Source organism: Lolium perenne, chromosome 7, assembly GCF_019359855.2.
Source record: "Lolium perenne isolate Kyuss_39 chromosome 7, Kyuss_2.0, whole genome shotgun sequence".
NCBI lineage: Eukaryota > Viridiplantae > Streptophyta > Magnoliopsida > Poales > Poaceae > Lolium > Lolium perenne.
This window is the reverse complement of record NC_067250.2, coordinates 174,798,016-174,870,104: the sequence shown is the minus strand read 5'-3', so window position 1 is coordinate 174,870,104 and position 72,089 is coordinate 174,798,016. Positions and strand designations below refer to the sequence as shown.

The window sequence follows — 72,089 nt, the reverse complement described above, 5'->3', positions numbered from 1 at the left end:
CATGCAACCGTACAAAGTTCATTAAAGATGTATTAAGTATTCAGCATAGAAGTTCTATCCTTCATTCCAAGCATCAAGTAAATTTTCACAACATAAGAAGGATTCAGTCAAGTAAACATAAACATGAACGTCATGAATCAACTGTTTCGAAGTCTACTCAACCGGTGAGCGCAAGCATTTGGTATTAGCACCAGGATGTTACGGCATAAAGAACGTTAATGGGGGTTTGGAAGGCCAAATGGAAGAAAGGCTTGCAAAGCTGTAAATGACCATTAGACAAGAGGAAGCCTTATGATCGAAGCTATGCAAGGAGTAGTGATTGCCATGCAACGGATGCACATAGAGCTATATGTGTATGAAAGCTCTCCAATGGAACTAGTGGGGGTGCATCCAACTTGGTTGCTCATGAAGACCTAGAGCACTTTTGAGGAGGCTCATCATCGGAATATACAACCCAAGTTCTATAGTGTAAATTCCCCACATAGTTATACTAGTAAAACATGAAAACTCTCTCATATGAATGTAGGTGCTAAACATAAGCACAAATGATAACTATGAATAATGCGGGTGCTAAAACATGAGCACAAGTGTGGATAAAAGATAGTAATGCTGCCCCCTTTTTCTTTATTCTCTTTTTTTTCTTTTTTCTTTTTTTTCTTTTTTTCTTTCTTTTCATTTTTTTCCTTTCCTCTTTTTTTTTTCTTTTTGATGGCCTCCACGGCTCTTTTCATTTTTAGGGGCAACATTCTAATTATGACAACACACTTTTTGGTACAAATAACTCATAATGAATGAAACATGATGTATGAAACTGTATGCCTCTGCCAGTGTAGCAGGATGTGCAATGATCTAGCGTAACATGGGTAAACCACACATCAGCTGTATATGATCATGCAAAGCAATATATAAATAATAAATGACAACATGGCATGTAATGTAAAATGGATGTTGCATGGCAATATATCTCGGAACAGCTATGGAAATGCTGTGGTAGGTAGGTATGGTGGCTGTTTTGAGGAGATGTATGGGCTTATGTGTAGGAGAACAAGAGAAAGTTCTCCCACGGGTTTGGATGTACTGGCGAAGTATGCACAATTCTCAATGTGAGCAAAAGGCAATGCACAGTACCGAAGAGGCTAGCAAATTTGGATGGTGGAAGTGCCAAAAACCGTAGCTTAACATTAGTCAAAAAGAACTCACAAGCTTATTGCAAACAACTAGCAGGTTCATCATTAAGAGCATGATTAAAATTTACTCCAAGGAGGGCCGTTCACAGTGGCACAAGTACCCCGCTAGCTCCCTCGACCTTTAGCACAACTTAGTTATTACGATGAACTCTCAGACATGGAAAGCTATCAAGTCCAACTACGCCTTCAACTATTTAAATAGAGTTTGTAGTACGGCACAAGCTTAAAGACAACAATCCACTACTAATTTTAACTTATTTATCCATCAAGCCTTACCATCTAAATACCTCAAAACATTTGCAAAGAATCAAGTTATCAAAGCTCAATGTTCTACAAGTATTTTATTATACACTACCACATGCAACATTTCCCGTTTTCAACCATACAACAATTTAACGAAGAAGAAGCTTTTGCCATGAATACTATGAGTAAAGCCTAAGGACATATTTGTCCATATGCAACAGCGGAGCGTGTCTCTCTCCCACACAAAGAATGCTAGGATCCATTTTATTCAAACAAAACAAAAACAAAAACAAACCGACGCTCCAAGCAAAGCACATAAGATGTGATGGAATAAAAATATAGTTTCAGGGGAGGAACCTGATAATGTTGTCGATGAAGAAGGGGATGCCTTGGGCATCCCCAAGCTTAGACGCTCGAGTCTTCTTGATATATGCAGGGGTGAACCACCGGGGCATCCCCAAGCTTAGAGCTTTCACTCTCCTTGATCATGTTGTATCATCTCCCTCTCTTGATCCTTGAAAACTTCCTCCACACCAAACTCAAAACAACTCATTAGAGGGTTAGTGCACAATCAAAATATACATGTTCAGAGGTGACATAATCATTCTTAACACTTCTGGACATTGCACAAAGCTACTGAAATTCAATGGAATCGAAATATCCATCGAGCATATCAAAACAGGCAATGCGAAATAAAAGGCAGAATCTATCAAAACAGAACAGTTCGTAAAGATGAATTTTATTGAGGCACCAGACTTGCTCAAATGAAAATGCTCAAATTTAATTAAAGTTGCGTACATATCTGAGGATCACTCACGTAAATTGGCATAATTTTCTGAGTTACCTACAGAGAATTTTGCCCAGATTCGTGACAGCAAAGAAATCTGTTTCTGCGCAGTAATCCAAATCTAGTATCAACCTTGCTATCAAAGACTTTACTTGGCACAACAAAACACAAAACTAAGATAAGGAGATGTTGCTACAGTAGTAAACAACTTCCAAGACTCAAATATAAAACAAAGTACTGTAGCAAAATAACACATGGGTTATCTCCCAAGAAGTGCTTTCTTTATAGCCATTAAGATGGGCTCAGCAGTTTTAATGATGCACTTGCAAGAAATAGTATTTGAAGCAAAAGAGAGCATCAAGAGGCAAATTCAAAACACATTTAAGCCTAACATGCTTCCTATGCATAGGAATCTTTTAAATAAACAAGTTCATGAAGAGCAAAGTAACAAGCATAGGAAGATAGAACAAGTGTAGCTTCAAAAATTTCAGCACATAGAGAGGCATTTTAGTAACATGAAAATTTCTACAACCATATTTTCCTCTCTCATAATAACTTTCAGTAGCATCATGAGCAAACTCAACAATATAACTATCACATAAAGCATTCTTATCATGAGTCTCATGCATAAAATTATTACTCTCCACATAAGCATAATCAATTTTATTATTTGTAGTGGGAGCAAATTCAACAAAGTAGCTATCATTATTATTCTCATCATCAAATATAGGAGGCATATTGTAGTCATAATCAAATTTATCCTCCATAACAGGCGGTAACAAAAGACCACTATCATTATAATCATCATATATGGGAGGCATATCATAATCAACATAAACTTTCTCCTCAATACCCAGAGGGCTAAAGAGATCATTTTCATCAAAACCGACCTCCCCAAGCTTAGAATTTTCCATAGCATTAGCAACAATAGTATTCAAAGCATTCATATTAATAACATTCCCATTAGCATGCATATAAAGTTCCATGGGTTTTTTAATTCTCTCTTCAAACACATCATGTCCTAATTCAAGATAAAGTTCATAAAGATCTCTCATATTTTTGTTGTTTTCCATTATGCCTAACTAGTGTAAACAAGAAACAAAAAGATGCAATTGCAGGATCTAAAGGAAATAGCTTCGAGCACAAACACAATGGCGCCAGAAAAGTACTGTTACCTGGAACCGGAGTATGAGTGCCTTTTACCTTTCCTCCCCGGCAACGGCGCCAGAAAAGTGCTTGATGTCTACGGGAGCTTCTATTCTTGTAGATAGTGTTGGGCCTCCAAGAGCAGAGGTTTGTAGAACAGCAGCAAGTTTCCCTTAAGTGGATCACCCAAGGTTTATCGATCTCAGGGAGGAAGAGGTCAAAGATATCCCTCTCAAGCAACCCTGCAACCACAAAGCAAGAAGTCTCTTGTGTCCCCAACACACCTAATAGGTGCACTAGTTCGGCGAAGAGATAGTGAAATACAGGTGGTATGAATAAGTATGAGCAGTAGCAACGGCACCAGAAAAGTGCTTTGCTGTCCAGGACTGGCGTGTGGTTGATGGTGGTAATATTGCGGACAGTACAGATGCAGTAAAACAGTAAACAAATAGCGATAGCAGTATTTAGGAACAAGGCCTAGGGATTATACTTTCACTAGTGGACACTCTCAACATTGATCACATAACAGAATAAATAGATAGATGCTAGACTCTACACTCTCTTGTTGGATGATGAACACCACTAACTGTGTAGGATTACACGAACCCTCAATGCCGGAGTTAACAAGCTCCATAATATTCGATATTCATGTTTAAATAACCTTAGAGTGCATGACAGATCAACACAACCAAACCAAGTACTAACATAGCATGCACACTGTCACCTTCACGCTACGAAAGGAGGCATAGATCACATCAATACTATCATAGCAATAGTTAACTTCATAATCTACAAGAGATCACAATCATAGCCTACGCCAAGTACTAACACGATGCACACACTGTCACCATTACACCGTGCAGGAGGAATAAACTACTTTAATAACATCACTAGAGTAGCACACAGATAAATTGTGATACAAAACACATTGCAATCATAAAGAGATATAAATAAGCTCTTCACTATGCCATTCATAACAGTGAATAAGTATTCTGTGAAATATAGCCTAAGAGACCCACACGGTGCACACACTGTCACCTTTACACACGTGGGACAAGGAGTCTCCGGAGATCGCATAAGTAAAATTCACTTGACTAGCACAATGACATCTAGATTACAAGCATCATCATATGAATCTCAATCATGTAAGGCAGATCATGAGATTATTGTATTGAAGTACATAGGAGAGAGATTAACCACATAGCTACCGGTACAGCCCCGAGCCTCGATGGAGAACTACTCCCTCCTCATGGGAGACAGCAGCGTTGATGAAGATGGCGGTGGTGTCGATGGAGGAGCCTTCCGGGGGCACTTCCCGTCCCGGCGGCGTGCCAGAACAGAGACTCCTGTCCCCCAGATCTTGGCTTCGCGATGGCGGCGGCTCTGGACGGTTTCTCGTACCGTGGCTTTTGGTACTGGGGGTTTCGCGACGAAGGCTATTTGTAGGCGGACGGGTAGGTCAGGGGGCGTCGCGAGGGGCCCAGGAGACAGGTCGGCGCGGCCAAGGGTGGGGCCGCGCCGCCCTACCTCCTGGCCACCTCGTGGCCCCACTTCGTTGACTCTCCGGTCTTCTGGAAGCTTCGTGGCAAAATAGGCCCCTGGGCGTTGATTTCGTCCAACCCGAGAATATTTCCTTACTAGGATTTCGAAACCAAAACAATAAAAACAAAGAATCGGCTCTTCGGCATCTTGTTAATAGGTTAGTTCCAGAAAATGCATAAATATGATGTAAAGTATGCATAAAACATGTAGATATCATCAATAGTGTGGCATGGAACATAAGAAATTATCGATACGTCGGAGACGTATCAACCACCACTTTGGACCCAATAAGTTTGGGGACCAAATTGTACTTGATTGTGTTTTAGGTACATTGGAGATTCAATGGATGCTTGTAAATTTATAATGAAGGTGGTCTCACCATATGATGATTGGAGCCAAGCTAATATGATCGACAAACTCATATCCACTACATCATCAATCCAATTTCTATCTCGGTAACAACTATCTACTCATGCATACTCTTATAGCATCCAACCTCTTGTAGGTTGCATCTTGGCATGAAATTCTTTATTTGCAAATGTTGCTGTTCTTGCAAAGATCTTTTAAAATACTCTTTATTGCTTATATGTGAGTAAGTTGAGATTGAAAGAACATCTCTCACATATTATGTTTTGGAGTGTTTGATGTCAATATATGTGATACACTAATGTTTGATGAAGTGGTGCAGAGATTACATGCATACATGTTTGTGAGTGTCTTGTGTGGAAACACAAGTCAAAAAGAAAATGTCAAGGATATACCAGGCCGGATAATCTAGGCTGGATATTTGCAAAATATCCGGCCCCTGTTTTTGGCTAAGGACTCAAGGCATTCGGCTCAGTACTGCCCCGGACTTTTCACCGGACTTTTGACCAGAAACTCCCCAGGCCGGACATTTTGGGCCGGATAATCCGGGCCGGATATTTGCAAAATATCCGGCCCCCAAAATTTGGCTAAGGACTAGAGGCCACGCGGCTCAGTACTCCCTTGGCATGAGGCCGGATTTTTCACCGGACATTTGACCAGAATTTCCATCAGGCCGGATTTTTGGGGGGCGGGCCGGATTATCCAGCCCTCGAAAGCTCCCAACGGCTGGATTTTGAGAGGGGGTATTTATACCCCCCTTCTTCTTCCTTCCAACCTGCTCAATCATTGAAGAAATTCTGCCAAGCCTCACCACCATTAGAGCCACCTCAAGAGCACAAGATTTGCAAGATCTCCTCCCTCCCCCAACCAAAGCTCTTGATCTTTGGAGATTCGAAGGAGAAGACACCGATCTACATCCTCACCGAAGTGATTTACATTTCACCCTCATATGCTTGAGGGCCCTCTTGCTAGTGTTCCTCTTTGGATCTCTAGTTGATTGTTGTTGATGTATTGTTGTTGATTGTTGTATTGTTACAGATTTGGGAGCCTCCAATTTGGTTGTGGATGTGTGCCCCAAGAACCTTGTAAAGGCCCGGTTTCCGCCTCGAAGAAATCCCTTAGTGGAAGTGGGCTAGGCCTTCGTGGCGTTGCTCACAGGAGATCTGAGTGAAGCCTTCGTGGCTGTTGGTTTGGCTTTCGTAGCAACCACACTCCTTGATACGTCTCCGACGTATCGATAATTTCTTATGTTCCATGCCACATTATTGATGATATCTACATGTTTTATGCATACTTTATGTCATATTTATGCATTTTCCGGAACTAACCTATTGACGAGATGCCGAAGGGCCAGTTACTGTTTTCTGCTGTTTTTGGTTTCAGAAATCCTAGTAAGGAAATATTCTCGGAATCGGACTCAACGCCCAGCATCTTAGAATCCCCGGAAGCATCCAGAACACCCGAGAGTCGCCAGAGTGGACCCACAGGGGGCCCAGGAGGTAGGCCGACGCGGCCCAGGCCCTGGCCGCGCCGCCTTATGGTGACACCGCCTCTTCGACCCTCTGACGCCGCCTCTTCGCCTATTTAAGCCTCCTCGACCTAAAACCTCGAGACGGAAAAGCCACGGTACGAGAAACCATCCAGAGCCGCCGCCATCGCGAAGCCAAGATCTGGGGGACAGGAGTCTCTGTTCCGGCAAGCCGCCGGGACGGGGAAGTGCCCCCAGAAGGCTTCTCCATCGACACCACCGCCATCTTCATCACCGCTGCTGTCTCCCATGAGGAGGGAGTAGTTCTCCATCGAGGCTCGGGGCTGTACCGGTAGCTATGTGGTTAATCTCTCTCCTATGTACTTCAATACAATGATCTCATGAGCTGCCTTACATGATTGAGATTCATATGAGTTTTGTATCACTATTCGTCTATGTGCTACTCTAGTGATGTTATTAAAGTACTCTATTCCTCCTGCATGGTGTAAAGGTGGCAGTGTGTGCATCATGTAGTACTTGGCGTAGTTTATGATTGTGATCTCTTGTAGATTATGAAGTTAACTATTACTATGATGGTATTGATGTGATCTATTTGGTTATGTTGATCTATCTTGCACTCTAAGGTTATTTAAACATGAATATCGAATATTGTGGAGCTTGTTAACTCCGACATTGAGGGTTCGTGTAATCCTACACAATTAGTGGTGTTCATCATCCAACAAGAGGGTGTAGAGTCTAGCATCTATCTATTTATTCTGTTATGTGATCAATGTTGAGAGTGTCCACTAGTGAAAGTATGATCCCTAGGCCTTGTTCCTAAATACTGCTATCGCTGCTTGTTTACTGTTTTACTACATCTGTACTGTCCGCAATATTACCACCATCAACCACACGCCAGTCCTGGACAGCAAAGCACTTTTCTGGCGCTATTGCTACTGCTCATATATATTCATACCACCTGTATTTCACTATCTCTTCGCCGAACTAGTGCACCTATTAGGTGTGTTGGGGACACAAGAGACTTCTTGCTTTGTGGTTGCAGGGTTGCATGAGAGGGATATCTTTGACCTCTTCCTCCCTGAGATCGATAAACCTTGGGTGATCCACTTAAGGGAAACTTGCTGCTGTTCTACAAACCTCTGCTCTTGGAGGCCCTACACTGTCTACAAGAATAGAATCACCCGTAGACATCAAGCACTTTTCTGGCGCCGTTGCCGGGGAGGAAAGGTAAAAGGCACTCATACTCCGGTTCCAGGTAACAGTACTTTTCTGGCGCCGTTGCCGGGGAGGAAAGGTAAAAGGCACTCATACTCCGGTTCCTGTGTAATGATACTTTCTGGCGCCATTGTGTTTGTGCTCGAAGCTATTTCCTTTAGATCCTGCAATTGCATCTTTTTGTTTCTTGTTTACACTAGTTAGGCATAATGGAAAACAAAAATATGAGAGATCTTTATGAACTTTATCTTGAATTAGGACATGATGTGTTTGAAGAGAGAATTAAAAAACCCATGGAACTTTATATGCATGCTAATGGGAATGTTATTAATATGAATGCTTTGAACACTATTGTTGCTAATGCTATGGAAAATTCTAAGCTTGGGGAAGCTGGTTTTGATGAGCATGATCTTTTTAGTCCCCCGGGCATTGAGGAGGAAATTTACTTTGATGATACTTTGCCTCCTATTTATGATGATTATAATGATAGTAGCCTTTTGGTTTCACCTGTTATGGAGGATAAATTTGATTATGATTATAATATGCCTCCTATATTTGATGATGAGAATAATAATGATAGCTACTTTGTTGAATATGCTCCCACTACAACTACTAAAATTGATTATGCTTATGTTGGGAGTAGTAATAATTTTATGCATGAGACTCATGATAAGAATGCTTTATGTGATAGTTATATTGTTGAGTTTGATCATGTTGCTACTGAAAGTTATTATGAGAGAGGAAAATATGGTTGTAGAAATTTTCATGTTACTAAAACACCTCTCTATGTGCTGAAATTTTTGAAGCTACACTTGTTTTATCTTCCTATGCTTGTTACTTTGCTCTTCATGAACTTGTTTATTTACAAGATTCCTTTGCATAGGAAGCATGTTAGACTTAAATTTGTTTTGAATTTGCCTCTTGATGCCCTCTTTTGCTTCAAATACTATTTCTTGCGAGTGCATCATTTAAACTGCTGAGCCCATCTTAATGGCTATAAAGAAAGAACTTCTTGGGAGATAACCCATGTGTTTATTTTACTACAGTAATTTTATTTTATATTTGTGTCTTGGAAGTTGTTACTACTGTAGCAACCTCTCCTTATCTTATTTTATTGCATTGTTGTGCCAAGTAAAGTCTTTGATAGTAAGGTTCATACTAGATTTGGATTACTGCGCAGAACAGATTTCTTGCTGTCACGAATCTGGGCAAAATTCTCTGTAGGTAACTCAGAAATTTATGCCAATTTACGTGAGTGATCCTCAGATATGTACGCAACTTTCGTTCAATTTGAGCATTTTCATTTGAGCAAATCTGGTGTCTCAATAAAATTCGTCTTTACGGACTGTTCTATTTTGACAGATTCTGCCTTTTATTTCGCATTGCCTCTTTTGCTATGTGGGATGGATTTCTTTGTTCCATTAACTTCCAGTAGCTTTGAGCAATGTCCAGAAGTGTTAAGAATGATTGTGTCACCTCTGAACATGTGGATTTTTGATTATGCACTAACCCTCTAATGAGTTTGTTTCGAGTTTGGTGTGGAGGAAGTTTTCAAGGGTCAAGAGAGGAGGATGATATACTATGATCAAGGAGAGTGAAAGCTCTAAGCTTGGGGATGCCCCGGTGGTTCATCCCTGCATATTTCAAGAAGACTCAAGCGTCTAAGCTTGGGGATGCCCAAGGCATCCCCTTCTTCATCGACAAATTATCAGGTTCCTTCTCTTGAAACTATATTTTTATTCGGTCACATCTTATGTACTTTACTTGGAGCGTCTGTTTGTTTTTATTTTTGTTTGAATAAATGCTTGTGTGGGAGAGAGACACGCTCCGCTGGTTCATATGAACACATGTGTTCTTAGCCTTTAATTTTCATGGCGAAGGATGAAACCGCTTCATTAATTGTTATATAGTTGGAAACGGAAAATGCTACATGTAGTAATTGGTATAATGTCTTGGATAATGTGATACTTGGCAATTGTTGTGCTCATGTTTAAGCTCTTGCATCATATACTTTGCACCCATTAATGAAGAAATACATAGAGCATGCTAAAATTTGGTTTGCATAATTGGTCTCTCTAAGGTCTAGATAATTTCTAGTAAAGAGTTTGAACAACAAGGAAGACGGTGTAGAGTCTTATAATGTTTACAATATGTCTTTTATGTGAGTTTTGCTGCACCGGTTCATCCTTGTGTTTGTTTCAAATAACCTTGCTAGCCTAAGCCTTGAATCGAGAGGGAATACTTCTCATGCATCCAAAATCCTTGAGCCAACCACTATGCCATTTGTGTCCACCATACCTACCTACTACATGGTATTTCTCCGCCATTCCAAAGTAAATTGCTTGAGTGCTACCTTTAAACAATTCAAAATTTATTACCTCTGATCTGTGTCAATGTTTTATAGCTCATGAGCAAGTATGTGGTGTTTATCTTTCAATCTTGTTGGGCAACTTTCACCAATGGACTAGTGGCTTCATCCGCTTATCCAATAATTTTGCAAAAAGAGCTGGCAATGGGATTCCCAGTCCCAAATTAATTAACCAAAATAGACACTCCTCCATGGTATGTGATTGTTGGACGGCACCCGAAGGATTCGGTTAGCCATGGCTTGAGAAAGCAAAGGTGGGGAGGAGTGTCATCATAATAAAACTAAAATAAAAAGGCACTCCTTCATGGTATGAGATTGTTGGCAGGCACCCGAGGATTCGGTTAGCCATGGTTTGTGAAAGAAAGGTTGGAAGGAGTGCCACACAAAAATAAAAATAAAATGGGAGCCGCTCTTTGAAGGTTTGTCTGGCAAGGGGGTTAGAGTGCCCACTACCATTCATTGACAACAACAAACACCTCTCAAAACTTCACTTTTACACTCTCTATATGTTTTCAAAACCAAAGCTCTAGCACAAATATAGCAATCAATGCTTCCCTCTTTGAAGGACCCTTCTTTTACTTTTATTGTTGAGTCAGTTCACCTATCTCTCTCCACCTCAAGAAGCAAACACTTGTGTTAACTGTGCATTGATTCTTACGTACTTGCTTATTGCACTTATTATATTACTTTGCATTGACAACTATCCATGAGATATACATGTTATAAGTTGAAAGCAACCGCTGAAACTTAATCTTCCTTTGTGTTGCTTCAATACCTTTACTTTGAATTATTGCTTTATGAGTTAACTCTTATGCAAGACTTATTGATGCTTGTCTTGAAGTACTATTCATGAAAAGTCTTTGCTATATGATTCATTTGTTTACTCATGTCATTTATCATTGTTTTGGATTGCTGCATTCATTACATGTGTTTACAATAGTATGATCAAGTTTATGATGGCATGTCACTCCAGAAATTATCTTTGTTATCGTTTACCTGCTCGGGACGAGCAGAAACTAAGCTTGGGGATGCTGATACGTCTCCGACGTATCGATAATTTCTTATGTTCCATGCCACATTATTGATGATATCTACATGTTTTATGCATACTTTATGTCATATTTATGCATTTTCCGGAACTAACCTATTGACGAGATGCCGAAGGGCCAGTTACTGTTTTCTGCTGTTTTTGGTTTCAGAAATCCTAGTAAGGAAATATTCTCGGAATCGGACGAAATCAACGCCCAGCATCTTAGAATCCCCGGAAGCATCCAGAACACCCGAGAGTCGCCAGAGTGGACCCACAGGGGGCCCAGGAGGTAGGCCGGCGCGGCCCAGGCCCTGGCCGCGCCGCCTTATGGTGACACCGCCTCTTCGACCCTCTGACGCCGCCTCTTCGCCTATTTAAGCCTCCTCGACCTAAAACCTCGAGACGGAAAAGCCACAGTACGAGAAACCATCCAGAGTCGCCGCCATCGCCAAGCCAAGATCTGGGGGACAGGAGTCTCTGTTCCGACACGCCGCCGGGACGGGGAAGTGCCCCCGGAAGGCTTCTCCATCGACACCACCGCCATCTTCATCACCGCTGCTGTCTCCCATGAGGAGGGAGTAGTTCTCCATCGAGGCTCGGGGCTGTACCGGTAGCTATGTGGTTAATCTCTCTCCTATGTACTTCAATACAATGATCTCATGAGCTGCCTTACATGATTGAGATTCATATGAGTTTTGTATCACTATTCGTCTATGTGCTACTCTAGTGATGTTATTAAAGTACTCTATTCCTCCTGCATGGTGTAAAGGTGGCAGTGTGTGCATCATGTAGTACTTGGCGTAGTTTATGATTGTGATCTCTTGTAGATTATGAAGTTAACTATTACTATGATGGTATTGATGTGATCTATTTGGTTATGTTGATCTATCTTGCACTCTAAGGTTATTTAAACATGAATATCGAATATTGTGGAGCTTGTTAACTCCGGCATTGAGGGTTCGTGTAATCCTACACAATTAGTGGTGTTCATCATCCAACAAGAGGGTGTAGAGTCTAGCATCTATCTATTTATTCTGTTATGTGATCAATGTTGAGAGTGTCCACTAGTGAAAGTATGATCCCTAGGCCTTGTTCCTAAATACTGCTATCGCTGCTTGTTTACTGTTTTACTACATCTGTACTGTCCACAATATTACCACCATCAAGCACACGCCAGTCCTGGACAGCAAAGCACTTTTCTGGCGCTATTGCTACTGCTCATATATATTCATACCACCTGTATTTCACTATCTCTTCGCCGAACTAGTGCACCTATTAGGTGTGTTGGGGACACAAGAGACTTCTTGCTTTGTGGTTGCAGGGTTGCATGAGAGGGATATCTTTGACCTCTTCCTCCCTGAGATCGATAAACCTTGGGTGATCCACTTAAGGGAAACTTGCTGCTGTTCTACAAACCTCTGCTCTTGGAGGCCCAACACTGTCTACAAGAATAGAAGCACCCGTAGACATCACTCCTCCAAACTTAGACGTACCTTTGCAAAGGAAGGGAACTACGGGAATCATCTCCGTGTCTCCGCGTGCTCCACTCTCGGTTACCTCTATCCTTTTTTATCTCCTTTATATTGCGTAGCTATATCGTGCTTAGTTGTTAGCTTTGTCATATAGGTAAATCCACTTAGTTGCATATCTAGAGAATTTACCTTTGTGTCAAGCCTAAATTGAAAAAAGAACTAAAAATTGATTAGCACCTATTCACCCCCCATCTAGGTGCGTCATCGATCCTTTCAATTGGTATCAGAGCCTCGGCTCTTATTTCGGGCTTAACCGCCTAAGAGTATGCCAGACGATGAGCCTACGGAAGGGGCCGCTAAGATGGTCTCCATGGATGATCTCAAGTCGTTGGAAACATCCTTGAGGTCCTCCATGGAAGCTCAAATGGAAAGCATGAGAAAAATGATTTCCGAGCTTTTGACTCCGGTCCCTCCCATGGCTCCGACTGTAGAGGTAAAGGACAGGGGGGAGTTAGAAGAGGGAGATGCTTCGGCATTACCCTCCTCTACCAAACCCTTGAATGGTGATAACTTAACCACTATTAAATCCCCCATTTCATCTCCTAGTGGAATGTCACAACCCACTTTTCAAACACTGCATATTTTCTAGTTTGAAAATTCTTGAGCCAACTAAAACTTTTTAATATTGTTACCTTGTCTGCATATAATATAGATTTTCCCTATGTTGTTAGTAGTGTATGTTAATAGATAACTTTTCACTCTAAAAACCCTTTGCACCATCATTTTTTCAAAGTAAAAGAGAGAATGTACCACTCTATGTATAACACCACTAGTGAGACACCATCATCACCCCCTCATTCAAACTTCTTGATAATTCCCTCCATTTTTTTTACACCAAAGGCTTGGACACAAAGGTGCACATGCACTAGCATGCCATCTCTTTTTCTCTCCACTCACCTTTGCCAATCTTTTTCTTCTACTTTTTGAGCAAACCCTAGGAAGAGGGAACACTTCCCCCTCTCCTTCCCACTCTTTCTTTTTCTCCCTCTCTCTTCTCTCCTATGGCCGGGGCATGTGACACCCCTCTCTTTTTCTTCTCATGAGCATGGCCGGGCCTTGGTGCCATGCACCATCACACCACCTCCCTCCACCTCAGCCCTATTTCCTTCTGGCCCGCATCCCTCCATCTTGGACCCTCCCTGGATCTCTCTCTCCCTCTCTAGCACAGCCCATGGGCGAGCACTGATGTCTACGGGTGCTTCTATTCTTGTAGACAGTGTTGGGCCTCCAAGAGCAGAGGTTTGTAGAACAGCAACAAGTTTCCCTTAAGTGGATCACCCAAGGTTTATCGAACTCAGGGAGGAAGAGGTCAAAGATATCCCTCTCATGCAACCCTGCAACCACAAAGCAAGAAGTCTCTTGTGTCCCCAACACACCTAATAGGTGCACTAGTTCGGCGAAGAGATAGTGAAATACAGGTGGTATGAATAAGTATGAGCAGTAGTAACGGCGCCAGAAAAGTGCTTTGCTGCCCAGGACTGGCGTGTGGTTGATGGTGGTAATATAGCGGACAGTACAGATGCAGTAGAACAATAAACAAGTAGCGATAGCAGTATTTAGGAACAAGACCTAGGGATCATACTTTCACTAGTGGACACTCTCAACATTTATCACATAACATAATAAATAGATAGATGCTAGACTCTACACTCTCTTGTTGGATGATGAACACCACTAACTGTGTAGGATTACACGAACCCTCAATGCCGGAGTTAACAAGCTCCACAATATTCGATGTTCATATTCAAATAACCTTAGAGTGCACGACAGATCAACACAACCAAACCAAGTACTAACATAGCATGCACACTGTCACCTTCACGCTACGAAAGGAGGAATAGATCACATCAATACTATCATAGCAATAGTTAACTTGATAATCTACAAGAGATCACAATCATAACCTACGCCAAGTACTACACGATGCACACACTGTCACCATTACACCGTGCAGGAGGAATAGAGTACTTTAATAACATCACTAGAGTAGCACATAGAATAGTAGTGATACAAAGCACATTGCAATCATAAAGGGATATAAATAAGCACTTCACTATGCTATCCATAACAGTGAATAAGTATTCTGTGAAATATAACCTAAGAGACCCACACGGTGCACACACTGTCACCTTTACACACGTGGGACAAGGAGTCTCCGGAGATCACATAAGTAAAATCCACTTGACTAGCATAATGACATCTAGATTACAAGCATCATCATATGAATCTCAATCATGTAAGGCAGCTCATGAGATTATTGTATTGAAGTACATAGGGAGAGAGATTAACCACATAGCTACCGGTGCAGCCCTTAGCCTCGATGGAGAACTACTCCCTGCTCATGGGAGACAGCAGCGGTGATGAAGATGGCGGTGGAGATGGCAGCGGTGTCGATGGAGAAGCCTTCCGGGGGCACTTCCCTGTCCCGGCGGCGTGCCGGAATAGAGACTCCTGTCCCCCAGATCTTGAATTCGCGATGGCGGCGGCTCTGGAAGGTTTCTCGTACCGTGGCTTTTTTCGTATCGAAGACTTAGGTCAGGGGCTTCTTATAGGTGAAGAGGCGGCGTCAGAAGGGGTCTGGGGCCACCAGACACTAGGGCGGCGCGACCAAGGCCTAGGCCGCGCCAGCCACATGTGTGGGCCCCCTGTGGCCCTCCTCTGGCGACTCTCGGGTGTTCTGGAAGCTTCGTGCAATTCTAAGACTCTGGGCGTTGATTTCGTCCAATTCCGAGAATATTTCCTTACTAGGATTTGTGAAACCAAAAACAGCAGAAAACAGGAACTGGCACTTCGGCATCTCGTCAATAGGTTAGTTCCGGAAAACGCATAAATATGACATAAAGTATGCATAAAACATGTAGATATCATCAATAATGTGGCATGGAACATAAGAAATTATCGATACGTCGGAGACGTATCAGCATCCCCAAGCTTAGTTTCTGCTCGTCCCGAGCAGGTAAACGATAACAAAGATAATTTCTGGAGTGACATGCCATCATAACCTTGATCATACTATTGTAAGCATATGTAATGAATGCAGCGATCCAAACAATGGTGAATGACATGAGTAAACAAATGAATCATATAGCAAAGACTTTTCATGAATAGTACTTTCAAGACAAGCATCAATAAGTCTTGCATAAGAGTTAACTCATAAAGCAATAATTCAAAGTAAAGGTATTGAAGCAACAGCAAGGAAGATTAAGTTTCAGCGGTTGCTTTCAACTTGTAACATGTATATCTAACGGATAGTTGTCAATGCAAAGCAATATAACAAGTGCAATAAGCAAGCATGTAAGAATCAATGCACAGTTAACACAAGTGTTTACTTCTAAGATAGAGAGAAATGGGTGAACTGACTCAACATAAAAGGAGAAGAAAGGCCCTTCGCAGAGGGAAGCATTGATTGCTATGTTTGTGCTAGAGCTTTTATTTTGAAAACAAGAAACAATTTTGTCAACGGTAGTAATAAAGCATATGCATCATGTAAATTATATCATACAAGTTGCAAGCCTCATGCATATTATACTAATAGTGCCCGCACCTTGTCCTAATTAGCTTGGATTACCTGGATTATCATCGCAATACATATGTTTTAACCAAGTGTCACAAAGGGGTACCTCTATGCCGCCTGTACAAAGGTTTAAGGAGAAAGCTCGCGTTGGATTTCTCGCTTTTGATTATTCTCAACTTAGACATCCATACCGGGACAACATAGACAACAGATAATGGACTCCTCTTTAATGCATAAGCATGTAGCAACAATTAATGTTCTCATATGAGATTGAGGATATTTGTCCAAAACTGAAACTTCCACCATGATTCATGGCTTTAGTTAGCGGCCCAATGTTCTTCTCTAACATTATGCATGATCTAACCATTAAATAAGTGGTAAATCTCCCTTACTTCAGACAAGACGGACATGCATAGCAACTCACATGATATTCAACAAGAATTAGTTGATGGCGTCCCCAGGAACATGGTTATCGCACAACAAGCAACTTAATAAGAGATAAAGTGCATAAGTACATATTCAATACCACAATAGTTTTTAGGCTATTTGTCCCATGAGCTATATATTGTAAAGATGAAGAATAGAAATTTTAAAGGTAGCACTCAAGCAATTTACTTTGGAATGGCGGAGAAATACCATGTAGTAGGTAGGTATGGTGGACACAAATGGCATAGTGGTTGGCTCAAGGATTTTGGATGCATGAGAAGTATTCCCTCTCTATACAAGGCTTAGGCTAGCAAGGCTATTTGAAACAAACACAAGGATGAACCGGTGCAGCAAAACTCACATAAAAGACATATTGTAAACATTATAAGACTCTACACCGTCTTCCTTGTTGTTCAATCCTTACTAGAAATTATCTAGACCTTGCGAGACCAATTATGCAAACCAAATTTTAGCTCGCTCTATGTATTTCTTCATTAATAGGTGCAAAGTATATGATGCAAGAGCTTAAACATGAGCACAACAATTGCCAAGTATCACATTATCCAAGACATTTTACCAATTACTACATGTATCATTTTCCGTTTCAAACCATATAACAATTTAACGAAGAAGATTCAACCTTCGCCATAAATATTATGAGTAAAGCTAAGAACACATGTGTTCATATGAACCAGCGGAGCGTGTCTCTCTCCCAAACAATCATTTATTCAAACAAAAACAAAAACATACAGACGCTCCAAGTAAAGTACATAAGATGTGACCGAATAAAAATATAGTTTCAAGAGAAGGAACCTGATAATTTGTCGATGAAGAAGGGGATGCCTTGGGCATCCCCAAGCTTAGACGCTTGAGTCTTCTTGAAATATGCAGGGGTGAACCACCGGGGCATCCCCAAGCTTAGAGCTTTCACTCTCCTTGATCATATTGTTTCATCCTCCTCTCTTGACCCTTGAAAACTTCCTCCACACCAAACTCGAAACAACTCATTAGAGGGTTAGTGCATAATCAAAAACTCACATGTTCAGAGGTGACACAATCATTCTTAACACTTCTGGACATTGCTCAAAGCTACTGGAAGTTAACGGAACAAAGAAATCCATCCCACATAGCAAAAGAGGCAATGCGAAATAAAAGGCAGAATCTGTCAAAACAGAACAGTTCGTAAAGACTAATTTTATTGAGGCACCAGACTTTCTCAAATGAAAATGCTCAAATTGAATGAAAGTTGCGTACATATCTGAGGATCACTCACGTAAATTGGCATAATTTTCTGAGTTACCTACAGATAATTAGGCCCAGATTTGTGTCAGCAAGAAATCTGTTTCTGCGCAGTAATCCAAATCTAGTATGAACCTTACTATCAAAGACTTTACTTGGAACAACAATGCAATAAAACTAAGATAAGGAGAGGTTGCTACAGTAGTAACAACTTCCAAGACACAAATATAAAACAAAATTACGGTAGCAAAATAAACACATGGGTTATCTCCCAAGAAGTTCTTTCTTTATAGCCATTAAGATGGGCTCAGCAATTTTAATGATGCACTCTCAAGAAATAAGAGTTGAAGCAAAAGAGAGCATCAAGAAGAAAGTATGAAACAAATTTAAGCCTAACATGCTTCCTATGAAAAGGAATCTTGTAAATAAACAAGTTCATGAAGAGCAAAGTAATAAGCATAGGAAGACAAAACAAGTATAACTTCAAAAATTTCAACACATAGAGAGGTGTTTTAGTAACATGGAAATTTTTACAACCATATTTTCCTCTCTCATAATAATGTCCAGTAGCATCATGAGCAAACTCAACAATATAACTATCAGAGTCTCATGCATAAAATTATTACTTCCCACATAAGCATAATCAATTTTATTAGTAGTAGTGGGAGCAAATTCAACAAAGTAGCTATCATTATTATTCTCATCATCAAATATAGGAGGCATATTGTAATCATAATCAAATTTATCCTCCATAACAGGCGGCAACAAAAGACTACTATTATTATAATCATCATAAATAGGAGGCAAAGTATCATCAAAGAAAATTTTCTCCTCAATGCTTGGGGGACTAAAAAGATCATGCTCATCAAAGCCAGCTTTCCCAAGCTTAGAATTTTCCATATCATTAGCAACAATGGTGTTCAAAGTGTTCATACTAATATGTTCCATGGGTTTTTTAATTTTCGGATCAAACCATCCATGTCTTAACTCAGGAAATAGAATAAAAAGCTCCATGTTGCTTTCCATTATGCCAAACTAGTGTAAAACAAGAAACAAAAAGATGCAGTTGCAGGATCTAAAGGAAATAGCTTCGAGTACTTACAACGGTGCCGGAAAATAGCTTAGTAGCCGAGATCCGGAGTGTGAGTACCTTTTACCTTTCCTCCCCGGCAACGGCGCCAGAAAATAGCTTGCTGGCGCGTGGTTGACGAGGGAGGAAATGGTGTAGCTTTCCTTAGTCCCCGGCAACGGCGCCAGAAAAGTGCTTGATGTCTACGGGTGCTTCTATTCTTGTAGATAGTGTTGGGCCTCCAAGAGCAGAGGTTTGTAGAACAGCAGCAAGTTTCCCTTAAGTGGATCACCCAAGGTTTATCGAACTCAGGGAGGAAGAGGTCAAAGATATCCCTCTCATGCAACCCTGCAACCACAAAGCAAGAAGTCTCTTGTGTCCCCAACACACCTAATAGGTGCACTAGTTCGGCGAAGAGATAGTGAAATACAGGTGGTATGAATAAGTATGAGCAGTAGTAACGGCGCCAGAAAAGTGCTTTGCTGCCCAGGACTGGCGTGTGGTTGATGGTGGTAATATAGCAGACAGTACAGATGCAGTAGAACAGTAAACAAGCAGCGATAGCAGTATTTAGGAACAAGGCCTAGGGATCATACTTTCACTAGTGGACACTCTCAACATTGATCACATAACGGAATAAATAGATAGATGATAGACTCTACACTCTCTTGTTGGATGATGAACACCACTAACTGTGTAGGATTACACGAACCCTCAATGCCGGAGTTAACAAGCTCCACAATATTCGATGTTCATATTTAAATAACCTTAGAGTGCACGACAGATCAACACAACCAAACCAAGTACTAACATAGCATGCACACTGTCACCTTCACGCTACGAAAGGAGGAATAGATCACATCAATACTATCATAGCAATAGTTAACTTCATAATCTACAAGAGATCACAATCATGATCTACGCCAAGTACTACACGATGCACACACTGTCACCATTACACCGTGCAGGAGGAATAGAGTACTTTAATAACATCACTAGATTAGCACATAGAATAGTAGTGATACAAAGCACATTGCAATCATAAAGGGATATAAATAAGCACTTCACTATGCTATCCATAACAGTGAATAAGTATTCTGTGAAATATAGCCTAAGAGACCCACACGGTGCACACACTGTCACCTTTACACACGTGGGACAAGGAGTCTCCGGAGATCACATAAGTAAAATCCACTTGACTAGCATAATGACATCTAGATTACAAGCATCATCATATGAATCTCAATCATGTAAGGTAGCTCATGAGATTATTGTATTGAAGTACATAGGGAGAGAGATTAACCACATAGCTACCGGTACAGTCCTTAGCCTCGATGGAGAACTACTCCCTCCTCATGGGAGACAGCAGCGGTGATGAAGATGGCGGTGGAGATGGCGGCGGTGTCGATGGAGAAGCCTTCCGGGGGCACTTCCCCGTCCCGGCGGCATGCCGGAATAGAGACTCCTGTCCCCCAGATCTTGGCTTCGCGATGGCGGCGGCTCTAGAAGGTTTCTCGTACCGTGGCTTTTTTCGTATCGAAGACTTAGGTCAGGGGCTTCTTATAGGCGAAGAGGCGGCGTCAGAAGGGGTCTGGTGCCAGCAGACTCAAGGGCGGCGTGGCCAAGGCCTGGGCCGCGCCAGCCACATGCGTGGGCCCCCTGTGGCCCTCCTCTGGCAACTCTCGGGTGTTCTGGAAGCTTCGTGCAATTCTAAGACTCTGGGCGTTGATTTCGTCCAATTCGGAGAATATTTCCTTACTAGGATTTCTGAAACCAAAAACAGCAGAAAATAGGAACTGGCACTTCGGCATCTCGTCAATAGGTTAGTTCCAGAAAACGCATAAATATGACATAAAGTATGCATAAAACATGTAGATATCATCAATAATGTGGCATGGAACATAAGAAATTATCGATACGTCGGAGACGTATCAAGCACCAGCCCATCCACCGAAACCCTAGCCTGGAGACACACCTGCGGCCGAAAATATCTCCCGCCCACGCAGCGACGCGCCCGCTCGACCTTCCCTCTCTCGACGCCTCGGTTCCCCACCCTGCTGACGCCACCCCGCAGACGTCATCACGTCCCCACCAGGGTGACGCCAGCCCTCGCGCCCTGGTTGGCCGTTGCCACCGCCGTCGCCCGCCCTCTGCCCTCCTCCGCCTATATAAAGGCCACGCCGCGCCTCTCCACCCCTCACACCACTCCCTCTCACCCTCCTAGAGAACACCCAGAGGGTGCCGAGGCGCTCCTCTGGCCACCACTCCCCACCATCCCTCGCCTCCCGTGGTCGCTCGCCGGAGAAGAAGAAGGTGTTGCCGGGCCGACGGCACGCTGCCTCCCTCTCTCCTTCCACTCTACCGCATCCTGCCTTCCTCTACACCATCCTAACCCCTCCCTCGCCGTTCCAGGACGGCCGGAGCCCGCCGCCATCAGCCCTACTGCCGGAGGCCGTGAAGAAGGAGAAGCCGCCGGAGCCGTTGCCATCGAGCCGCCCCAGGACGAACCCGCGAAGCCCCCAATCCGCCCTGCTGTTGCCATCGAGGACCCGCCGCTCGCCAGTGAGTCCCACCGCCCTTCCCCTCCCTTCTCTGCCGCGTCCGGCCGCCCGCTCGCCCATCTGCGAGGAGAAGCGGAGACGATGGCCTGGAGCCATCCGATCCCCATCGCTCGGCTACATGGCCCATGCAGCCAGCATGGCCATGCAAGGCCTGGCCCACCTCGGGCCCCCTCTCTTTTCTTTCTATTTCTTCCTTTTTCTTCTCTGCCCACGTGGCAATTCCCCTGGGCCGGCCCATCTCTCACACAAAACGGCCCAGCTGTTTCCCGCCCAACTCTCCATTTGAATTCCGTTTAAACATTCCTGTTTTTGAATTAAAAACCAGTGCACCAATTTGTAAATACCTCGAGATTTATAAGTCCAAATGAAATGAAACCAGTGACATTAGAAAGATATTTTGGAGACCTTTGACATGCCCCTGACCTCGTATTTGTACGATTTTTCTACGATTTTAGGATTAATAAACTTGCTCTATGCATTCTGCATACTCCACAAAAAATCCTAAAATCATAGATTTAATATTTTTAATTGTTTCCAATTGTTTTAATCTTGTTTTAATGTTGGCCATCTAGGAAAAATAATTTTTGCCCCTGGTTGTACAATTTCTGTTTCGAATAGAGATGTGTTGTGCCACATGAAATTATGGTTCTAAAAAGCCTTGCTTTACTTAAAGTTTTAAACACCCCACTTTATCAAATATGGCCAGCACATGTCTCACTTTTACAAAACTAGTACCCCTGCATATTTCACTTTGTTTCATTTAAATTTTTTGGTTATTGAACTATATGGTTGATTGTATGTTGTCTTTTATTTTCGCGACGTTAGATACGAACGTGGAAGAAGTCGAAGGAGAAGATTTTGGAGAAGGTGTTTAAGAAGACCAGGGACTAGCCAGCCAAGGCAAGCCATTTTCTTTGATCCCTTGTTATTATCTCCTTGTTGTGATCTCTTCTTCTTTTGGCATCTTGATCTCTTGTGTACCTTGGGTTTGCTTAGTTCTCCTCTCTTACATACTTGTCCCCAAGTAAGTGAGGTTCTCCTTGACACTTACATGCTCACCCCCAAGCATGTGAGTCCCCAAAATTTTCCACCTTTGACACCACCCTCTTAGTGAAGAAGGGTTTGTTACCTTTAACTTGTTAATCTTACGATTATTTTCCACACATGCTCAATTCAAGTATGTGTGCCCACTTAACACTCCTTAGTAGTATGATAGCTTCCATTATGCTATTTGGATATCTTAGCTCCTCACATAAAACTTTAGGTTGGGAAACCCTCAAGGTTTTACCTTGTTGTAAAAGTTTTTGTTAAAACCTTGGGTAATTTGACCTTACCCAAGTAAGAATTTATGAAAGGAAAATATTTGACAAAGTTGTTGAGGATGAGAAAGTGGTCGTGTTTATGAAAACTTTGGCGCCTAAGTACTCACCCATGACAATTAATTAGCGCAACCACACTACTCCAACGTGGGCACGGGGCTTAACTTGACGTTTGTTCGTCTTAGCATGAGGCACCGCACAACTATACAAGGGTACGGTTACCCCCGAGTCCGAGTTGTCGTGGTTGAGACAATAGTATAACAGGAGGCCTTCGGGGCTGACCCGTCCGGAAGACACTATGGGTCTCCTGTCTTGGCGGTGGAGCCACGCTCAAAAGGAGGTGAGCTGCCACGGTGCCGGGGAGGTACATACTCCATAGGGTAGGACCTCGTGTTAAGGCGAATGGGCGAAAGGTTATGTCCGGGTATCCGTCGTGGCATATGTCGTTATGCGGGGATGATGCCCACACGATAGGTATCCAGATAGTTGTGGGGAAAGTGTGCAAACTCTGCAGAGTTAAATCTATTCGAATAGCCGCGTTCGCGATCATGGACGGTTGGAATGGCTTTTGCTTAGCCTGATGTGTTTTAGTTTTATAAAAGTGTTTTAAGCAAAGAAAGAAAAGGACTTTGTTTGGGAGTACCGGGATGGTACTGGAAAGTTGTGGTGACCATATGGAGATGGTCGGAAAGGAAACAAAAATGGGCTACCCTTCCTAAGTGTTTTATGTTGTAGTTCCTCTTTTGTTGAATCTTCTCAATAAAGATATAGAGATGTCTTAAATAAATTCTTGAAGTGTCCCTCTTCAATTGAGAAGTTGGATGCTACCTCCACTAAAAACACCTCTTCTCTTCTACATGCTCCATCTTCAAGATAGAGTAGTCGTTCCCTCTTGATCTCCTAGTATAGCACTTGTCATCTTGTTCCCTTGAAAATTTACATTCTAGATGGTTTGCGAGTACAATTCGAAATGTACTCACGGCTTTGTCCCTAGCTATTTACTTGGCCAGACTATGAGGAGGATTTTGAAGATGATGGAGGTTATCAGAACGACTATGCGACTTAGGACGTTTCCCAGGTCAGCTGCCTGTAGGGTTTAAGGCAATGACTTGGGCCCGATGCCGTTGATTTGTATCCGCTGCAAGTTTGTTTGATTTCAGCCCGAAGTGGCGATTTATGTAAGACTTGGTCATGTGACCGTTTGTAAGACTATTTATTATTCGGTACTCTGTAATGGATGATGTAACTCTGTTTATCAAGTTCGGTTATGTGCTCATGTTACACTGATCATGGGATCATGAGTGAACGCATAACGGGTATTTCGGATATTCAAAATCCGGGGTGCCACAGAGCTGGTATCAGAGCCATCCTGACCGTAGGAAAGCCTTAGTTAGCATGGACGTTAAAATTAGGACAAAAGCTATTTTTTGTATTATAAAAACGAGATGACTATATGCTAAATCATTGCTTTGTCTCTCCTAAAAGTTCTTTAGAATAAGTTACTTGCATTAACTCTTAATGTTTTACCTTATGCACTTAAAATTTTGCACACATTGGTCATATTACTAATTACAACTTTAAATTTTGTGTAGATGGAGGAAGTAATGTACACCCACATCCGTCAGGTGGGAGAGACGCAGCCTCTGTACCTCTTTGAGACCGCCCTGATGGACGTCTGCCACACCGTCGGTCGCTTGCGCCCCGAGGTGAAGGGCGGACAGATGGAGGATTTCAAGGACGGGGACCTGTCCTGGATGATAGTCTGCACTATCTGGGGCTCCCACGTCCGAAACCTTGAGGAGATCGAGATCCAGCTTTTCGACCGCACTTGGGAGGAAGGTCTAGTCCGAGCACTCCAGGCTGCACTAGCTCGCCTTACGTTCCACCACCGTGTGGAGCTCGAGGAGAAGAGGCTTCCTTACGCTCACTTTGGGCGGCGTGACGAGGAGGGCATCCCCACCATGGTGCCCTACGTTTGCACCCTCGGATGCCACGCTGCCCAGATGGAGTTTGTCCTCGGCAGGACTCAGAACAGCCTCGACATCAGCAGGATGGAGAACGAGTTGCTGAAGTCTGAGCTGGAGGAGGCCAAGAAGGAGGTTGAGCTGGTGAAGATAAAGGCTCGTCGCCAGCGGAGGCTGAAGCTCCGGGCAAGAGAGGCGAAGTACATGCTGAAGGTGAAGGTGGCGCATCTCAAAACCGCGCTCCGTGAGGCTGAAACGAAGATAGAGGAGCTGGAGGATGAAGGCGAAGACCTCCACAAGGATAATGATGCCCTTCTTAGAGACGATGATGACTACATGGACGAGGAAGGGTACAGCTGGTACGATCAAAGTGAGGAGGAGAATGAAGACGATATCGCCTTCATCAATGATGAACCCGAGGAACCAGTGCCCACTACCCCGGAAGGGACCTCGGAGGAAGAGGAAGACCCGGAGGAGCCTCCCTTCAAGGACGACACTATCGTTCTTGATGATGATTAGTTGATGCACCTTCACTAGTATTATTATGTTAAGATGCCCTGATGTAATCGCTTAGAACGATGTTGGTCCTAGTGTGACCTTTGTTTGTTGGATGATGATCTTTTGGTGATGACCATGCTATGGATGTGTTTGGTTTTATCTTGATGTTTTATCTCTTGCTTTGTTTTTCTTTTCTTTTCCACAAAGTTTTTATGCATCACATTTAACCCTCCCCCTTACAAGAGAACAGACTAGTGGAGTTTTTCCCCTTATCTTTTGCCTTTGTCAAATCAGATGGTTGATACCCGCCAAGGTGGCTCGGGAAGCCAACAAGACCCTCCACCACCACCTGATGCCAATGTGGCTCAGATCCTACGCCTCCTTTTGGAAGACCGCCAAGCCGCTCGCGCTGAAAGAGAAGCCAATATCGCGGCACTGCAGCATATTGCACAGCTCGCCGCTGGAAACAACAACGGAGGAGGAGATGGTGAGGAAGCCCCAAGGTCTAGGCTGAGGGACTTCCAGAATACCAACCCACCGGTATTCACCAAGTGCACCGCCCCTCTTGATGCGGACGATTGGCTCCGTACCATTGAAAACAACTTGGAAGTTGCGGCCGTAGGCGAGAATGAGAAGGTGGTTCTCGAAACTCACTTCCTCGATGGACCTGCAAGATCTTGGTGGGAGAACGTCAAGGCAATGCAAGCTGCTGACCATGTGATCACTTGGGAGGAATTTGTCACCAAGTTCCGCAAGGCACACATCCCATCGGGCTTAATCAAGAATAAGAGAGATGAGTTCTTCAACCTCAAGCAGAACAATGGTAGTGTGGTCGACTACCTCGATAAGTTCAATACCCTGGCTAGGTATGCCCCCAAGACACGGATACTGATGAGAAGAAGAGGGACCGTTTCCTGAATGGTCTTCATGTAGAAATCCAGAGCATTCTCGTAGCTATTCCCTACCCTGACCTGGAGACTCTGGTGGATGCCGCCATCATGGTGGAGTCCAAGCGCAAGGCAGCTTATGAGACCCACAAGCGTAAGATGCAGCAGCAGCAGCAACAGAGTGGACCCAACAACACCAGATTCCGCAGTCAGCCCCCGCCAAGGCCAGCGCCTCAACCTCAGCGAGCTCCCGCCCCTATCTATCGCCCCAACTACAACAACCCCGCTCGCCAAGTCATGCAGCCCCGTACCGGAGGAGGGAACTTCAACAACAACCCCCGCAACAACCCCAACAACCGCACCCCGGGAGATGGTTGCTTCGCTTGTGGACAGTCTGGACACTTCTCCCGTGAATGCCCCTCCAAGATGAAGCCTGCTCAGCGCCCCAATGCGCCAAGACCTAATCAAGGCCAAGCCCGTGCTGCAACTGGGAGGAAGCCCCTGCCCAAGAAGCAGGCTAATGCTGCAAGAGGACACCTGAACCATGTTAATGCTGAAGAAGCGGAAGAATCTCCTGACATCGTTATGGGTATGTTCCTAGTCCACTCCACTCCCGCAAGAGTCCTCTTTGATTCTGGCGCATCGCATTCCTTTGTTACCGAACCCTTTGTTAAGAAAAGTAAAATGACACCCACCCTCATGGAAAGACTCATGCTAGTCCAAATACCTGGATCCACCGCTAAAACCCGTTTATCCTGCAAACAAGTTCCGGTAGAAATCCTAGGCGTCCCTTTCCAAGCTGAACTCATTGTCTTAGGAGCCCAAGGGTTAGAAGTAATTCTGGGAATGGATTGGATGACCAAGTATCAAGGACACATTGATTGTGCCCGAAAATCCATCACATTAACCAATGACGAAGGAATACAAGTAAAATACACGGCCACCATACCCTCATCTTGAGCCTTATGTAAAAAAAGTATCTCCGGGCCAACCATCGATCTTGTCCCTGTCGTTTGTGAGTATCCGGATGTTTTCCCAGAAGAGTTGCCCGGTATGCCCCCTGATAGGGATATTGAGTTCGTCATTGAGTTGATACCGGGAACAGGACCTATAGCACAGAGGCCTTATCGCATGAACCCCCAAGAGTTGATAGAGCTAAAGAGACAGCTGGACGATATGTTGAGTAAGGGTCTAATTGGACCCAGTGCTCACCATGGGGATCACCCGTCATCTTTGTGGACAAACGAGACGGTACCATTCGCCTATGTGTGGATTACCGGAAACTCAACGACGTGACCATCAAGAACAAGTACCCCCTTCCCAAGATTGAGGATTTGTTCGATCAAATGAACGGAGCCCGAGTCTTCTCCAAGATTGATCTCCGTACGGGTTATCACCAGTTGAAAGTACGAGAATCAGATATTCCCAAGACAGCTTTCACCACCCGTTATGGATTGTTTGAATACACTGTTATGTCCTTTGGACTAACCAATGCTCCCGCCTACTTCATGAACCTCATGAACAAAGTCTTCATGGATTACCTGGACAAGTTTGTTGTGGTGTTCATTGATGACATCCTAGTCTACTCAAAGTCTGAAGAAGAGCATGAGGAACATCTGCATCTTGTTCTGGGTACTCTGAGAGAACATCGGCTCTATGCTAAGTTCAGCAAGTGCCAGTTTTGGCTCAAAGAAGTAGGATTTCTCGGCCATGTACTGTCTGCCGGAGGAGTCTCTGTCGACCCCTCTCTCATCAAGTACATCATGGACCGAAAGCCACCAACCAATCCTACTGAAGTAAGGTCCTTCCTCGGATTAGTCGGATATTATCGCAAGTTTGTAGAAGGATTCTCGAGTATCGCTAAACCCATGACCCAACTCCTCAAGAAAGGAAGGAAGTTTGTATGGACGGACAAGAGTGAGGAAAGTTTCCTAGAACTCAAGAAGCGTCTGGTGACCGCCCTATCTTAACCATGCCGGATGTCACCAAAACTTCGTAATCTACTGCAATGCATCTAAGCTCGGCCTGGGTAGTGTTCTGATGCAAGAAGGGAAAGTTATCGCCTACCTCTCCCGTCAACTGAAGCCACACGAATAAAATTATCCTACTCACGACCAGGAGCTAGCCGCCGTTGTTCATGCCCTCAAAACTTGGCAGCACTATCTCATCGGAAATCGGTGTGATATCTACACTGATCATAAGAGCCTCAAGTACATCTTTTCACAGAGGGAGCTGAATATGCGACAAAGAAGATGGATCGAATTGATAAAGTACTATGATCTCAGCATCCACTGCCACCCTGGAAAGGCAAATGTGGTCGCCGACGCCCTCAGTCGAGAACCTTGTTCGTTGAATGCCCGCTTGAAAGCTGAACAACCTTTGCTATACCAGGAGTTTGAAGAGTTTGGATTGGAACTGGTTAGCCATGGTTTTCTAGCCGCTTTGGAACTTAAGCCTAATCTTAGAGATCAGATCAAGGAGTCACAGAAGGGCCATAAGAGTATTGAAGGTATCAAACGCCGTATGGACAGAGAGGAAGTTCCTAGATTTTCCGTTGATGATGAAGGAGTCTTGTGGTTTAAAGGACGTCTATGTGTACCAACCATTCCTGACTTGAAGCACCTGATTATGGAGGAATCTCATAACACTCCTTACTCCATTCACCCTGGCGGAACAAAGATGTATCAAGATCTCAAGGAAACCTTTTGGTGGCACGGAATGAAATGTGACATTGCCTTCTTCATTGCTAGATGCGACGTTTGTCAACGAGTTAAAGCTGAGCACCAACGCCCAGCCGGATTACTCCAACCTTTACCAATTCCCGTGTGGAAATGGGATGAAGTAGGAATGGACTTTATCACTGGACTCCCACGGTCAAGTCGCGGACATGATTCCATTTGGTTCATAGTGGATCGACTGACCAAGGTCGCTCATTTTCTTCCTATCAAGACTACATTCAATGGACATCGTTTGGCAGATCTTTATATCTCTCGGATCGTCAGTCTCCATGGAGTTCCCAAGAGGATTGTATCCGATCGCGGCACACAATTCACCTCTAGGTTCTGGAACAAACTGCATGAAGCCTTAGGGACCAAACTCTCTTTCAGCACAGCTTATCACCCGCAGACCGGAGGACAGACTAAGCGTGTGAACCAGATTTTGGAGGACATGCTCCGCGCTTGTGTTCTAGCTTATGGAACCAAGTGGGAGGACTGCCTACCCTTCGCCGAGTTCTCGTACAACAACAGATATCAGGCCAACCTCCAGATGGCACCTTTTGAAGCCCTCTATGGACGTAAATGTCGCACCCCTCTCAACTGGTCTGAGGCCGGAGAAAGTCAAGTGTTTGGTCCGGACGTACTTCGAGAATTTGAGGAACAAGTCCAATTCATCAGAGACCGTCTGAAAAGCTGCACAATCCCGTCAGAAAAGCTACACCGACCCCAAGCGCCGAGAAGTAGTCTTCAGCAGCGGAGACTTTGCATATTTCCGCGTCACACCCCTCAAAGGGATGGAGTGTTTCCATGTCAAAGGCAAGTTAGCACCAAGATATATTGGCCCCTTCAAGGTTCTTGGACATCACGGAGAAGTATCTTATCAACTGGAGTTACCCCCAGAACTATCAGAATTTCACTATGTCTTCCATGTCTCTCAACTTCGGAAGTGCCTACAAGTACCTGACAAGCCGGAGGTGTTCAAGAACATTGACCATCGCTCGATCAACTTAAACCAAGACTTGACCTACCGTGAAAAGCCTCTAAGGATTCTGGAAGAGGCCGTAAGGGTTACCCGCAGAAGGAAGATTAAGTTTTTCAAGGTTCAGTGGAGTAACCACTCCGAGGAGGAAGCTACCTGGGAACGAGAGGATTATCTCAGGAGTGAGTTCCCTTACCTATTCAGCTCTTAGTGTCGGAATCTCGGGACGAGATTATTTTAAGGGGGAAAGGTCTGTCACAACCCACTTTTCAAACACTGCATATTTTCTAGTTTGAAAATTCTTGAGCCAACTAAAACTTTTTAATCTTGTTACCTTGCGTGCATATAATGTAGTTTTTCCCTATGTTGTTAGTAGTGTATGTTAATAGATAACTTTTCACTCTAAAAACCCTTAGCACCATCATTTTTTCAAAGTAAAAGAGAGAATGTACCACTCTATGTATAACACCACTAGTGAGACACCATCATCACCCCCTCATTCAAACTTCTTGATAATTCCCTCCATTTTTTTTACACCAAAGGCTTGGACACAAAGGTGCACATGCACTAGCATGCCATCTCTTTTTCTCTCCACTCACCTTTGCCAATCTTTTTCTTCTACTTTTTGAGCAAACCCTAGGAAGAGGGAAAATTACTTCTCTTAGGAAGAAACAAATTTGTTTTTTTTTGTACTGTTACTGTATCAGCACCTAGTTCATTACTCTTGATAGATAGGGAGGATCCGCCTTCTTAGATTTCTTTTTCTATTTATTTTTCCATCTAGGATTAGAACCATATACTTGGCAATAATAGAAACTTCACATTATGGCAAAAAAATTTTGATTCAGAGGGAGAAGAAGAGGCAGAAATTAGAATAGAAATATCATTTGATTCGTCAATCTTTAAAAAAAATATAAGAAGCAAAGTTTCTTCATTGAGTTTGAGTGAAAAAACGAAAATGCGAGAAAATTTGCAATCCCTACCACGTAATAGTGCACCTACATGCCTTCATCGACGTTGTTTTTTGACCGGAAGACGTAGAGCTAACTATCGAGACTTTGGGCTATCCGGACACGTACTTCGAGAGATGGTTTATGAATGTTTGTTACCAGGTGCAATAAGATCTAGTTGGTAAGGATAAAATCTCCTTTCGTATATTATAAGTCTCTTCCTCTTGTCCAAATTTGTAACCCTCATTAGCAGATTCATTTTCAGTAGTTTCCCTGATCAAACTAGAGGTTACCAAGGAACCATGCATAGCACTAAATAGGGAGCCGCCGAATACACCAGCTACACCTAACATGTGGAATGGATGCATAAGGATGTTGTGCTCTGCCTGGAATACAATCATAAAGTTGAAAGTACCAGATATTCCTAAAGGCATACCATCAGAGAAGCTTCCTTGTCCAATAGGGTAAATCAAGAAAACAGCAGTAGCAGCCGCAACAGGAGCTAAGTATGCAACAGCAATCCAAGGACGCATACCCAAACGGAAACTAAGTTCCCACTCACGACCCATATAACAAGCTACACCAAGTAAGAAGTGTAGAACAATTAGCTCATAAGGACCACCATTGTATAACCACTCATCAACAGATGCAGCTTCCCAAATTGGGTAAAAGTGCAATCCGATCGCCGCCGAAGTAGGAATAATAGCACCAGAGATACTGATGACTTCCACCACGTCAAGGTGACACTCTGCTGGCGTGAAGTTGGCGTGGGAGATAGAAATCTTTGTGGTGTAACTTTTCTTCAGGTCCCCGGCAACGGCGCCAGAAATTTGCTTGATGCGTGTGGTTGGCACGTCCGTTGGGAACCCCAAGAGGAAGGTGTGATGCGCACAACGGCAAGTTTCCCTCAGTAAGGAACCAAGGTTTAATCGGACCAGTAGGAGTCAAGAAGCACGTTGAAGGTTGATGGCGGCGGGATGTAGTGCGACGCAACACCAGAGATTCCGGCGCCAACGTGGAACCTGCACAACACAACCAAAGTACTTTGCCCCAATGAAACAGTGAGGTTGTCAATCTCACCGGCTTGCTGTAACAAAGGATTAACCGTATTGTGTGGAAGATGATTGTTTGCGTAAAACAAGAAACAAGTATTGCAGTAGATTGTATTTCAGTAAAGAGAATTGGACCGGGGTCCACAGTTCACTAGAGGTGTCTCTCCCATAAGACAAACAGCATGTTGGGTGAACAAATTACAGTTGGGCAATTGACAAATAAAGAGAGCATGACCATGCACATACATATCATGATAATTATAGTGAGATTTAATTGGGCATTACGACAAAGTACATAGACCGCCATCCAACTGCATCTATGCCTAAAAAGTCCACCTTCAGGTTATCATCCGAACCCCCTCCAGTATTAAGTTGCAAAGCAACAGACAATTGCATTAAGTATGGTGCGTAATGTAATCAACAACTACATCCTTAGACATAGCATCAATGTTTTATCCCTAGTGGCAACAGCACAACACAACCTTAGAACTTTCTGTCACTGTCCCAGGTGTCAATGCAGGCATGAACCCACTATCGAGCATAAATACTCCCTCTTGGAGTTATGATAACCCACAAGTATAGGGGATCGCGATAGTCTTCGAGGGTAGTATAACCCAAATTTATTGATTCGACACAAGGGGAGGTAAAGAATACTTATAAGCCTTAACAACTGAGTTGTCAATTCAGCTGCACCTGGAAAAGCACTAGCAACAGGGGTGATGTGAAAGTAACAGTAATATGAGAGCAGTAGTAACAGTAACACAGCAGCAGTAATAGCAATATGAGAGCAATGGCACGAGAAGATAGTTGATACTACTTCCAATGACATGTAGAACAAGTATATTATGATGAGAGATGGACCGGGGTCCCCAGCGATCTACACTAGTGGTAACTCTCCAATAAGTGACAAGTGTTGGGTGAACAAATTACAGTTGGGCAATTGATAGGAATCAAAGCATTAAGAAAGAACATCAAGATTATTAATTATGTAGGCATGTTTTCCGTATATAGTCGTATGTGCTCGCAATGAGAAACTTGCACAACATCTTTTGTCCTACCAGCCGGTGGCAGCCGGGCCTCAAGGGAAACTACTGGATATTAAGGTACTCCTTTTAATAGAGCACCGGAGCAAAGCATTAACACACCGTGAAAACATGTGATCCTCACATCACTACCATCCCCTCCGGTTGTCCCGATTTCTGTCACTTCGGGGCCATTGGTTCCGGACAGTGACATGTGCATACAACTTGTAGATACAATCTAAGCAACAATATAGAGCTCAAATCTAAGATCATGCCACTCGGGCCCTAGTGACAAGCATTAAGAATAACAAGATTGCAGCAACAATAACTTCACAAACTTTATAGATAGACTAATCATAATGTATCATCCATCGGATCCCAACAAACACAACACCGATTACATCAGATGAATCTCAATCATGTAAGGCAGCTCATGAGACTATTGTATTGAAGTACATGGGGGAGAGTATACCGACATAGCTACTGCTAGAACCCGTAGTCCATGGGGGAACTACTCACGGAGCATGGCGGAGGCGGTGGCGTTGATGGAGATGGCTTCCGGGGGCACTTCCCCGTTCCGGCAGGGTGCCGGAACAGAGTTCTGTCCCCCGAATTGGAGTTTCGCGATGGCGGCGGCGCCCCTGGAGTCTTTCTGGAGTTTCGTCAATTGGTACTGCGTTTTTAGGTCGAAAGGGGTTTTATAGGCGAAGAGGCGGCGCAGGGGGGCACCTGGGGGCGCCACACCATAGGGTGGCGCGGGCCCAGGCCAGGCCGCGCCGCCTTATGGTCTGGTGGCCCTCTGGCCCCTCTCCGACTCCTCTTCGGTGTTCTGGATGCTTCCGGGAAAAATAGGAGGTTTGGCGTTGATTTCGTCCAATTCCGAGAATATTGCCCGAACAGCCTTTCTGGAACCAAAAACAGCAGAAAATAGGAACTGGCACTGTGGCATCTCGTTAATAGGTTAGTTCCGAAAAATGCAGGAAATCATCATAAAGTGCAAGCAAAACATGTAAGTATTGTCATAAAACAAGCATGGAACGACAGAAATTATGGATACGTCGGGGACGTATCAGCATCCCCAAGCTTAGTTCCTGCTCGTCCCGAGCAGGTAAACGATAAAAAGAATAATTTCTGTAGTGACATGCTACTTACATAACCTTGATCATACTATTACAAAGCATATGGAATGAATGAAGTGACTCAAGGCAATGATCTATAGTTGCTAACAAATAGATAACATATAGCAAAACTTTTCATGAAGAGTACTTTCAAGGCAAGCATCAAAATTCTTGCATAAGAGTTAACTCATAAAGCAATAAATTCAAAGTAAAGGCATCGAAGCAACACAAAGGAAGATATAAGTTTCAGCGGATGCTTTCAACTTTCAACATGCATATCTCATGGATATTGTCAACACAAAGTAATATGATGAATGCAAATATGCAAGTATGTAAGAATCAATGCACAGTTAACACAAGTGTTTGCTTCTAAGGTGGGAGGAAGTAGGTAACTGACTCAACATAAAAGTAAAAGAATGGTCCTTCAAAGAGGAAAGCATCGATTGCTATATTTGTGCTAGAGCTTTGGTTTTGAAAACATATAGAGAGCATAAAAGTAAAATTTTGAGAGGTGTTTGTTGTTGTCAACGAATGGTAATGGGTACACTAACTACCTCGCCAACCGGACTTTTAAGAGCGGCTCCCATTTTATTTTATTTTTTGGGTGGCACTCCTTCCAACCTTTCTTTCTCAAACCATGGCTAACCAAATCCTCGGGTGCCTGCCAACAATCTCATACTATGAAGGAGTGCCTTTTTATTTTAGTTTTATTATGATGATGACACTCCCCCCAACCTTTGCTTACACAAGCCATGGCTAACCGAATCCTTCGGGTGCCTTCCAACAATCACATACCATGGAGGAGTGTCTAATTAGTTTAATTAATTTGGGACTGGGAATCCCATTGCCAGCTCTTTTTGCAAAATTATTGGATAAGCGGATGTGCCACTAGTCCATATGAGAGTCCGTCAAAAGTAAATGACAAGGTTGAAAGCTAAACACCACATACTTCCTCATGAGCTATAAAACATTGACACAAATCAGAGGTGATAAATTTTGAATTGTTTAAAGGTAGCACTCAAGCAATTTACTTTGGAATGGCAGGAAATACCACATAGTAGGTAGGTATGGTGGACACAATTGGCATAGTGGTTGGCTCAAGGATTTTGGATGCATGAGAAGTATTCCCTCTCGATACAAGGCTTAGGCTAGCAAGGTTGTTTGAAGCAAACACAAGTATGAACCGGTACAGCAAAACTTACATAAGAACATATCGCAAGCATTATAATACTCTACACTGTCTTCCTTGTTGCTCAAACACTTTTACCAGAAAATATCTAGACCTTAAGAGAGATCAATTATGCAAACCAATTTTAACAGGCTTTACGGTAGTTCTCCACTAATAGGTTTAAACTACATGCAAAAACTTATGATCTACTTGAGAGCTCAAAACAATTGCCAAGTGTCAAATTATCCAATACATATGAGGCATTTTCTTCTTCCAACCAGATAAAGATAAGTATTGTAGCTTCCAACTTTTATCATTGAACATTAAAAGTAAAACGAAGAACAAGTGTTCATATGAAAAAGTGGAGCGTGTCTCTCTCCCAAACAAGGATTGCTAGGATCCGATCTTATTCAATCAAAACAAAAATAAAACATACAGACGCTCCAAGTGAAACACATATGATGTGACTGAATAAAAATATAGTTTCAGGGGAGGAACCTGATAAGTTGATGAAGAAGGGGATGCCTTGGGCATCCCCAAGCTTAGACGCTTGAGTCTTCTTGAAATATGCAGGGATGAACCACGGGGGCATCCCCAAGCTTAGACTTTTCACTCTTCTTGATCATATATCATCCTCCTCTCTTGACCCTTGAAAACTTCCTTCACACCAAACTTCTCATAAACTTCATTAGAGGGGTTAGTACTCAAAAAATTTGAATCCACCTTGGTCCTGTAGTGGCACATTGCAAGAACTCAATAAAACATTAGCTACAGCTCTCTATGTCTAGAAAAGCTCGCTTAAAGTCCACAAGAGACAATGCAAAAAACAGAGACAGAATCTGCCAAAACAGAACAGCCAGTAAAGACGAATTTTAATAAAATACTTCCGTTGCTCAAATCAGAAAACTCAAAACTAATGAAAGTTGCGTACATATCTGAGGAACACGCACGTAAATTGGCATATTTTTCTGATTTTTATACAGGGAAAACAGCCCAGATTCGTGACAGATAGAAATCTGTTTCTGCGCAGAAATCCAAATCTAGTATCAACCTTCGATTAAAGGCTTCACTTGGCACAACAAAACACAAAACTAAGATACGGAGAGGTTGCTACAGTAGTAAACAACTTCCAAGACACAAATATAAAACAAAGTACTGTAGCAAAATAACACATGGATTATCTCCCAAGAAGTTGCTTTCTTTATAGCCATTAAGATGGGCTCAGCAGTTTTGATGATGCACTCGCAAGAAATAGTATTGGAAGCAAAAGAGAGCATCAAGAAGCAAATTCAAAACACATTTAAGCCTAACATGCTTCCTATGCATAGGAATCTTGTAAATAAATAAGTTCATGAAAAGCAAAGTAACAAGCATAGGAAGATAGAACAAGTGTAACTTCAAAAATTTCAGCACATAGAGAGGTGTTTTAGTACCATACAAATTTCTACAACCATATTTTCCTCTCTCATAATAATTTTCAGTAGCTTCATGAACAAACTCAACAATATAACTATCACATGCATCATACTTTCCATGATTTCCAAACACATAATTTTTATCAAGTTCAAGAATAGTGGAATTAAAACTTTCAAACTTACTTTTATTAATAATATAACAAGGTAGTTGATCAATCTCAAGAGATATGGGACTCCTAGATAAAGTCATGAACTCTCCAATCCCATTTTCATTAGTAGTACAATTAATATTATCAAGTAACATAGGACCATCATCTAAAGCTTTATCATAAACATTTGCTAAGCAAAATTCTTTAGTACCATGCATTTCGACATCAGGCACAAACAAAGCATTATCATAAGATTTATCAAAGTAGCATGGATTATCATATATAACAGTAGCATAATTATTCTCAGAAGTTTTACTCATAGGGAATATTTCAAGAGAATCCACAGGAACATAACATTCAACCTCTTTCGGTAAGCATGGAGGACAATCAAATAATGTAAGAGATAAAGAGTTACTCTCATTAGGAGGTTGGCATGGGTAGCTAATCCATTCTTCCTCCTTTTGTTCGTCGCTCTCCTCTTCTTTTTCATCCAATGAGCTTTCAGGTTCATTAATTTCCTCCTCTTTTTCATCCAATGAGCTTTCGTGTTCATCGCTTTCTTCTTCCACGGGTTCCTGCAAATTGTGAGTGCATTCTTGTGCATTAATGAGTCTCTCTTTATAATCAATGATATAAGGATTATTACCGAAGCATTCTATGCAACAATTTAGGATAGAAGAGACATAATCTTTAAGGTCCTTACAAACAACACAAGTTTCATAATTCTCAACCATGAAGGATTCGATCTCAGAGGCTCCCATAAACACGACAAATTGTTCTACCTCTTCGAACCCATAATGAATATAGCAATTCCGATTATAGTTTTTAATTAAAAATTCCTCACTAAAGCCACATTGAAATTTAAGATGTTTAGTATCCTGTTGAGAGCAACAGTTTATATCATGGCGTTTAAGCAAGATTTTAGCAATTGTATTCACTTTTTCTATCATAGCACTCATTACTTCACCAGCTCTTGATTTCCTATAATTATTATAACATTCTATGAGCTCCAAGTAGGTTGTTGGTTCTCCCATAACAGTAGTTTTTAATTTTTTAGTTTTTCAAATTTTTATGGATTTTTGGGTATATGAGACAAATAAAACAAGACAAAAATAAACTAAGCAAAAGTAAACTACGCAAACTAATACTAGATAGAAATAAACTAAGCAAAAATAAACTAGACAAAAGCAAACTAAGCAAAACAAAATAAAATAAAACAGAGAGAGAGGTAGAGTGTACTCCCCAGGTGAACTTATGAGTAGAGCTATGCCTCCCCGGCAACGGCGCCTTAAAACGATCTTGATAACCCACAAGTATAGGGGATCGCGATAGTCTTCGAGGGTAGTATAACCCAAATTTATTGATTCGACACAAGGGGAGGTAAAGAATACTTATAAGCCTTAACAACTGAGTTGTCAATTCAGCTGCACCTGGAAAAGCACTAGCAACAGGGGTGATGTGAAAGTAACAGTAATATGAGAGCAGTAGTAACAGTAACACAGCAGCAGTAATAGCAATATGAGAGCAATGGCACGAGAAGATAGTTGATACTACTTCCAATGACATGTAGAACAAGTATATTATGATGAGAGATGGACCGGGGTTCCCAGCGATCTACACTAGTGGTAACTCTCCAATAAGTGACAAGTGTTGGGTGAACAAATTACAGTTGGGCAATTGATAGGAATCAAAGCATTAAGAAAGAACATCAAGATTATTAATTATGTAGGCATGTTTTCCGTATATAGTCGTACGTGCTCGCAATGAGAAACTTGCACAACATCTTTTGTCCTACCAGCCGGTGGCAGCCGGGCCTCAAGGGAAACTCTTTTGGATATTAAGGTACTCCTTTTAATAGAGCACCGGAGCAAAGCATTAACACACCGTGAAAACATGTGATCCTCACATCACTACCATCCCCTCCGGTTGTCCCGATTTCTGTCACTTCGGGGCCATTGGTTCCGGACAGTGACATGTGCATACAACTTGTAGATACAATCTAAGCAACAATATAGAGCTCAAATCTAAGATCATGCCACTCGGGCCCTAGTGACAAGCATTAAGAATAACAAGATTGCAGCAACAATAACTTCACAAACTTTATAGATAGACTAATCATAATGTATCATCCATCGGATCCCAACAAACACAACACCGATTACATCAGATGAATCTCAATCATGTAAGGCAGCTCATGAGACCATTGTATTGAAGTACATGGGGGAGAGTATACCGACATAGCTACTGCTAGAACCCGTAGTCCATGGGGGAACTACTCACGGAGCATGGCGGAGGCGGTGGCGTTGATGGAGATGGCTTCCGGGGGCACTTCCCCGTTCCGGCAGGGTGCCGGAACAGAGTTCTGTCCCCCGAATTGGAGTTTCGCGATGGCGGCGGCGCCCCTGGAGTCTTTCTGGAGTTTCGTCAATTGGTACTGCGTTTTTAGGTCGAAAGGGGTTTTATAGGCGAAGAGGCGGCGCAGGGGGGCACCTGGGGGCGCCACACCATAGGGTGGCGCGGGCCCAGGCCAGGCCGCGCCGCCTTATGGTCTGGTGGCCCTCTCGGCCCCTCCCCGACTCCTCTACGGTGTTCTGGCAGCTTCCGGGAAAAATAGGAGGTTTGGCGTTGATTTCGTCCAATTCCGAGAATATTGCCCGAACAGCCTTTCTGGAACCAAAAACAGCAGAAAACAGGAACTGGCACTGTGGCATCTCGTAAATAGGTTAGTTCCGAAAAATGCATGAAATCATCATAAAGTGCAAGCAAAACATGTAAGTATTGTCATAAAACAAGCATGGAACGACAGAAATTATGGATACGTCGGGGACGTATCAAGTTACAAGCATCTACTTGGCCAGAGCATCTACTAGTAACGGAAAGCATGCAAGATCATAAACAACACGTAGATATAACTTTGATAATCAACATAACAAGTATTCTCTATTCATCGGATCCCAACAAACGCAACATATAGAATTACAGATAGATGATCTTGATCATGTTAGGCAGCTCACAAGATCCGACAATGATAGCACAATGGGGAGAAGACAACCATCTAGCTACTGCTATGGACCCATAGTCCAGGGGTAGACTACTCACACATCACTCCGGAGGCGACCATGGCGGCGTAGAGTCCTCCGGGAGATGATTCCCCTCTCCGGCAGGGTGCCGGAGGCAATCTCCTGGATCCCCCGAGATGGGATCGGCGTTGGCGGCGTCTCTGGAAGGTTTTCCATATCGTGGCTCTCGGTACTGGGGGTTTCGTCACGGAGGCTTTAAGTAGGTGGAAGGGTAGGTCAAGAGGCGGCACGGGGGGCCCAAACCACAGGCCGGCGCGGCCAGGGGTGGGGCCGCGCCGCCCTAGGGTTTGGCCACCCCGTGGCCCCTCTTCGTTTCGTCTTCGGACTTCCGAAGCTTCGTGGAAAAATAGGCCCCTGGGCTTTGATTTCGTCCAATTCCGAGAATATTTCCTTACTAGGATTTCTGAAACCAAAAACAGCAGAAAACAAAGAATCGGCACTTCGGCATCTTGTTAATAGGTTAGTTCCAGAAAATGCACGAATATGACATAAAGTGTGCATAAAACATGTAGATAACATCAATAATGTGGCATGGAACATAAGAAATTATCGATACGTCGGAGACGTATCAGCATCCCCAAGCTTAGTTCTGCTCGTCCCGAGCAGGTAAAACGATAACACGTATAATTTACGGAGTGACATGCCATCATAATCTTGATCATACTATTTGTAAAGCATATGTAGTGAATGCAGCGATCAAAACAATGTATATGACATGAGTAAACAAGTGAATCATAAAGCAAAGACTTTTCATGAATAGCACTTCAAGACAAGCATCAATAAGTCTTGCATAAGAGTTAACTCATAAAGCAATAATTCAAAGTAAAGGCATTGAAGCAACACAAAAGAAGATTAAGTTTCAGCGGTTGCTTTCAACTTGTAACATGTATATCTCATGGATATTGTCAACATAGAGTAATATAATAAGTGCAATAAGCAAATATGTAGGAATCAATGCACAGTTCACACAAGTGTTTGCTTCTTGAGGTGGAGAGAAATAGGTGAACTGACTCAACATTGAAAGTAAAAGAATGGTCCTCATAGAGGAAAAGCATCGATTGCTATATTTGTGCTAGAGCTTTGATTTTGAAAACATGAAACAATTTTGTCAACGGTAGTAATAAAGCATATGCATCATGTAAATTATATCTTATAAGTTGCAAGCCTCATGCATAGTGTACTAATAGTGCCCGCACCTTGTCCTAATTAGCTTGGACTACCTGGATTATCACCGCAATACATATGTTTTAACCAAGTATCACAAAGGGGTACCTCTATGCCGCCTGTACAAAGGTCTAAGGAGAAAGCTCGCATTTGGATTTCTCGCTTTTGATTATTCTCAACTTAGACATCCATACCGGGACAACATAGACAACAGATAATGGACTCCTCTTTTAATGCTTAAGCATTCAACAACAATTAATTCTTTTCTCATTAGAGATTTGAGGATATTTGTCCAAAACTGAAACTTCCACCATGGATCATGGCTTTAGTTAGCGGCCCAATGTTCTTCTCTAACAATATGCATGCTCAAACCATTCAACTCAGTGTAGATCGCCCTTACTTCAGACAAGACGAGCATGCATAGCAACTCACATGAAATTCAACAAAGAGTAGTTGATGGCGTCCCCAGTGAACATGGTTATCGCACAACAAGCAACTTAATAAGAGATAAAGTGCATAATTACATATTCAATACCACAATAGTTTTTAAGCTATTTGTCCCATGAGCTATATATTGCAAAGGTGAATGATGGAATTTTAAAGGTAGCACTCAAGCAATTTACTTTGGAATGGCGGAAAATACCATGTAGTAGGTAGGTATGGTGGACACAAATGGCATAGTGGTTGGCTCAAGTATTTTGGATGCATGAGAAGTATTCCCTCTCGATACAAGGTTTAGGCTAGCAAGGCTTATTTGAAACAAACACAAGGATGAACCGGTGCAGCAAAACTCACATAAAAGACATATTGAAAACATTATAAGACTCTACACCGTCTTCCTTGTTGTTCAAACTCAATACTAGAAATTATCTAGACCTTAGAGAAACCAAATATGCAAACCAAATTTTAGCATGCTCTATGTATTTCTTCATTAATGGGTGCAAAGCATATGATGCAAGAGCTTAAACATGAGCACAACAATTGCCAAGTATCACATTACCCAAGACATTAATAGCAATTACTACATGTATCATTTTCCAATTCCAACCATATAACAATTTAACGAAGGAGAAACTTCGCCATGAATACTATGAGTAGAAACCAAGGACATACTTGTCCATATGCTACAGCGGAGCGTGTCTCTCTCCCATAAAGTGAATGCTAGGATCCATTTTATTCAAACAAAACTAAAAACAAAAACAAACCGACGCTCCAAGAAAAAGCACATAAGATGTGATGGAATAAAAATATAGTTTCAGGGGAGGAACCTGATAATGTTGTCGATGAAGAAGGGGATGCCTTGGGCATCCCCAAGCTTAGACGCTTGAGTCTTCTTAATATATGCAGGGGTGAACCACCGGGGCATCCCCAAGCTTAGAGCTTTCACTCTCCTTGATCATGTTGCATCATACTCCTCTCTTGATCCTTGAAAACTTCCTCCACACCAAACTCGAAACAACTCATTAGAGGGTTAGTGCACAATAAAAATTAACATATTCAGAGGTGACACAATCATTCTTAACACTTCTGGACATTGCATAATGCTACTGGACATTAGTGGATCAAAGAAATTCATCCAACATAGCAAAAGAGGCAATGCGAAATAAAAGGCAGAATCTGTCAAAACAGAACAGTTCGTATTGACGAATTTTAAAATGGCACCACACTTGCTCAAATGAAAATTCTCAAATTGAATGAAAGTTGCGTACATATCTGAGGATCATGCACGTAAATCGGCTTAATTTTCTGAGCTACGTACAGGGAGGTGGACCCAGATTCGTGACAGCAAAGAAATCTGGAACTGTGCAGTAATCCAAATCTAGTACTTACTTTTCTATCAACGGCTTAACTTGGCACAACAAAACACAAAACTAAGATAAGGAGAGGTTGCTACAGTAGTAAACAACTTCCAAGACACAAAATAAAAACAAAGTACTGTAGGTAAAAACATGGGTTGTCTCCCATAAGCGCTTTTCTTTAACGCCTTTCAGCTAGGCGCAGAAAGTGTGTATCAAGTATTATCAAGAGACGAAGTGTCAACATCATAATTTGTTCTCATAATAGAATCAAAAGGGTACTTCATTCTCTTTCTAGGGAAGTGTTCCATACCTTTCTTAAGAGGAAATTGATATTTTATATTACGTTCCCTCATATCAATGATAGCACCAACAGTTCGAAGAAAAGGTCTTCCCAATATAATGGGACAAGATGCATTGCATTCAATATCCAAGACAACAAAATCAACGGGAACAAGATTATTGTTAACGGTAATGCGAACATTATCAACTTTACCCAAAGGTTTCTTTGTAGAATGATCAGCAAGATTAACATCCAAATAACAATTTTTCAGCGGTGGCAAGTCAAGCATATTATAAATTTTCTTAGGCATAACAGAAATACTTGCACCAAGATCACATAAAGCATTACAATCAAAATCTTTAACCTTCATCTTAATGATGGGCTCCCAACCATCCTCTAGCTTTTTAGGAATAGAGGCTTCACGCTCTAGTTTCTCTTCTCTAGCTTTTATGAGAGCATTTGTAATATGATGCGTGAAAGCCAAATTTATAGCACTAGCATTAGGACTTTTAGCAAGTTTTTGCAAGAACTTTATAACTTCAGAGATGTGGCAATCATCAAAATTCAAACCATTATAATCTAAAGCAATGGGATCATCATCCCCAATGTTGGAAAAAATTTCAGCAGCTTTATCACAGGCAGTTTCAGCAGTTTCAGGCAGTTTTTCGCGCTTTGCATTAGAAGTGGAAACATTGCTAACACCAATTCTTTTATTAGTATTAGTAGGAGGTGCAGCAACATGTGTAGCATTAGCATTACTAGTGGTGGTAATAGTCCAAACTTTAGCTACATTCTTCTCTTTAGCTAGTTTTTCATTTTCTTCTCTATCCCACCTAGCACGCAGTTCAGCCATTAATCTTATATTCTCATTAATTCTAACTTGAATGGCATTTGCTGTAGTAACAGTTTTATTATGATGATTTTCATTAGGCAAAACTTTTGATTTTAAAAGATCAACATCAGCAGCAAGACTATCGACTTTAGAAGCAAGTATATCAATTTTCCCAAGCTTTTCTTCAACAGATTTGTTAAAAGCAGTTTGTGTACTAATAAATTCTTTAAGCATGGCTTCAAGTCCAGGGGGTGTGTTCCTATTATTGTTGTAAGAATTCCCATAAGAATTAGCATAACCGTTACCATTATTATAAGGATATGGCCTATAGTTGTTACTAGAATTGTTCCGGTAAGCATTGTTGTTGAAATTATTATTTTTAATGAAGTTTACATCAACATGTTCTTCTTGTGCAACCAATGAAGCTAATGGAACATTATTAGGATCAATATTAGTCCTATCATTCACAAGCATAGACATAATAGCATCAATCTTATCACTCAAGGAAGAGGTTTATTCGACAGAATTTACCTTCTTACCTTGTGGAGCTCTTTCCGTGTGCCATTCAGAGTAGTTGATCATCATATTATCAAGAAGCTTTGTTGCTTCACCAAGAGTGATGGACATAAAGGTACCTCCAGCAGCTGAATCCAATAAATTCCGTGAAGAAAAATTTAGTCCTCAAGATAGAAGGTTTGGATGATCATCCAAGTAGTCAGTCCATGGGTTGGGCAATTTTTAACCTGAGATTTCATTCTTTCCCAAGCTTGAGCAACATGTTCAGTATCTAATTGTTTAAAATTCATTATGCTACTCCTCAAAGATATAATTTTAGCAGGGGGATAATATCTACCAATAAAAGCATCCTTGCATTTAGTCCATGAATCAATACTATTCTTAGGCAGAGATAGCAACCAATCTTTAGCTCTTCCTCTTAATGAGAAAGGAAACAATTTTAGTTTAATAATATCACCATCTACATCTTTATATTTTTGCATTTCACATAGTTCAACAAAATTATTAAGATGGGCAGCAGATCATCAGAACTAACACTGTAAAATTGCTCTCGCATAACAAGATTCAGGCAAGCAGGTTTAATTTCAAAGAATTCTGCTGTAGTAGCAGGTGGAGCAATAGGTGTGCATAAGAAATCATTATTATTTGTGGTTGTGAAGTCACACAACTTAGTATTTTCAGCGTTGGCCATTTTAGCAACAGTAAATAAAGCAAACTAGATAAAGTAAATGCAAGTAAACTAATTTTTTTGTGTTTTCGATATAGTAAACAAGATAGCAAATAAAGTAAAACTAGCAACTAATTTTTTTGTATTTTGATTTAGTGCAGCAAACAAAGTAGTAAATAAAACTAAGCAAGACAAAAACAAAGTAAAGAGATTGAGAAGTGGAGACTCCCCTTGCAGCGTGTCTTGATCTCCCCGGCAACGGCGCCAGAAATTTGCTGCTGGCGTGAAGTTGGCGTGGGAGATAGAAATCTTTGTGGTGTAACTTTTCTTCAGGTCCCCGGCAACGGCGCCAGAAATTTGCTTGATGCGTGTGGTTGGCACGTCCGTTGGGAACCCCAAGAGGAAGGTGTGATGCGCACAGCGGCAAGTTTCCCTCAGTAAGAAACCAAGGTTTAATCGGAACAGTAGGAGTCAAGAAGCACGTTGAAGGTTGATGGCGGCGGGATGTAGTGCGGCGCAACACCAGAGATTCCGGCGCCAACGTGGAACCTGCACAACACAACCAAAGTACTTTGCCCCAACGAAACAGTGAGGTTGTCAATCTCACCGGCTTGCTGTAACAAAGGATTAACCGTATTGTGTGGAAGATGATTGTTTGCGTAAAACAAGTAAAACAAGTATTGCAGTAGATTGTATTTCAGTAAAGAGAATTGGACCGGGGTCCACAGTTCACTAGAGGTGTCTCTCCCATAAGACAAACAGCATGTTGGGTGAACAAATTACAGTTGGGCAATTGACAAATAAAGAGAGCATGACCATGCACATACATATCATGATAATTATAGTGAGATTTAATTGGGCATTACGACAAAGTACATAGACCGCCATCCAACTGCATCTATGCCTAAAAAGTCCACCTTCAGGTTATCATCCGAACCCCCTCCAGTATTAAGTTGCAAAGCAACAGACAATTGCATTAAGTATGGTGCGTAATGTAATCAACAACTACATCCTTAGACATAGCATCAATGTTTTATCCCTAGTGGCAACAGCACAACACAACCTTAGAATTTTTTTCACTGTCCCAGGTGTCAATGCAGGCATGAACCCACTATCGAGCATAAATACTCCCTCTTGGAGTTACAAGCATCTACTTGGCCAGAGCATCTACTAGTAACGGAAAGCATGCAAGATCATAAACAACACGTAGATATAACTTTGATAATCAACATAACAAGTATTCTCTATTCATCGGATCCCAACAAACGCAACATATAGAATTACAGATAGATGATCTTGATCATGTTAGGCAGCTCACAAGATCCGACAATGATAGCACAATGGGGAGAAGACAACCATCTAGCTACTGCTATGGACCCATAGTCCAGGGGTAGACTACTCACACATCACTCCGGAGGCGACCATGGCGGCGTAGAGTCCTCCGGGAGATGATTCCCCTCTCCGGCAGGGTGCCGGAGGCGATCTCCTGGATCCCCCGAGATGGGATCGGCGTTGGCGGCGTCTCTGGAAGGTTTTCCGTATCGTGGCTCTCGGTACTGGGGGTTTCGTCAAGGAGGCTTTAAGTAGGCGGAAGGGTAGGTCAAGAGGCGGCACGGGGGGCCCAAACCACAGGCCGGCGCGGCCAGGGGTGGGGCCGCGCCGCCCTAGGGTTTGGCCACCCCGTGGCCCCTCTTCGTTTCGTCTTCGGACTTCTGGAAGCTTCGTGGAAAAATAGGCCCCTGGGCTTTGATTTCGTCCAATTCCGAGAATATTTCCTTACTAGGATTTCTGAAACCAAAAACAGCAGAAACAAAGAATCGGCACTTCGGCATCTTGTTAATAGGTTAGTTCCAGAAAATGCACGAATATGACATAAAGTGTGCATAAAACATGTAGATAACATCAATAATGTGGCATGGAACATAAGAAATTATCGATACGTCAGAGACGTATCACACTCTACCGCTGAGTTATATCCCTTCCCCGTCCCATCGAGAAAGAGAATTAACGAATCCTAAGGCAAAGGGGCGAGAAACTCAAGGCCACTCTTCCTCCGGGCTTTCTTTCCGCACTATTATGGATAGTCAAATAATGGGAAAAATTGGATTCAATTGTCAACCGGTCCTATCGAAAATAGGATTGACTATGGATTCGAGCCATCGCACATGGTTTCATAAAATCTGTACGATTTTCCCGATCTAAATCGAGCAAGTTTCCATGAAGAAGATCTTGTTCAGCATGTTCTATTCGATACTGGCAGGAGAAGAACCCGACTCGGTATTCTTAAAAAAAGAGGGGAAGCAGAACCAAGTCAAGATGCTATGGGTCGCCCTTCTTCTTGCGCCAAAGATCTTACCATTTCCGAAGGAACTGGGGCTACATTTCTTTTCCATTTCCATTCAAGAGTTTCTATCTGTTTCCACGCCCTTTTTTTGAATGTACCGAAATTTCCATTCAAGAGTTTTTATTGAATGTTTGTTACAATAGGTCAGCCACTTTATGTATTCCTCTATCCGTAGAGTACATTGAATGTACCGAAATGGCTATAACAGAGTTTCTGTTATTCATATTAACAGCTACTCTAGGGGGAATGTTTTTATGTGGTGCTAACGATTTAATAACTATCTTTGTAGCTCCAGAATGTTTCAGTTTATGTTCCTACCTATTGTCTGGATATACCAAGAGAGATCTACGGTCTAATGAGGCTACTATGAAATATTTTCTCATGGGTGGGGCAAGCTCTTCTATTCTGGTTCATGGTTTCTCTTGGCTATATGGTTCATCTGGGGGGAGATCGAGCTTCAAGAAACTGTGAACGGTCTTATCAATACACAAATGTATAACTCCCCGGGAATTTCAGTTGCGCTTATATCCATCACTGTAGGACTTGGGTTCAAGCTTTCCCCAGCCCCTTTTCATCAATGGACTCCTGACGTCTACGAAGGAGTGTGGTTCGTTCGACAAATTCCTACCTCTATATCTATCTCTGAGGTGTTTGGGTTTTGCAACACTCCATAAACATGCAGAAGAGAAATGTTATCCCCACTCCGACCAAGACAGAACTTTTACCAAAAGTTTATTGTGATCTTTTTGTTCAAATAACAATTAAGGTGAAGCAGGGTAAGGAACAACGAATCTCTTTATGATAAACAGATCCATTTTGCCAATTCGAAACAAAAATAAAAAGGAACATAGTTCCAATAAATGGAACACTTCCCCGTCTCCTTCCCACTCTTTCTTTTTCTCCCTCTCTCTTCTCTCCTATGGCCAGGGCATGTGACACCCCTCGCTTTTTCTTCTCATGAGCATGGCCGGGCCTTGGTGCCTGTTGACGCGTAAAGCACACGCCCGTTGGGAACCCCAAGAGGAAGGTGTGATGCGTACAGCAGCAAGTTTTCCCTCAGTAAGAAACCAAGGTTTATCAAACCAGTAGGAGTCAAGGAGCACGTGAAGGTTGTTGGTGACGGAGTGTAGTGCGGCGCAACACCAGGGATTCCGGCGCCAACGTGGAACCTGCACAACACAATCCAAATACTTTGCCCCAACTTAACAGTGAGGTTGTCAATCTCACCGGCTTGATGTAACAAAGGATTAAATGTATGGTGTGGAAAATGATGTTTGTATGCGAAGAACAGTAAAGAACAATGTTTGCAGTAGATTGTATTCAGATGTAAAAGAATGGACCGGGGTCCACAGTTCACTAGTGGTGTCTCTCCAATAAGATAAAGCATGTTGGGTGAACAAATTACAGTTGGGCAATTGACAAATAAAGAGGGCATAACAATGCACATACATATCATGATGAGTAGAGTGAGATTTAATCGGGCATTACGACAAAGTACATAGACCGCTATCCAGCATGCATCTATGCCTAAAAAGTCCACCTTCGGGTTAGCATCCGCACCCCTTCCAGTATTAAGTTGCAAACAACAGACAATTGCATTAAGTATGGTGCGTAATGTAATCAACACAAATATCCTTAGACAAAGCATCGATGTTTTATCCCTAGTGGCAATAGCACATCCACAACCTTAGAACTTTTTGTCACTGTCCCAGATTTAATGGAGGCATGAACCCACTATCGAGCATAAATACTCCCTCTTGGAGTCACAAGTATCAACTTGGCCAGAGCCTCTACTAGCAACGGAGAGCATGCAAGATCATAAACAACACATATGTGATAGATTGATAATCAACTTGACATAGTATTCCATATTCATCGGATCCCAACAAACACAACATGTAGCATTACAAATAGATGATCTTGATCATGATAGGCAGCTCACAAGATCTAACATAATAGCACAATGAGGAGAAGACAACCATCTAGCTACTGCTATGGACCCATAGTCCAGGGATGAACTACTCACACATCAATCTGGAGGCGATCATGGCGATGAAGAGACCTCCGGGAGATGATTCCCCTCTCCGGCATGGTGCCGGAGGCGATCTTCTGAATCCCCCGAGATGGGATTGGCAGTGGCGGCGTCTCTGGAAGGTTTTCCGTATCGTGGCTCTCGGTACAGGGGTTTTTGCGACGAAGGCTATAAGTAGGCGGAAGAGCAGGGTTGGAGGCGGCGCAGGGGCCCCACACCATAGGCCAGCGCGGGCCCCATGGGTACGGGCCCTCGTGGCCCCACTTCGTATCCCCTTCTGTCTTCTGGAAGCTTCGTGGAAAAATAAGACCCTGGGCGTTGATTTCGTCCAATTCCGAGAATATTTCCTTTGTAGGATTTCTGAAACCAAAAACAGCAGAAAACAGCAACTGGCTCTTCGGCATCCCGTCAATAGGTTAGTGCCGGAAAATGCATAATAATGACATAAAGTGTGTATAAAACATGTGAGTATCATCATAAAAGTAGCATGGAACATAAGAAATTATAGATACGTTTGAGACGTATCAAGCATTCCCAAGATTAGTTCCTACTCGCCCTCGAGTAGGTAAACGATAACAAGGATAATTTTTGAAGTGACATGCTATCATAATCTTGATCAATACTATTGTAAAGCATATGAGAGGAATGAAGTGATTCGAAGCAATGGTAAAGACAATGAATAAACAACTGAATCATATAGCAAAGACTTTTCATGAATAGTACTTTCAAGTAAAGCATCAATAAGACTTGCATAGGAGTTAACTCATAAAGCAATAGATTCTTAGTAGAAAGTTTTGAATCAACACAAAGGAAGATATAAGTTTCAGCAGTTGCTTTCAACTTCAACATGTTTATCTCATGGATAATTGTCAACACAAAGTAATATGATGAATGCAAATAAGCAAGTATGTAGGAATCTATGCACATAGTTGACACAAGTGTTTGCTTCTAAGACAGAAAGAAGTAGGTAAACTGACTCAACATAAAAGTAGAAGATAGGCCCTTCGCAGAGGGAAGCATGGATTGCTATATTTTTGCTAGAGCTTTTATTTTGAAAACATAGAAACAATTTTGTCAACGGTAGTAATAATTCATATGTGTTATGCATAAGATATCCTATAAGTTGCAAGCCTCATGCATAGATTACCAATAGTGCCCGCACCTTGTCCTAATTAGCTTGGATTTACATGGATTATCATTGCATAACATATGTTTCAACCAAGTGTCACAAAGGGGTACCTCTATGCCTCATGTACAAAGGTCTAAGGAGAAAGTTCGCATTGGATTTCTCGCTTTTGATTATTCTCAACTTAGACATCCATACCGGGACAACATAGACAACAGATAATGGACTCCTCTTTAATGCATAAGCATTCAACAGCAGATAATATTCTCATATGAGATTGAGGATTGATGTCCAAACTGAAACTTCCACCATGGATCATGGCTTTAGTTAGCGGCCCAATGTTCTTCTCTAACAATATGCATACTCAAACCATTTGATCATGATAAATCACCCTTACTTCAGACAAGACGAACATGCATAGCAACTCACATGATATTCAACAAAGGTGAAATAGTTGATGGCGTCCCCAGGAACATGGTTTTCGCTCAACAAGCAACTTATAAGAAATAAGATACATAAGCGACATATTCTTCATCACAATAGTTTTTAAGATATTTTCCCATGAGCTATATATTGCAAAGACAAAAAAATGGAATTTTAAAGATAGCACTCAAGCAATTTACTTTGGAATGGCAGAGAAATACCATGTAGTAGGTAGGTATGGTGGACACAAATGGCATAGTTTTTGGCTCAAGGATTTTGGATGCACGAGAAGTAATCCCTGTCAATACAAGGCTTAGGCTAGCAAGGTTGTTTGAAGCAAACACAAGTATGAACCGGTACAACAAAACTTACATAAGAACATATTGCAAGCATTATAAGACTCTATACTGTCTTCCTTGTTGTTCAAACCCTCACCAGAAAATATCTAGACTTTAGAGAGACCAATCATGCAAACCAAATTTCAACAAGCTCTACGGTATTTCTTCATTAATAGGTGCAAAGTACATGATGCAAGAGCTTAAACATGATCTATTTGAGCACAACAATTGCCAAGTATCAAATTATTCAAGACATTATAGCAATTACCACATGCAGCATTTTCTGTTTCCAACCATATAACAATGAACGAAGCAGTTTCAACCTTCGCCATGAACATTAAGAGTAAAGCTAAGAACACATGTGTTCATATGCAACAACGGAGCGTGTCTCTCTCCCAAACAAAGAATGCTAGGATCCGATTTTATTCAAACACAAACAAAAATAAAAACATACAGACGCTCCAAGTAAAGCACATAAGATGTGACGGAATAAAAATATAGTTTCACTAGAGGTGACCTGATAAGTTGTCGATGAAGAAGGGGATGCCTTGGGCATCCCCAAGCTTAGATGCTTGAGTCTTCTTAAAATATGCAGGGATGAACCACGGGGGCATCCCCAAGCTTAGAGTTTTCACTCTTCTTGATCCTATTGTATCATCCTCCTCTCTTGATCCTTGAAACTTCCTCCACACCAAACTCAAAACAAACTCATTAGAGGGTTCGTGCATAATCAAAAATTCACATATTCAGAGGTGACATAATCATTCTTAACACTTCTGGACATTGCACAAAGCTACTGAAAGTTAATGGAACAAAGAAATCCATCAAACATAGCAAAACAAGCAATGCAAAATAAAAGGCAGAATCTGTCAAAACAGAACAGTCCGTAAAGATGAATTTTTCTGGGGCACTTAACTTGCTCAGATGAAAATGCTAAAATTGAATGAAAGTTGCGTACATATCTGAGGATCACGCACGTAAATTGGCAGATTTTTCTGAGTTACCTACAGAAGGGGCGGCTCAATTTCGTGACAGTAAGAAATCTGTTTCTGCACAGTAATACAAATCTAATATCATCTTTACTATCAAAGACTTTACTTGGCACAACAATGTAATAAAATAAAGATAAGGAGAGGTTGTTACAGTAGTAACAACTTCCAAGACTCAAATATAAAACAAAAGTGCAGAAGTAAAATAATGGGTTGTCTCCCATAAGCGCTTTTCTTTAACGCCTTTCAGCTAGGCGCAGAAAGTGTGAATCAAGTATTATCAAGAGATGAAGCATTAACATCATAATTTTCACAAATTGTCACAATAGGTATCTTAGATGTTCCATTATCTATAGTGGTACTAAGGGCTTTGTCAATTTTACGCCTATAATAGTTTTTTTGGCTTAGGCACCTTAGAGACATACATGAACTTTTGCTCCTTACCCACATAAGCTTTCTCCTTAAACTTAAGAGAAGAAAAAGTTGAACCCAAGGTTCCCATAGCTTCTTCAAGTTCACTAATCCTATGGGTTTGATTATCATGAGTAGCACAAGTTTCTAAGACGGCAATTCTCTCGTTAATTCCACCTAGAGATTTATCAAGTTTATCAGTGCTATTAAGTAATATTCCCAATTTAGTATTAATACTTGGAAGATTTTTCTCTATGGTCTCCAACTTTTTCATGACATCTTCAAGAGAGATTTCAATTTTAACTTCATTAACAGGTGGTATTCCAACTAAACTCTCAATAATGCAACTAGCTTCTAAAGCAGGAGTGCCTAGAAAATTACCTCCTGCGAGAGTATCAAGAACATACCTATTCCAGCTAGAGATACCAACATAAAAATTCCTGAGTAGGATAATAGTGGAGTGTTTCTTAGTGCACCTATTATGAGCATCACTAACTCTATACCAAGCATCTTTTAAACATTCTCCCCCTTGTTGCTTAAATGAACGAACTTCAACTTCAGGATTACTCATTTTAGCAATAGTAAATAAAGCAAATTAGATAAAGTAAATGCAAATAACTAATTTTTTTGTGTTTTTAATACAGAGAACGCAGACAAGACAGTAAATAAAGTAAAAGCAAGTAACTAATTTTTTTGTATTTTTGATATGAGGAAAACGAACAAGACAGTAAAATAAAGTAAAGCAAGTAACTAATTTTTTTGTATTTTGATATAAGAAAGCAAACAAAGCAGTAAATAAAATAAAGTAAAGCAAGACAAAAACAAAGTAAAGAGATTGGAAGTGGGAGACTACCCTTGCAGCGTGTCTTGATTTCCCCGGCAACGGCGCCAGAAAAAGAGCTTGTTGACGCGTAAAGCACACGCCCGTTGGGAACCCCAAGAGGAAGGTGTGATGCGTACAGCAGCAAGTTTTCCCTCAGTAAGAAACCAAGGTTTATCGAACCAGTAGGAGTCAAGGAGCACGTGAAGGTTGTTGGTGACGGAGTGTAGTGCGGCGCAACACCAGGGATTCCGGCGCCAACGTGGAACCTGCACAACACAATCCAAATACTTTGCCCCAACTTAACAGTGAGGTTGTCAATCTCACCGGCTTGCTGTAACAAAGGATTAAATGTATGGTGTGGAAAATAATGTTTGTATGCAAAGAACAGTAAAGAACAATGTTTGCAGTAGATTGTATTCAGATGTAAAAGAATGGACCGGGGTCCACAGTTCACTAGTGGTGTCTCTCCAATAAGATAAAGCATGTTGGGTGAACAAATTACAGTTGGGCAATTGACAAATAAAGAGGGCATAACAATGCACATACATATCATGATGAGTAGAGTGAGATTTAATCGGGCATTACGACAAAGTACATAGACCGCTATCCAGCATGCATCTATGCCTAAAAAGTCCACCTTCGGGTTAGCATCCGCACCCCTTCCATTATTAAGTTGCAAACAACAGAAAATTGCATTAAGTATGGTGCGTAATGTAATCAACACAAATATCCTTAGACAAAGCATCGATGTTTTATCCCTAGTGGCAACATCACATCCACAACCTTAGAACTTTTTGTCACTGTCCCAGATTTAATGGAGGCATGAACCCACTATCGAGCATAAATACTCCCTCTTGGAGTCACAAGTATCAACTTGGCCAGAGCCTCTACTAGCAACGGAGAGCATGCAAGATCATAAACAACACATATATGATAGATTGATAATCAACTTGACATAGTATTCCATATTCATCGGATCCCAACAAACACAACATGTAGCATTACAAATAGATGATCTTGATCATGATAGGCAGCTCACAAGATCTAACATGATAGCACAATGAGGAGAAGACAACCATCTAGCTACTGCTATGGACCCATAGTCCAGGGATGAACTACTCACACATCAATCCGGAGGCGATCATGGCGATGAAGAGACCTCCGGGAGATGATTCCCCTCTCCGGCAGGGTGCCGGAGGCGATCTCCTGAATCCCCCGAGATGGGATTGGCGGCGGCGGCGTCTCTGGAAGGTTTTCCGTATCGTGGCTCTCGGTACAGGGGTTTTCGCGACGAAGGCTATAAGTAGGCGGAAGGGCAGGGTTGGAGGCGGCGCAGGGGCCCCACACCATAGGCCGGCACGGGCCCCATGCTGGTCGCGCCGCCCTATGGGTACGGGCCCTCGTGGCCCCACTTTGTATCCCCTTCGGTCTTCTGGAAGCTTCGTGGAAAATAAGACCCTGGGCGTTGATTTCGTCCAATTCCGAGAATATTTCCTTTGTAGGATTTCTGAAACCAAAAACAACAGAAAATAGCAACTGGCTCTTCGGCATCTCGTCAATAGGTTAGTGCCGGAAAATGCATAATAATGACATAAAGTGTGTATAAAACATGTGAGTATCATCATAAAAGTAGCATGGAACATAAGAAATTGTAGATACGTTTGAGACGTATCAGTGCCATGCACCATCACCACCACCTCCCTCCACCTCAGCCCTATTTCCTTCTGGCCCGCATCCCTCCATCTTGGACCCTCCCTGGATCTCTCTCTCCCTCTCTAGCACAACCCATGGGCGAGCACCAGCCCATCCACCGAAACCCTAGCCTGGAGACACACCTGCGGCCAAAAATATCTCCCGCGCATGCAACGATGCGCCCGCTCGGCCTTCCCTCTCTGGACACCTCGGTTCCCCACCCTGCTGACGCCCCTCCGCAGACGTCATCACGTCCCCACCAGGGTGACGCCAGCCCTCGCGCCCTGGTTGGCCGTTGCCACCGCCGTCGCCCGCCCTCTGCCCTCCTCCGCCTATATAAAGGCCACGCCGCGCCTCTCCACCCCTCACACCACTCCCTCTCACCCTCCCAGAGAACACCCAAAGGGCGCTGAGGCGCTCCTATGGCCACCACTCCCCACCATCCCTCGCCTGCCGTGGTCGCCCGCCGGAGAAGAAGAGGGTGTTGCCGGGCTGAAGGCACGCTGCCTCCCTCTCTCCTTCCACTCTACCGCATCCTGCCTTCCTCTACACCATCCTAACCCCTCCCTCGCCGTTCCAAGACGACCGGAGCCTGCCGCCACCAGCCCTGCTGCCAGAGGCCATGAAGAAGGAGAAGCCGCCGGAGCCGTAGGAGACGCAGTCGAGCCGCCCCATGATGAACCCGCGAAGCCCCCACTCCGCCCTGCTGTCGCCGTCGATGACCCGCCGCTCGCCGGTGAGTCCCGCCGCCCTTCCCCTCCCTTCTCTGCCGCGTCCGGCCGCCCGCTCGCCCATCTGCGAGGAGAAGCGGAGACGATGGCCTGGGGCCATCCGATCCCCATCGCTCGGTTGCATGGCCCATGCATCCAGCATGGCCATGCAAGGCCTGGCCCACCTTGGCCCCCCGCTCTTTTGTTTTTATTTCTTCCTTTTTCTTCTCTGCCCGCGTGGCAATTCCCCTGGGCCGGCCCATCTCTCACACAAAACAGCCCAGCAGTTTCCGTCCAACTCTCCATTTGAATTCCGTTTAAACATTCCTGTTTTTGAATTAATAACCAGTGCACCAATTTGTAAATAACTCGAGATTTATAAGTCCAAATGAAATGAAACCAGTGACATTAGAAAGATATTTTGGAGACCTTTCACATGCCCCTAACCTCGTATTTTTATGATTTTTCTACGATTTTAGGTGTAATAAACTTGCTCTATACATTATGCATACTCCACAAAAAATCCTAAAATCATAGATTTAATATTTTTAACTGTTTCCAATTGTGTTAATCTTGTTTTAATGTTGGTGATGACCCACAAGTATAGGGGATCGCAGCCGTCTTCGCGGGTAGTATAACCCAATTTATTGATTCGACACAAGGGGAGACAAAGAACACTTGGAAGCCTTAACAGCGGAGTTGTCAATTCAGCTGCACCTGGAAACAGACTTGCTCGCAAGAGTTTATCAGTAGTAACAGTTTTATAGCAGTAGCAGTAGTGAAATAACAACGGCAGAGTAACAGAGACAGCAGTAGTGATTATAGTAAATAGCAGGATTAAAATACTGTAGGCACGGGGACGGATGACGGGCGTTGCATGGATGAGAGAAACTCATGTAACAATCATAGCAGGGCATTTGCAGATAATAATAAAACGGTGTCCAAGTACAAAGCAATCAATAGGCACGTGTTCCAATTATAGTCGTACGTGCTCGCAATGAGAAACTTGCACAACATCTTTTGTCCTACCAGCCGGTGGCAGCCGGGCCTCAAGGGAATCTACTGGATATTAAGGTACTCCTTTTAATAGAGCACCGGAGCAAAGCATTAACACTCCGTGAACACATGTGATCCTCACATCACTACCATCCCCTCCGGTTGTCCCGATTTCTGTCACTTCGGGGCCATTGGTTCCGGACAGCAACATGTGTATACAACTTGCAGGTAAGACCATAAACAATGAATATCATGATGAAACAATAACATGTTCAGATCTGAGATCATGGCACTCGGGCCCTAGTGACAAGCATTAAGCATAGCAAGTTGCAACAATATCATCAAAGTACCAATTACAGACACTAGGCACTATGCCCTAACAATCTTATGCTATTACATGACCAATCTCATCCAATCCCTACCATCCCCTTCAGCCTACAGTGGGGGAATTACTCACACATGGATGGGGGAAGCATGGCTGGTTGATGGAGAGGCGTCGGTGGTGATGATGGCGATGATCTCCTCCAATTCCCCGTCCCGGCGGAGTGCCAGAACGGAGACTTCTGGCTCCCGAGACGGAGTTTCGCGATGTGGCGGCGTTCTGGAGGCTTTCTGGCGACTTCCACTTCTCCCCGTGCGTTTTTAGGTCGAAGGCAATAAGTAGTCCGAAGGAGGGCGTCGGAGGCCGACCGAGGCCGCCACACCATAGGGCCGCGCGGGCCCCTCCTGGGCCGCGCCGGCCTATGGTGTGGGGCCCTCGGGCCTCCACCTGGCTTGCCCTTCTGGCTTCGCCAATATTCTGGGAAAATAGGACCTTCTGCATAAATTCCGAGGATTTTCCTGAAAGTTGGATTGCTGCACAAAAACGAGACACCAGAGCAATTCTGCTGAAAACAGCGTTAGTCCGTGTTAGTTGGATCCAAAATACACAAATTAGAGGCAAAATAATAGCAAAAGTGTTCGGGAAAGTAGATACGTTTTGGACGTATCAACTCCCCCCAAGCTTGGCTTATTGCTTGTCCTCAAGCAATTTAGTTAACAACTGAGCGATAAAAGAACTTTCACGAACACATTTGCTCATATGATGTATATATTCTCATGCTATGGCTAACACTTAGGCAGTTCATAATGAGATGCATACAAATAAGATCATCTAACAGCTATGTCAATCATGGAGAGGTACCAACAATTAATAATAAGCATCATGAATCATGTATATAAGCAGGATTGCAATGTTCATAAGAGAGTATAATAAAGTGGTATCTCGCTTGCCCGTATTTGATCGGCAAAACATAAATGCCCAGGCACCTCTGAAGTTCATAGAAAGACTAGAAGTAGTGATTGTCAAAGATAAAAGCATCAAAGTTATACCACCATCAATCATATTTTGAGACAAGCATATTATACTAAGAATGACAGTTGTGCTCTCAAGATAGTGCTCAAAGAAAGAATGGAGACACAATCATAAAAGTAAAAGATTGACCCTTCGCAGAGGGAAGCAGGGATTAACATGCGCTAGAGCTTTTCATTTTTAAAACAGGAGTAAAATTATTTTGAGAGGTGTTTGTTGTTGTCAACGAATGGTAATGGGTACACCAACTACCTCGCCAACCGGACTTCCAAGAGCGGCTCCCATGAATTATTTTTATGTTTATGTGGCACTCCTTCCAACCTTTCTTTCACAAACCATGGCTAACCGAATCCTCGGGTGCCTGCCAACAATCTCATACCCTGAAGGAGTGCCTTTTTATTTTAGTTTTATTATGATGACACTCCCCCCAACCTTTGCTTACACAAGCCATGGCTAACCAAATCCTTCGGGTGCCGTCCAACAATCACATACCATGGAGGAGTGTCTATTTAGGTTAATTAATTTGGGACTGGGAATCCCATTGCCAGCTCTTTTTGCAAAATTATCGGATAAGCGGATGTGCCACTAGTCCATAATGAAAGTCCGTCAAGAGTAAATGACAAGGTTGAAAGTTAAACACCACATACTTCCTCATGAGCTATGAAACATTAACACAAATTGAGAAGCATTTTGAAGGTTTTAAAGGTAGCGCATGAGAATTTACTTGGAATGGTTTGAAATGCCATGCATAGGTATTTATGGTGGACACTTTGGAACAACTTGGTTTTCAGGTGTTTGGAAGCACGAGCAGCGTTCCCGCTCAGTACAAGTGAAGGCTAGCAATAGACTGGGGAGCGACAAATCAAGAGAGCAGTCACTGTCATAATCATGCTTGCGGCAAAATAAATTAACAGAGGCATAAAAGTGATACAAGAACTCTGAAGCAATATAAATCATTGAGGCTTAATTGACTTTTATTCAGTCATATGCATGCGTGAGCATGTGCCAAATCGATATAAATGAATTATTCAGAGGAGGATACCACAATGCCATACTTACTTATGAATAAAACAATGCAAGCAAACATACATGACATGCTACTCATATTAATAAATTAGAGCTAAACATGAGAGATCATGAACTACTAGACTTTCTCAAATGACATATACCTCACATGAACCAACTAAGCATGCTCACATGGATGAGTATATGTACAAAAATGAAAACAAATAGAGTTCATACCAGCCTCTCACCACAATCCAATTGTCGTAGGTCGTCATTATTGCCTTTCACTTGTGTAGCTTGGATAATATGAAATGAAAACCACGCTCCAGCCACCGAAGACCATTGAACTCATGATGAACTTTACAAACCAAAGAAGAACAGCAAATATTTTTGGCGTTTTCAAATTAGAAACAAGAACAAAAGGAAACAAGCAAACAAAGCAAAATCTTTTTGGATTTTCTTATAGCAAACCAACGATAGCAAATAAAGCGAAACAAATGCAAGAAACCAAAGAAAACAAATCATAAAGAGAAACAACAGAAATATTTTTGGTCTTTTTGTGTTTTGGGAAAGAAACAAAGCAAAAACAAGAAAATGGCAAACTAGAAAACTCACATAAACACAAAGCAGCAGAAATTCGTCAAACTTGACAGCAGTACAATACCCGATTTTTAAGAAATTCTTCCACTGCTCAAATCGAAAAGTGTTCAACTAATGAAAGTTAGATAATAACCTGGGGAAGATGCACAAAAATTGGCTTTGCAAAATACTGTTCTGGCTATTTTTAGGAATTTTTTCGGTAACAGTCCAGAATCTGTTTTCAGGCAGCACTTCCCCAAATATCATCTCCCTCTCATTGGAAAACCACTCAAACAAACTAAACAAGTATATACAAGTATCCAGCAATCATAATATGCAAAGAATGAGTGATGCCGGTATACCTCCCCCCAAGCTTAGGCTTTTGGCCTAAGTGGAGTTCAATCCCATCGAGACCATGAAGTAGCATCTCCGTAGTACGACGAAGATGGATCATATTCCGGGTATGTGCTAGAAGAAGCACCCGGATACGTGAGGGTGTAGTCGTAGGAGGGCTCGGCGTCCTCGGAGTCATGTTTCTGGTGGAAGTCTTGTATCTTTATCTTTTCCTCTACCTCCTCCTTAGTGCGCGACCATGGTTCCCTGTCAATGCTAAACAAATCTTGCTGGGGTAGAGGGATTTCCTTCTCATCCCCGTTAGCAAACAACATTCTATAGACCATATTATCTAAAGTGGAATCAGCGGTAACAAAATGATGGCTTTTCATAGCAGCAATATCAAGCCTCCTAGGGGTTAATGGCACATCATTAGAATCAAGAGGAAGTCTTAAATGTGTTAAAATGCGCAGTGCAATAGTTCCTCCAAAAATAGGCCCCCTCCTTGGCCGCGCCGGCTGGTGGAGTGGCACCCTGGGGTGCCCCACAGGTCATCCTCTGGTGCTCCCAGGTGCCTCTTCGAAAAATAGGAACAACGGTATAATTTTTGTGAATTTTTGAAAACTGCACATTTCTGGGTATTAAGTTTATTATTACTGGCCAGGAAATTTTTTGAAATCTCTAATTAACTAAGGAGCTTTGCAAATCAAAAGTGCTACAGCGAGTAAGACAAGTGGAAGAAGAAAGAGATGTTGTTTACCTCCTCTATGCATATAAAAGGTATTCGTTAACAAGGTTGATCAAGTCTTGCCACCGAATAATTTTTACATAGCATAAGAAGAAATAAACCTCAAATCAATCATGTTACCTTGAATTGTATTGATATGGATCCAATCATAAGATTTTGATAACCTTCTTTAGGCTCATATATAGGACAATCAATAGTTCCAACTTTGATAGTTCTCACATTAGAAATAGTATTGACTCCACATACTTTATCAATCCTCTTGGGGAAATAGCTTATCATCAACATTGAAAGTAACCTTTCCTTTATTGCAATCAATAACAGCCCCTGCGGTGTTAAGAAAAGGTCTCCCAAGAATAATAGACATATTATCATCTTCAGGCATTTCCAACACAACAAAATCAGTTAATATCAAGCAGTTATTAGTAACTTGAACAGGAACATCCTCACATATACCAACAGGAATAGCAGTAGATTTATCAGCCATTTGCAAAGATATATCAGTAGGTATCAACTTATCTAAGTAAAGCCTCTTATAAAGAGAAAAAGGCATAACACTAACACCGGCTCCTAAGTCACATAGAGCAGTTTTAACATAATTATTCTTAATAGAACAAGGAATAGTAGGTATACCTGGGTCGCCCAACTTCTTTGGAACTTTGCCATTGAAAGAGTAATTAGCAAGCATAGTGGAAATTTCCTCATTGGGGATTTTCCTTTTGTTAGTAACAATATCTTTCATATACTTTGAATAAGGAGGCAATTTAATAGCATCAGTCAAAGGGATTTGCAAGAATAAAGGTTTCATCCAATCACAGAATTTATTATAGTGTTCTTCTTCCTTTGATTTTAGTTTCTTAGCAGGAAAAGGCATTTGCTTTTGCACCCAAGGTTCTCTTTCATTACCATGTTTCTTAGCAATAAAATCTTCTTTAGTATACTTTTTATTTTTATCATGCTTTTCAGGTTCATCTTCAACTTCTTCTTTATCAGAAGCATCATTCTTATCATTATCATTATCATGTTCATTACCACTTTTAGTTTCAGCATCGGAAATAGAAATACTATTAGGATCATTAGCATGTTCAGAGGATTCTACAACATTTTTATGTTTCTTCTTCTTTTTCTTCTTAGAAGGAGCACTAGGTTCAATTCGTTGAGAATCTTGTTCAATTCTTTTGGGATGCCCTTCAGGATATAGAGGATCCTGGGTAGAGACACCACCTCTAGTTGTTACTTCATAAGCATGTTTCTCTTTAGAATTATTATTTAGCAAGTCATTTTGCACTTTAGTGAGTTGATCAATTTGAGTTTGAATCATTTGAAAATGTTTAACAAGCATCTTAAAATCATTGGAGGTTCTCTCCACAATATCATGCAAATTGCTAATAGCTTGAGAATTTTCCATTAGATGATTCTCTACTCTCATATTAAAATTTTCTTGCTTAACAATATAATTATCAAACTCATCTAAGCATTGCGCAGGAGGTTTTGAATACGGAATATCTTCTCTAGTAAAGCGTTGAAGGGAGTTTACCTCAATCATGGATGAAGGGGGAATTATCTCACATATATCTTCTATGGGAGGTAGATTCTTCACATCTTCGGATTTAATACCTTTCTCCTTGAGAGACTTCTTGGCTTCCCTCATATCTTCATCATTCAATTCAATTAAACCCCTCTTCTTCAATATTGGCGTTGGAGTTGGTTCAGGTGTATTCCAATCATCATGATTCCGGCTTATTCTAGCTAATAATTCTTCAGCTTCGTCTGGAGTTCTTTTCCTGAAAACACAACCAGCACAACTATCCAAATATGCTCTAGATTCAATGGTTAGTCCACTATAAAATATATCAAGTAGATCATTCTTTTCCAAATCATGTCCAGGTCGAGCTCTGATAAGAGAACAAAATCTTGCCCATGCCGCAGGCAATTTCTCTTCATCTCCCTGGTCAAACCTATAAATTCTCTCAGAAGCAAAGATGTTGAGCACTAGCAGGAAAGTATTTTCGAAAGAAAACATCACGCAAATCAGCTGGACTTTTAATAGAACCAGGAGGCAAATTATTATACCAAGTTTTAGCATCATCCTTTAATGAGAAAGGAATTTTTTTAATGACAAAGTAAGTACGCATCTTGTCATCATCAGAAAACATGCTACTCATAGAAGAAAGTTCATTCATGTGTTCTACAGCACTTTCTTTTTCAGTACCACAAAAGGGTGCTTTCTCTACAATAGCTATATGAGATAGATCAAGAGAAAAATCATAATCTTTATCCTTAATGCATATAGGAGATGTGGCAAATTCAGGATCAGGAGATAGCTTATGTCTAACAGTATATTGTGTAAGAAACTTTTTAATGTTTCTTGCATCAGCAGTAGCATTGCATCTATTAATTAAATCATCATTAAGCTCCACATAATCTTCATCGGGATCATCACTAGAATAATCAAGTTCAGGTGAACTAACAGGTGTAGTGGCATTTTCATTAGCAGTTTCAGCATTTTCAGTTTGTCTAGACCTAGCAATTGTAGCATCTAGAAAGGATCCCATTGAACCACTATCATCAAGCACAGCAGAAACATTATCAATATTATGAGAGTTTTCAGATTCAGCAGAAGTTCCACCAAGCGAAGCTTGTGGCGGTGAAACAAGTTGACTTATCACAGATGGTGAATCAAGAGTAGCAGAGGTACTCAGAGTTGTACCTTTTCTTGTAGTGGATGGTAATATGGCGACTTTAGGATCGCGAGTTTTACCCATGATGGAGAATTTGCAGCGAACAATATCAATCCAAGTGAACTTCCAAATAAAGCTATGCTCCCCGGCAACGGCGCCAGAAAACAGTCTTGATGACCCACAAGTATAGGGGATCGCAGCAGTCTTCGCGGGTAGTATAACCCAATTTATTGATTCGACACAAGGGGAGACAAAGAACACTTGGAAGCCTTAACAGCGGAGTTGTCAATTCAGCTGCACCTGGAAACAGACTTGCTCGCAAGAGTTTATCAAGAGTAACAGCTTTTATAGCAAGATAGTAGTGAAATAACAACGGCAGAGTAACAGAGACAGCAGTAGTGATTATAGTAAACAGCAGGATTAAAATACTGTAGGCACGGGGACGGATGACGGGTGTTGCATGGATGAGAGAAACTCATGTAACAATCATAGCAGGGCATTTGCAGATAATAATAAAACGGTGTCCAAGTACAAAGCAATCAATAGGCATGTGTTCCAATTATAGTCGTACGTGCTCGCAATGAGAAACTTGCACAACATCTTTTGTCCTACCAGCCGGTGGCAGACGGGCCTCAAGGGAATCTACTGGATATTAAGGTACTCCTTTTAATAGAGCACCGGAGCAAAGCATTAACACTCCATGAACACATGTGATCCTCACATCACTACCATCCCCTCCGGTTGTCCCGATTTCTGTCACTTCGGGGCCATTGGTTCCGGACAGCAACATGTGTATACAACATGTAGGTAAGACCATAAACAATGAATATCATGATGAAACAATAACATGTTCAGATCTGAGATCATGGCACTCGGGCCCTAGTGACAAGCATTAAGCATAGCAAGTTGCAACAATATCATCAAAGTACCAATTACAGACACTAGGCACTATGCCCTAACAATCTTATGCTATTACATGACCAATCTCATCCAATCCCTACCATCCCCTTCAGCCTACAGCGGGGGAATTACTCACACATGGATGGGGGAAGCATGGCTGGTTGATGGAGAGGCGTCGGTGGTGATGATGGCGATGATCTCCTCCAATTCCCCGTCCCGGCGGAGTGCCAAAACGGAGACTTCTGGCTCCCGAGACGGAGTTTCACGATGTGGCGGCGTTCTGGAGGCTTTCTGGCGACTTCCACTTCTCCCCGTGCGTTTTTAGGTCGAAGGCAATAAGTAGTCCGAAGGAGGGCGTCGGAGGCCGACCGAGGCCGCCACACCATAGGGCCGCGCGGGCCCCTCCTGGGCCGCGCCGGCCTATGGTGTGGGGCCCTCGGGCCTCCACCTGGCTTGCCCTTCTGGCTTCGCCAATATTCTGGGAAAATAGGACCTTCTGCATAAATTCCGAGGATTTTCCTGAAAGTTGGATTTCTGCACAAAAATGAGACACCAGAGCAATTCTGCTGAAAACAGCGTTAGTCCGTGTTAGTTGCATCCAAAATACACAAATTAGAGGCAAAACAATAGCAAAAGTGTTCGGGAAAGTAGATACGTTTTGGACGTATCAGTTGGCCATCTAGGAAAAATAATTTTTGCCCCTGGTTGTACAATTTCTGTTTCGAATAGAGATGTGTTGTGCCACATGAAATTATGGTTCTAAAAAGCCTTGCTTTACTTAAAGTTTTAAACACCCCACTTTATCAAATATGGCCAGCACATGACTCACTTTTACAAAACCAGTACCCCTGCATATTTCACTTTGTTTCATTTAATTTTTTTGGTTATTGAACTATATGGTTGATTGTATGTTGTCTTTTATTTTCGCAACGTTAGATACGAACGTGGAAGAAGTCGAAGGAGAAGATTTTGGAGAAGGTGTTGAAGAAGACCAGGGACTAGCCAGCCAAGGCAAGCCATTTTCTTTGATCCCTTGTTATTATCTCCTTGTTGTGATCTCTTCTTCTTTTGGTATCTTGATCTCTTGTGTACCTTGGGTTTGCTTAGTTCTCCTCTCTTACATACTTGTCCCCAAGTAAGTGAGGTTCTCCTTGACACTTACATGCTCACCCCCAAGCATGTGAGTCCCCAAAATTTTCCACCTTTGACACCACCCTCTTAGTGAAGAAGGGTTTGTTACCTTTAACTTGTTAATCTTAGGATTATTTTCCACACATGCTCAATTCAAGTATGTGTGCCCACTTGACACTCCATAGTAGTATGATAGCTTACATTATGCTATTTGGATATCTTAGCTCCTCACATAAAACTTTAGGTTGGGAAACCCTCAAGGTTTTACCTTGTTGTAAAAGTTTTTGTTAAAACCTTGGGTAATTTGACCTTACCCAAGTAAGAATCTATGAAAGGAAAAGATTTGACAAAGTTGTTGAGGATGAGAAAGTGGTCGTGTTTATGAAAACGTTGGCGCCTAAGTACTCACCCATGACAAGTAATTAGCGCAACCACACTACTCCAACGTGGGCACGGGGCTTAACTTGACGTTTGTTCGTCTTAGCATGAGGCACCGCACAACTATACAAGGGTACAGTTACCCCCGAGTCCGGGTTGTCGTGGTTGAGACAATAGTATAACGGGAGGCCTTCGGGGCTGACCCGTCCGGAAGACACTATGGGTCTCCTGGCTTGGCGGTGGAGCCACGCTCAAAAGGAGGTGATCTGCCACGGTGCCGGGGAGGTACATACTCCATAGGGTAGGACCTCGTGTTAAGGCGAATGGGCGAAAGGTTATGTCCGGGTATCCGTCGTGGCATATGTCATTATGCGGGGATGTTGACCACACGATAGGTATCCGGATAGTTGTGGGGAAAGTGTGCAAACTCTGCAGAGTTAAATCTATTCGAATAGCCGCGTCCACGGTCATGGACGGTTGGAATGGCTGTTGCTTAGCCTGATGTGTTTTAGTTTTATAAAAGTGTTTTAAGCAAAGAAAGAAAAGGACTTTGTTTGGGAGTACCGGGATGGTACTGGAAAGTTGTGGTGACCATATGGAGATGGTCAGACAGGAAACAAAAATGGGCTACCCTTCCTAAGTGTTTTATGTTGTAGTTCCTCTTTTGTTGAATCTTCTCAATAAAGATATAGAGATGTCTTAAATAAATTCTTGAAGTGTCCCTCTTCAATTGAGAAGTTGGATGCTACCTCCACTAAAAACACCTCTTCTCTTCTACATGCTCCATCTTCAAGACAGAGTAGTCGTTCCCTCTTGATCTCCTAGTATAGCACTTGTCATCTTGTTCCCTTGAAAATTTACATTCTAGATGGTTTGCGTGTACAATTTGAAATGTACTCACGACTTTGTCCCTGGCTATTTACTTGGCCAAACTATGAGGAGGATTTTGAAGATGATGGAGGTTATCAGGACGACTATGCGACTTAGGATGTTTCCCCGGTCAGCTGCCTGTAGGGTTTAAGGCAATGACTTGGGCCCGATGCCGTTGATTTGTATCCGCTGCAAGTTTGTTTGATTTCAGCCCGAAGTGGCGATTTATGTTAGACTTGGTCATGTGACCGTTTGTAAGACTATTTATTATTCGGAACTCTGTAATGGATGATGTAACTCTGTTTATCAAGTACGGTTATGTGCTCATGTTACACTGATCATGGGATCATGAGTGAACGCATAACGGGTATTTTGGATATTCAAATCCGGGGTGCCACAGGGAACTAGTGGAGGTGAGAGCTACAATCGACTCGATATACCGGTTCCCCATCCTCATATAAACATTCAGGGCGACCCACCTAAGTTTAATGTTAAAGATTTCGATACTTGGCAATTTGAGTTTCGTTCTCATGTACGTAGTGCCTCCAATGAACTTTGGAGAATCATCGTGGAAGGCTTCAAGCCCTACAACCCCGACAAGTTGACTAGAAGAGAAGTGGTTGATAGTCAACTCAATGACACTGCTTTGCACATGATTCAAACTAGTGTGGGGACAAAGGAATTGTCTCGTGTTAGGAATTTCACCACCACCAAGGAAGCTTGGGATGGTTTGGTCGCTAGTTGCATTGGAAGTGATAGCATGAGAAGGAACAAGTACAATTCTCTTCGGAATCAAGCCGAAGGATTCTTGAGGCTACCGGATGAAGATACTGAAGTCGTGTATGGAAGACTTCTCACCGTTGCCGATGCTTTTCGGAATGTGGGTGCCACCCACATCAATGACTCTTGGATCAAGGATAAGTACATCGATTGCATGATGTCGTTTGAACCCATTGATGTCAATACTCTTGTTGGGAGAGAATGCTTTTCCTCTCTCACTTCTCAACAAGCCGTGCACGAGATGCAAGCTCTCAAGGTACTTGAGCAAAACTCTCATGCTTCTCGCAATCGAGCTCTTGGGATGTCAAAAGGGTCCAACCTTGCCTTGGCGGTCAACTCCATGGAAGATGTGAACTCTCAAGAACCATATAGGGCATCTTCGAGTATGTCCTATCCGGAAGACTTGGAACTCCACTACAATGATCACATGGCATTCCATGCAAAAACCTTTTGGGTTGACCCGTCCAAGGCCAAGGAAGACAACATCAAGAGAAACAACTCAAGTGGTTTCACAAGCTCGGGCCCAAAAACAAGATCTTGCTACAATTGTGGTGACAAGCATCATTTCATCGCTCAATGCCCCTATGAGCATAGGGAAACTAATGGTGGAAGGCTCATTCCCAAGGACAAGAGCAAAGATTCAAAGGGCAAAGATTCAAAGGCCCCCAATAAGAAATTCTATAACAAGAGCAAGAAGGGCAAGAGGCCCTCAAGGATTGTGCTAGTGACTAAGGAAGAATATTCTTCCGATGAAGTTGAAAGTTCTAGTGATGATGAAGAAGAAGAAAGTTAAAAGGAAGTGGCCGCCATTGTCACTACCAACATTCCCTCTTCATCTCTCTTTGAATCCCCCAATGAGAATCCTCATATCAAGAATGCACATTGCTTCATGGCAAGCTCCACTTTGGACACATCTATTGTGCTATCAACTCAAGAAGAATATACCTCCGGAGATGATGATGTTGATGATGAAGAAGATGCAACCTCAAATGGATTGGTTGCTCTTGCCTCCCTCTCCACTAACTCTTCATCACCAAGTGAATCCCCCAATGAGGTCATTCATGTGGAGGAAGAAAGTTGCCTCATGGCTAAATCTTTCGAGGTATCATCTCCTAACCCCTCTATGCCTAACATTTCAAATGATCTAGGGGTTGATCTTGCTAGTCTAAAAGTGAAACAAGAAATGCTAGATTTTGATGAGTTCATTCTTAACTTACAAGGTGACACTAGAAAGCATGTTTCCAATCTCATGATTCGTATAGCACAACTAAATGATACTCTTGAGAAAAAATGTCAAATAGAGACAGAAGACTCTCTTGAAATACATGCTCTTAAAAATGCTCTTGAGGAAAGTCAAGAAACCATAGCCTCTCTTGAAGAGAGGCTAGAAAATCTTGAAGAGCCTCAAGATAAAATTAACAAGCTCACTAAAGCTAGAGATCTTGCTAGAGCTAAGACTAAAGTGCTTATAAAGAAGAGGCCAAATTTGGTCTTGATCATGAGAAACTTGTGAAGGATCTAGATGAACTAGACAAGGCTCACAAAGCCTTTAAGAGTGAATACTCTCTCCTCTCCAAGTCAAATGAGCAACTTCAAATTAGGCTTGCTTCATATGACATACCTAGTACCTCTACTCCTTCATGTGATCATGCAAATATTATTGAGGAAAATGCTAGGATGAAGGATGAACTTGCTAAGGCCTCCTCTCCCCAAAGTAAACTTTCCTTGGATGATCTTTTGAGTAAGAAAAGGTCAAACAATTGGAAGGAGGGACTTGGTTTTAATGCCAAGGCTAAAAAGGCAAACAAGCAAAAGGCCAAGCCCGCACAAGAGAAGAAGAAAGCCACCACTAATGGTGAAGCCCCTAAGGGAAAAACCATTAATGATGATGATGCGGGAATTGATAACCCTCACTATGTTCTATTTAAAGATTATTATGGTGATGTTTATGCTAAATATGTTGGCCCATGTGATGGTTATGTTGCTTGGTCTATTTGGGTCCCAAAGACCCTTGTTGCTAACAAAAGAGGACCCATTGAGAAATGGGTACCTAAATCCAAGAATTGATCTCATGTAGGTCTATGCCGCCGGAGGTTCAAAATGGGTACTTGATAGTGGATGTACAAGTCATATGACCGGCGGCAAGAACCTCGTCAAGGAGTTGAGGCCCAATATAAATAATATCACTGTATCCTTTGGCGATAATTCTACATTCGAGGTATTGGGTTTAGGCAAGGTTGTGGTTGCACACAACATTACTCTTGTGGATGTCATGCTTGTCAAAACCCTTGGTTACAATTTACTTTCCGTTTCCGCCCTTGGCAAGATGGGTTTCGCCGTCTTTATTGATAATGATATTGTGGTCCTCTTGTGGAGCAAGACTCTAAAAGTCGCTTTTGTTGGGTATTGCGAACACAACTTGTATGTGGTGGACTTTTCGAGGACCACCACGACAAGTGCGATGTGCCTATTCGGAAAGGAGGATGTGGGTTGGTTGTGGCATCGCCGCTTGGCCCATGTCAACATGAGAACTTTGCAAAGTCTTCACAAGGGGAACCATATTGTGGGACTAATGGAAAATGTGTCTTTTGCCAAAGATCGTGTTTGTAGGGCTTGTGTTGAAGGCAAAATGCATGACTCTCTGCACCCAAGCAAGACTATTATCTCTTCCAAGAGGATCTTGGAGCTCCTTCATGTGGATCTCTTTGGTCCTACCTCTCATGCAAGTCTTGGTGCGAAGAAATATTGCTTGGTAATTGTTGATGACTATTCAAGATACACTTGGGTCTGTTTTCTCAAGAAGAAAGATGAGACTCAACAAATCTTCATTGACTTTGCTACCGAGGTGCAACGCCAACACAATCTCCTCATTATGGCAATAAGAAGTGACAACGGCTCCGAGTTCAAGAACTATACACTCAATGATTTTCTTAGTGATGAGGGGATTCGTCATCAATATTCCGCTGCATACACCCCTCAACCAAATGGTGTTGCGGAGAGGAAGAACCGGACTCTTATGGATATGGCAAGATCTATGTTGGCGGAGTATAAATCCCGCCATAACTTTTGGGCCGAAGCCATCTCCACCGCTTGCCACTCCTCTAACCGGCTCTATCTCCGCAAGGGCTTGAACAAGACTCCATATGAAGTACTCACCGGGAACAAGCCTAATATCTCATAATTCAAGGTGTTCGGGTGTAAGTGCTTCTACAAAATCAAAGGAGTTCGTTTATCTGAATTTGCTCCTAAAGCTTTGGAGGGTATATTTGTTGGTTACGGTGCCGAATCTCACACTTATAGAGTCTTTGATGTATCCTCCAGGATTAAGATCGAATCTTGTAGTGTGAAGTTCGAAGAAAATGATGGCTCCCAAGTGGGGCAAGTTGATGTTTGTGCAGGTGATGAAATACCACAAGATGCCATAGTAAGAATGGGTGTGGGATTTTTCCGCCCCGTTGAGGGACACGGTGTGGCGTCTCGGGAAGGACTATGCTCTACCATTGTGGAGCCCTCATCTTCTCAACATCAACAAACCCCATCTAGTGAAGCAAATGATGCACCAACCCAAGAACAAGAACAAGACCCTCCCTCTTGTGTGCAAGATCAAGGACAAGATCAACCAAGCATTCATGATGGCTCCAATAAGGATCCATTCAATTTGTGTCATTCACCTCCTAATGTCCAAGATCAAGCACATGATGTTGAGCACTCTCAAGAAATTGAGGAAGCTCAAGTTGAAGGTCAAAACAGGGACCCAAATGATCAAGTTGATCAAGTGATACCTCCAAGGCCAAGAAGAACCAAGGAGGAGATCGAGGCCCGTCGTCTAGCAAGAAGAGAAAGGAACCTTGAAATTCGTGAACACACACATGACAAGGTCCTTGGTGATGTAAGGGCAAGTGTTTCCACAAGAAGGAAATTGGCTAATTTTAGCAATCATCATGCGTATATCTCCTTAGTGGAACCCAAGAAAGTATTTGAAGCCCTTGAAGATTCGGATTGGTTGGAAGCTATGCACGAGGAACTCAACAACTTCAAGCGCAACAAAGTGTGGACCTTAGTTGAGAAGCCAAAGGGGTGCCACAATGTTATAGGCACCAAATGGATTTTCAAGAAAAAGCAAGATGAGTTTGGAAATGTTGTGAGGAACAAGGCAAGATTG

General features: G+C 42.4%; 1 protein-coding gene across 1 annotated transcript; it reads right to left on the bottom strand.

Moving 5' to 3' along the window:
- Positions 1-31,183: 31,183 nt before the first annotated feature.
- On the bottom strand, positions 31,184-55,717 carry LOC127303867 (photosystem II protein D1-like). Its single transcript, XM_051334576.1, has 2 exons — positions 55,612-55,717; positions 31,184-31,776 (listed from the first exon to the last, which is right to left on the bottom strand). Exons 1-2 carry the CDS (start codon positions 55,715-55,717, stop codon positions 31,184-31,186), a joined length of 699 nt encoding a protein of 232 aa, XP_051190536.1.
- Between the last annotated feature and the right edge of the window lie 16,372 nt (positions 55,718-72,089).

Excerpts from the sequence above, each read along its gene's own strand:
- LOC127303867 (XM_051334576.1), bottom strand. The coding sequence starts at position 55,717 with ATGACGTCTGCGGAGGGGCGTCAGCAGGGTGGGGAACCGAGGTGTCCA. Across the intron at positions 31,777-55,611 it reads GGAGATATTTTTGGCCGCAG|AGTGTCACCTTGACGTGGTG; the intron begins GTGTGTCTCCAG and ends TCACGCCAGCAG.